At 41.1% G+C, this 71,549-nt stretch overlaps 1 protein-coding gene across 2 annotated transcripts; it reads left to right on the forward strand.

Moving 5' to 3' along the window:
* Positions 1–21,391: 21,391 nt before the first annotated feature.
* On the forward strand, positions 21,392–60,539 carry LOC128688931 (thioredoxin-related transmembrane protein 2 homolog). 2 transcript variants are annotated; one of them, XM_070085447.1, is made up of 6 exons: positions 21,392–21,632; positions 25,975–26,155; positions 43,111–43,294; positions 43,532–43,727; positions 57,569–57,689; positions 59,257–60,539. In XM_070085447.1, exons 1-5 carry the CDS (start codon positions 21,486–21,488, stop codon positions 57,668–57,670), a joined length of 810 nt encoding a protein of 269 aa, XP_069941548.1. In that variant the 5' UTR covers positions 21,392–21,485; the 3' UTR covers positions 57,671–57,689; positions 59,257–60,539. The 2 variants fall into 2 exon arrangements, with proteins under 2 accessions (XP_069941548.1, XP_069941546.1); XM_070085445.1 differs by having other exon boundaries at positions 57,569–60,539.
* Positions 60,540–71,549: the final 11,010 nt, after the last annotated feature.

Raw genomic sequence — 71,549 nt, forward strand, 5'->3', positions numbered from 1 at the left:
AAAACTGGAGGACCAAGCAGGGATAACAGGGAAAGCACTACAATGGATCAGGGAATACTTGTCAGGAAGACAACAGCGAGTCATGGTACGTGTCGAGGTGTCAGAGTGGGCATCTGTGACCAGCGGAGTCCCACAGGGGTCAGTCCTAGGACCAGTGCTGTTTCTGGTATTTGTGAATGACATGACGGAAGGAATAGACTCTGAGGTGTCCCTGTTTGCAGATGACGTGAAGTTGATGAGAAGAATTCACTCGATCGAAGACCAGGCAGAACTACAAAGGGATCTGGACAGGCTGCAGACCTGGTCCAGCAATTGGCTCCTGGAGTTCAATCCCACCAAGTGCAAAGTCATGAAGATTGGGGAAGGGCAAAGAAGACCGCAGACGGAGTACAGTCTAGGGGGCCAGAGACTACAAACCTCACTCAAGGAAAAAGATCTTGGGTTGAATATAACACCAGGCACATCTCCTGAAGCGCACATCAACCAAATAACTGCTGCAGCATATGGGTGCCTAGCAAACCTCAGAACAGCATTCCGACATCTTAATAAGGAATCGTTCAGGACCCTGTACACCGTGTACGTTAGGCCCATATTGGAGTATGCAGCACCAGTTTGGAACCCACACCTAGCCAAGCACGTAAAGAAACTAGAGAAAGTGCAAAGGTTTGCAACAAGACTAGTCCCAGAGCTAAGAGGTATGTCCTACGAGGAGAGGTTAAGGGAAATCAACCTGACGACACTGGAGGACAGGAGAGATAGGGGGGACATGATAACGACGTACAAAATACTGAGAGGAATTGACAAGGTGGACAAAGACAGGATGTTCCAGAGATTGGACACAGTAACAAGGGGACACAGTTGGAAGTTGAAGACACAGATGAATCACAGGGATGTTAGGAAGTATTTCTTCAGCCACAGAGTAGTCAGTAAGTGGAATAGTTTGGGAAGCGATGTAGTGGAGGCAGGATCCATACATAGCTTTAAGCAGAGGTATGATAAAGCTCATGGTTCAGGGAGAGTGACCTAGTAGCGATCAGTGAAGAGGCGGTGCCAGGAGCTCGGACTCGACCCCCGCAACCTCAACTAGGTGAGTACAACTAGGTGAGTACACACACACACACACACACACACACTCCAGCTAACCTTATTTTCTTCCTGTCTTACCAGGAAACATGACTGACAAAAAACTGATACGGAGAAACAGAAATCAGCTATACAGTTTAAGTACATTAAGCTTGGCGACGAAACATGTTTCGCTTTTCAATTCGGTTCTTATTATCTGTAAGGAAAACCAGTACAAAGCTGTTGATGCATTGTAACGCTTGTACTTAATTTGACAACAAAATTTTAGTGGCAGGGTCATAAGCTGCTTCTCCTCGAGCCCAGACAACTCTTAATACAACACTGAAGAGAGAAGAGAAGAGGAGAGAGGAAAGGAGACTAAATACTGCCTAAGAGGATCAAAATACTGAAGTACACAAAGGAGGAGGATTCAAGAACAATCATAATATCCAGTAGATAATCTGAAACCACCACCAACCTAGTAACAACATCAATGACATATGCAAGTATTATATTCGAACCCGAGTTTAGCTCTTGGTTTTGATTATAATATATTCCAACCAAGCAATAACTCTTACAGGTAATACCGGGGCGTAATACGCAAGACTGACGAGTCTAAGAATTGCCTGCAGAAGCCTCACAAAGACTCATTAAGTTTTCTATAATATATTGTATGCCAGGACCATTACAGAATAAGCAACACGAAACCCCCATCTCATCAAAAAAAAAATTAAAATAAAAAATGTCTATTGGTTTGCGACCAGAATGGTTACGGGAGAAGCGGCATAGCGATGGAAAAATAATGTTAAGTGGGGTTCCGCAAGGACCAGCACCAGCACCAATACTGTTTCGAGTATACAGTATTTAAGTGATGTGCCAGAAGTTATGATGTCCTGCGTTTCTCTGTTTGCAGATTACGAAAAAAAATATGAACTGGCTACTGGAATGCAACCAAAGCAAATGCAAGGTTATAAAATCTGGGGAAGAGAAGAGACCTGAAAAACAGTACTGAATAAAGGAACAGATACTGCTAACACTTTACTTGAGAAACAAGACCTAGAGGCGAGCACTATAATAAACACATCCCCTGCACCATTTAAAAATAAATAACGTTTGAGGAAAATTCTGAATTACCGAGTCTCTGATCAGTTTTCGGGAATACTTACTGGACCAGGAAAGACAGAACTAGGAAGAATGGATAGAAAAATTGTCCAGGAGGAGGGAGCATATCTTCAAGTCAAAGACACTAATGAGCCACTTGGATGTCAGAAGTAATCCTTCAGCTTCAGGTTGGTCAAGAAGTGCAATGATATGAATGAAAAAATAAGAATGAAAGAGCCCACGAAGCTAGGAAAAGGGCGAACCTGGCAACTGCTGGTAAGCAGCAAAGCGAACAGAGACCGACCCCCAGCAACTACAAATGAGTACAAATTGGTGGAATACACACACACACACACACACACACACACACACACACACACACACCAAGCTCTGCACTGCTTCATGGTAGCTTACCAGGTAATGAAAGACTTCGTAATGAAATTATACACTCAGTAACCAGGCTCGGGCGACCACATCCCCTGCTCCATGCAACCAGGCTCAGGCGACCACATTCCCTGCTCCATGCAACCAGGCTCGGGCAACCACATCTCCAGTTCCATGCAACCAGACTCGGGCGACCACATCCCCTGTTCCATGCAACCAGACTCGGGCGACCACATCTCTTGCTCCATGCAACCTGGCTCGGGCGACCACATCCCCTGCTCCATGCAACCAGGCTCGGGCGACCACATCACCCACACCATACAACCACGTTCGGGCGACCACTTTGCCTACACCTACAATTCTCATATGCTAAAAATTCAACTACATCGTTCTCCTTTTATTATTTATGATAAACAACGCTGCCTTGACTAAAAAGAAAAGAATCTAGCAGGAAAGCTCGCAGCCACAAGGGAGGGAATGCTTTTTGAGAAAGGGGACAAATTAGATAGTGCAGCAGTTGGTCTCAGGGGTGATGATTACATGTCTCTCTCAACAGATTTAAGAGTGAGTAGCGTACGTTTGCAAGGAAGATGAATTTAAGAAGGGATAGCGTGCTTTTCTGTGAAGATGAATTTAAGAAGAGCTAGTGTGCTTCAGAGAGGGTGAATTTAAGAAGAATTGGAGCAAAAGCCTGTCATTAGTCACGCGTGACAATGGGAGGAAAGGCAAACGTTGCAGAGGAAACGTTTAATGGGACAACGTTCGCTCTGAATAGAGCCTTATGAGGTTGACTTGACAAAGCTTTACTTTGAGCGAAACTATTTCGCAATAAAAAGACTGTCCTGCAACGTCTGTCGTTTCCTCACTTTTGTCTGCAGCAAGCTATCTGGAGAGAGTAAGTTCAGGGATAATATTAGGTGAAGAAAGGCGGGTCGTTGTTGCTCGAGGGGAATGACATCCCTTACTTGTCGCTAGACGCCACAATAGAGCTTCTGGACACAGCCGCCCAGCACGTCATGACATTCCAATATTCGGTGCATTGTTGCAGTCCCGCGGGTCGCGGCTCGTTCTGAATAACAAGAAAGACACATCCTGGTACCCGGAAGTCTTAGTGCAGGGGGATGAATGGTTGCTTGTGGGCAGCGAGAGGGAGACGTTCTTGCCTCCTTCATCCTCCCTCTTATTTTAGACAAAGTTTCATATACAGAGTGACCAAAAACTAACTAGGTTCCCCCTGACAATTTCCATCACACAGAATGGTTTTTATATGTAAATTAATAAAATTCAAACAGATAACCCGCACTTTTTTATTTATTTATTTATTTATTTATTTTCAATTTGTGCACACATACAGAGGTACAAAAAAATACAGGTAAGAGCAGTATGCCAAAGCCACTTATACTATGCATAGCATTACGGGCTGGCTTAAAATTAACTTAAGATTAACTAAGCAATGATGAAATCAGTGATAAAACATTAATGTAAACAGATTACTATAAAGCACAAGTGAGTATTACAAAGACAGGTCATATTGTTGCATTCAGTTAGGTAGTGATTCTGTTAGGTAGTGTATTTAAAAAATAATAAAGTTAGATTCGGTTTTAGGTTTAACATTTATATGATATAATTGTGAGAAACATTTAAGATATACAATTTATAAGGTTCAGTTATTCAGTATTTATTTGGTTTTGGGTGAGTAAGTGATCTTTGAGAAGAGACTTGAATTTATAATCAGGTAGTGTTTCTTTTATATTTACAGGTAATGAATTCCAGATTTTAGGGCCTTTTATGTGCATTGAGTTTTTGCATAGTGTGAGATGGACACGAGGAACATCAAAGAGTGATCTGTGCCTTGTGTTATGGTCATGTGTTCTGTTGAGGTTGGCAAGGAGATGTTTGAGGGGAGGGTTAATATCAGAGTTAAGTGTTCTATGTATGTAATAGGTGCAGTAATAAGTATGGATGTTTTGTATGGTGAGTAGGTTTAGTGTATTGAATATTGGTGGAGTGTGCTGCCTGTAGTGAGAATTTGTTATCATTCTAACTGCAGCCTTTTGTTGAGTAATTAGTGGTCTGAGATGGTTAATTGTTGTTGAGCCCCATGCACAAATTCCATAGGTGAGATAGGGGTAAATAAGAGAGTGATATAGGGCCAGGAGGGCTGACTGTGGAACATAGTACCGTATCTTCGATAGTATGCCTACAGTCTTGGAAATTTTCTTAGAGATGTGTTGTATATGTGTATGAAATTTGAGTCTATTATCAAGGTGGATTCCTAAGAATTTTCCCTCTGTTAGTTTTGTGATAGGTGATCCGTTTATCATTATGTTAAGAGGGACATCTGTAGCTCTGTTACCAAACTGAATGAAGTAGGTTTTGTCAATGTTTAGTGTAAGTTTGTTAGTCCTCATCCAGGTAGATATTTTCTGTAATTCGGTATTTACAGTATTGGCTAGCGTGACTGGGCTCGGGTGAGAGAATACGTATGTAGTGTCATCTGCAAATAGTGTGGGTTTGAGTAATTGCGAAGCATTTGGAAGGTCATTTATGTATAGGAGAAAGAGAAGAGGGCCAAGGACACTTCCCTGTGGGACACCAACTGTAATTGGTTGCGCAGAAGAGTTTGCCCCATTTGCGTACACATATTGGCTTCTGTTGCTGAGGTATGACTTGAGGTAGTTGAGGGAGTGCCCTCTTATACCATAGTGTGACAATTTTACGTGGAGCAAGTCATGGTCAACTGTATCAAAAGCTTTACGTAAGTCAATGAAGATCCCCAGTGGGACTTCTTTTTTCTCTATTGCAGTGTATATATGTTCTAGCATGTGTATAATAGCATCATTAGTATTTTTATTAGGCCTGAATCCAAATTGGCAGGGGTTGAGTATGTTTTGGGAGATAAGGTAGGAGTAGATTCGTTTATGAATTAATTTTTCAAAGATTTTTGAGAGAGGGTGTAAGTTGGATATTGGCCTATAGTTATTCAACTCTGTTTGGTCTCCTCCTTTGTGGATCGGGGTGACCCTTGCTATTTTGAGTACTGTAGGGAAGGTGGAGGATTCAATGGATTTGTTAAAGAGTGTTGCAATGATTGGTGATAGCACTTGTGACACTTTTTTGTATATAAAGGGTGGTAAGGTATTTAAATCTCCTGCCTTGTTTTTTAGTGCGTTGATAATAAGGGAGACTTCATATGGGTTAGTCGGAGCTAGGAACAGAGTGTTCGGGTAGTTGCCGGTGAGGTAGTCATTTGGTGGGGTATCTGAGCTTGGGATTTTATTGGCAAGGTTTTGTCCTATAGTGGAGAAGAAATCATTGAGTCTGTTTGCTGTTTCTGTTGGTGGGAGTTGGGGTTCATCTGATTTTGCTAATTTTATTTCGCTATTTCGTGATATCTTTTTTGTTCCCAGAATTTCTGATAGGGTTTTCCAGGTCTTTTTTATATCACCTCGTAAGTTGGATAATCTGTTCTCATAATACAATTTTTTTGCCCTTCTTATCAGGCTGGTTAGGATTGACGAGTAACGTTTTGTTTGGTCTCTGGTTATGTGACCCATTCTGTACTGTTTTTCATATTGGTGTTTTGTATTTATGGATTTGAGAATGCTGGGTGTTAGCCAGGGACTGTTCAGTCTCTTTGCTGTCATCTGTTTAGTTTTTTTAGGGCAGTGCTTGTTATAGAGGTATTGGGTCTTTTTTAGAAAATTATTAATACATTCGTCAATATCTGTATAGGTTTCTAGCTCAGTGTGCCAATCGATGTTTGCTATTGCTGTTGTGAAGTTATTAATGGCTGCCTCATTGTGAAGTCTGAAGGTGACTTTAGTAGTGTCTTGGGGTAGTTTACCAAGAGTTGTTATGAGGAAAGTAGGGTAGTGGTCTGTGGTATTATCTGTAATTATGCCTGATTTTAAAGGGGATATGGTGTTGGTCCAGATGTGGTCAAGTAGGGAAACACTAGTCTCTGTAACTCTTGTAGGTTTTGTTACTGTTGGTAGTAACATACAGTTATTCATTGTGTTTGTGAATTCAGTAACGTGTGGGTCCTGGTCTTGCAGGAGATTTATATTGAAGTCACCTGAGAGTAGTAAGTGATCTTTGTTCATGCGTGCATCAGTTATCATACTTCCTAGATTTTGACTAAATTGGCTAATGTTTGACTGTGGAACTCTGTAGATGTTTATCAATGTGAGAGGTTTTTGTAGGTACTTGGATTTGAATTTAGCTATTATATATTCCCCATGTTCATCCCTTGTGCAAGTATTAGTGATACATTGTAGTTGGTCTGAGTAGTATATGGCTGTGCCACCCCCTTGTTGGTCTGGCCTACAGTTGTGTATGGCTGTGTATCCAGGAATGGAATAGACATCTGTACTATCAGGCTTTAGCCAGGTTTCAGTTAGTGTAATGATGGACATATTGGCATGTAAGGAATTTAGTAATGCTATGAGGTCATCGTAATGCTTGCTTAAAGATCTGATATTGTAGTTAAAGATAGTTATGTTGTTGTTGGCACTGAGAAGTGCCTTTGATTGCTCTGCAGTGTAGTAATTACAGTAACTGTTTGATTCATTTAAGTCATTAGATAAGAGGTTGGTATCAGGATCAATGCTTGTAATCATAAGATTTGTAGTGAATCTATAGTTTGAATTAAGTATAAAACAAAGTAAATAGTCTTAAGCTAAAAAAATAGCACCTAGATTATTTAACAAATGTAAAATAGTGAGCTAAGGGACTAATACAAATAAAGTGATGATCAAATAGTGGAGCTTGGGAATATGGTAGTAGGTAGTACTATAAAGGTAATTTTTTAAAGTTAGAATTATAGTATAAAATTATATTATAAAAGGGACTAATATAGGTTGTGGTGAACAATAAAGTGGTAATCAAATAAATGAGCTTTGGAATATAATGGCAAAATTGTGAACTTATTCTACTTTAGCACCTAAGAATAGCACCTTGATTATTTTAACAATTGTGAATATATAAACTAGGATAGTTATATAAAGCTAAAATAAAGGAGAAAATATATAAGGGACTAAAATTAAGTAATGGTAAGCAAAGTTAAATCTACAGATGGTAGGAATTATAATATAAACTTATAATATAAAAATACAAATTGAAATGGTACTTGCAATTGCACTAGAGTCTGGTATAGGTTGTTGACAAGATCAAGATTATAACTAGATTTAAATTGACAAAATAAAATTCACAATTAAAGTACCAAAAGAATGATAGTAAAAAAATAACAGTGGTAATGTCTTGGTTATAATATGATAGTAAGAGGGCAGACAGGTACACAGGTACAAGGGATAATATAAAGGTTGGGGTTGAATATAAAAACTTGAAAATTTGGCTACAAAATGTTATGGGAAGTATAAAATAATGTTTAATCTACAAAAGTAAAATTGACTGGTAGTAAATATGGTGTTTAATAAAATTTTTAGTAAGTAATAATGATTACAAAAAAGTGAAAAAGTAATGTTTATTTCATTCAATATTGCACTGGTAGTTATACTTGAGGTTATATGGCAGTACAAGGTAATTAAGAGTAATCTAGGATAGTAAATGTGGTATTAAAACAGGTTAAGGTAATTAGACAAGTAATGGTTATTAAATGTCAAAAATGTTAAGAGTAAATTGAAATTATAGTAAAAATGATATTTATTAATTTTAGTAAGTAATATCAATTGATAGTATTTAAAAAATATTAGGTAGTAATATGGACAGAGAAAGTATCAATTCAGCTAATGTTTAAGCGAACAATACTAAATAAGAAAATCACATAAGGTGACTTATGCTTACTAGTAAAATCACAAAATGAGGTAGTTGATTATTTAATTACTAAGAGATTGTACAATGAAATTTGAACAATAATGGAGCAAAACGTACACTACACTACGTAGGCTTTTAGGTTGGACATTGTTTAGTTGTTCTCTGCAAGATTAGTATCCCTGAGAAATCGTGATAGATCATTCTCGTTCGTGATTGTGTACAGTTGACCTACATTTGTTTTCCTAACTAGAATTTTCCCATCCCGTGTGAAGCATTGGTGTATTGTGTCATTATTCTCTCGCTTAAGTTTTCTGACTCTATACAGGAGGTTCTGACGTTTTTTGGTAAGACACTCGTTTATGTATACCTCTTTCTTTACTTTAATAGATGCAATAATTAAGTCTTTTTTCCTGTCATGTGAGTGGAATCTAAGCATAACACTTTTTCTACCATGGGATCCTAGTAACCTGGCTTCTTTTATTTCTGACTCTGGTACAATAACACTTGTTTGGTCCTTTATGATCTGCAGAGTAATTTCTTTACTGTTTGTTTGGTTCATATCACTGGGAAAAAGTGGACTGTTAACTATTACTGCGTCAGATAGTTTATCTTGTTCCGTTTTATCTTCTTGGAGAGCAAAGTAGTCACTGAACTGGTTATCTAAGTTGTTCTTCCATTCTTTTACTGCTTCTTCAACCTTTGTATTAAGAGATATTATTTGTTGGGTATGGCTATCTATGACTGCTTGGATGGTCTTGTCACAGTTAGTCATTCCTGGTGTCGATAACTTTTGTTCAAGACTGAGGATTTTGTTTTCGAGTTGTGTCATCCTGGTGTCTTGTTTTGTTAGTGTCTCTCGAAGATTCATATTTTCAATAACTAAGTTGGAGATGCATGACTTTAGGGTATCTGGATCGTTGGTCATACCTGAGAGACTACTTGGTAGGTTGAATCCGGGGAAGAGAGGGGAGGATGGGCTGGTGGCAGCCATGTTTGTTGTTATTGTTGTGGTGTGGCCTTGAGTGGTGGTGAGTGGGGTGGTTGCTGGGCCGGCGTCCTCCTGGCTACACTTGTTGAATAGTTGATTTTTCGGTGTTTTCTTGCTGGCCTTGGTGCTGTTTCCTCTTAGATTGCGCCTCATAATACTACAGGAATTGTTGAAGTTAAGAAGAAGTTGTAGTATACAAAGCTTAGGGTTACGTTGTTCGGCTGGCAGCGGGGTGTTGTTTCGGTTTGTTTGCAGTCTTCCTTTGATCTCTATTTTTTCGATTTGTAGGTTTCACTGTTGGTAATCTTTGGTCATTCTGGGTGCTACGTTGGGTAGTGGAGTTTTGCTTGTAACTAGGTCATCATAGGAGCATTGGTAGCTCTGGTAGTTGGAGAAATGTACGGAGCTTGGAAGACGCTGCTGCCGCTGGCAGAATACAACAACCTTTAATACTAAAAGGTAATTAATTTTATCAGCATTACAGTTTTTCACCCATAGTTTTCTCCCCATCAGCTTCCTGCATCAAGTTTCTGGAACAACAAGCAAAAGAATTAGATGCCGATTATCAGGTGATAGAATGTGTCCCTGGGAATCCTATTATGGTGATAACTCTAGTGGGACAAGACCCTCATCTTAAGACTACGTTTTGGTCCGACTTGGATCATTAACTAGTGTCAGACAGTGAATAGTTAATGGTCCAACTCGGCCCGAAAACGTCGCCACAAGTTTCAGTCTCCTACGTGCGGGTTATTTGTGTATTGTTCCAGTCGTGGTATTATGCCGTTTTGTTCTTTAATTGATGAAATCTGTCAATTTGAGCTCGGAGACTTCAGTACAGCGCTGGAGCTCCAATCTCTCAAGGTGATCTCCTGTATGTGGATATGGAAATGGGAACATCGTCGCCCCTCACCGTTGATGAGCAGGGAGAGAGGAAAAATCCTTGCTCACCCTCAAGCCTGCTAGTGTTCCATGCCGATGATCGGTAGGGTGAGGGGCTTGCTTTATTACCCCATTCCTCTCCCTGCTTGTCGTTGATGGGTAGGGTAAAGGGGACAGACATCCTTGCCCTTCCCTTCACCACAGATGGTTAAGGATAGGAAAGACGATATCCCCTCGGTTCCTTTGTTTTAATAAAGCAAGAACGATACACGATGCAAACACGAAAAAAAAGAAAAAATCCTAACTAGAGCTATAAATTCCATTTCGACTTTAATATATTTACGAACTGTTAATTAGAAAAATAAATCATGCTTACTGGGTTCTCAGATTTGAGGATTTCGTATGCTAATGAGTACCTAACTATTTGTATCCACTTTTTTGTGGTTGCAGGGGTTGACTCTCAGATTCTGGTCCCGCCTCTTGCCACTCTCCGGATTCACTTCTCTCTGTTTCGTGAGCCCTTTCGTGCTTGCTCTTAAAACTATGTATGCTGCCTACCTCCACGATAATCTCACTTCCTGACCACTCTAAGACTGGAGAAATACTTCTTAACATCCCTGTGGTTCTTTTGTGACTTTAACTTCCAATACGTAATCACTTGTATGTACTCGTCTACATGTATTTACCCATATGTACTCTCATGTATGCTCTCACCTGTATATTCTCATCTTTATGTCCTCTTTATGTACTCATCTTTTTGTACTCACCTACATGTACTTATATGCCGTCACCTACACGTATTCACCATCTCTTGAGTCTCGTCTCTTATTCAACAATGAACTGATGTGCGGACTCTAACCTCGAGGATTTTATCATGCATACATTTGAACTCATGTGGAGAGTTCGACACCATTACTTCCTCACGCAGTGCTGTCCACGCATTGAACTATTCAATAGCTGATCCTTCTAAGGACGGGGGAGGGGTTGCCTTGATGCCGAGGAAGGACTCTCTTGATCTCGTGAATTGAATTTACCCTCTTCTTTCTCGGAGGAAGCTTCCTTTCCTCTCATTTCCCCAGGGTGCATAATAATCCCTACGGGTTTAGCTCTTCCCCCCATGAACAGAATGTCAATCAAGAGATGAAGGAATTTTATCTCTGGGCTCATTTGAGGGTTTAATTTCCTTAATGTTGATAGTCTTGAGTATCTTGTATGCTGTGACCATGTCCCTTCTCAGTCTCCTTTTATTTAGCGTTGTGAGATTATGATCTTTATAAGTCTGTGATGACAGCTCAGCTCAGCTACATATCCTGGATCAGCCTGGTAGTAACTAAATCTTCTCTTGTTTTCTTGTGTATATGAGAAGATTAGGGTTCCATAAAGGAGCTACTGGCTCTCATATTGGTCTTGTATATATAAAGCACAAAATATTGATTATTTTGTTTATTTGTGCCTCGGGCGATAGGTTTCTACTTACCTATTGACTACTTATTGAAGATTTTGAAGGACATTGCCCCCGCGACCCATTCCCGGCCTCCTGGTTGCTGACCTGATTAGTCTATCTAACTGGTTCGAGCATAAACACGTTCTGACTATGGTTCGTAACGTTTGTCACTAATTCTAAAAGAGTTGGCAGCATCACGAGGGGTTAGCACTACCAAGTGAGATTCCCAACATCCTCAGGAGATCCGTCATTCCAAGTGAAACTTCCAGCATTATCAGAGATCTGCTATTCCAAGCAAAACTCCCAGCATCATCAACGATCCGTCATTCCTAATGAGATTCCCAGCATCATTAGAAACTGGTAAATTTTAGCTGGATCCTCAGTATCGTCAGATACCAGTGATTCTCCAACATCAACACAGACCTCAAGTCACAACAAGAAGTGACCTGACTTCAAGAAGAAAAATTCAGTGCCAGAGAAAGCCAATCGGGATGGAATTACTGGCTGAGGCTCTTATAATGTCTGAGGCGCTCGCTCTAATCTCATCCCCCTGGAAGGTCGAGGCCAGAAAGAAAATTGCTCCCCGCTGCCTGCAGATTGAGGGAACAACACCATGGATCAAAGACGCCAGGGAAAGGCAGGTGGTGGCTCAAAGTTGGCAGGGGAGAGCACGTGGAGGATCAAAGACAGCAACGGAGGGCAGCTGGTAGCTGAACGTTGGCAGGGGGTAGATCAGAGATGCCAGGGAAAAATAATGGATCAAAGACTCCAGGAGGGCAGGAGGGGTAAATAAAAAATGGCAGAGAATAAATAGTGGCTCAAAGATGGCAGGAGGAGCATTGAAGAGGACAGTGAATGGACAGATGGTGGCTAAAAGTCGCCATGGGACGGGCTAAAGAAGGCAGAGTCTGGCAGATAATTGAACCATAGATGGCAGGCCAAGGGCAAGTAGTGGGACAAAGACGGCAGAGGGAGGGCAATTAGCGGTTCAATGACGGTAGGGGAAGGTGGCTCAAAAGCAGAAAGGAACACACAAAAGAATAAACTCCATAAATAATGTTGTCCTACACGAGACAGCTGGTCTTAATATTTCTCCCATGCTAACCTTCTATTTCCTGTCACCTTCAAGGAGAAGGGTACCTTGATACTGACAAATGGCTTTTGATCTAGGGAACTTGAGCTATCCTACCTCTCCTCGGATGGAACCTGATTACTTCCAATTCCATCAGGTAATTTTCCCTTGCGAATGAAACAAGGGCTGTAAATTCAAGGCGTCGTTTAGGCGACAAGTCAGTCGAGGTCAGAGAGCGTCCTTGAAGCGAGGGGTCAGCCGAGGTCACGGAGTCGACAGTCAATCTGGGGACACTTGGGTCTAATTTAATCGTTGACTAAATTCTCATTTCTTGCAAGGTTGGCAATCTCCAAGGCTGCCGCGCTCTGAACGACGGGAGGAGGAAAGTAAGACAATAAGGAATGACGGGAAGAAAGTAAGACAAAGACATGTATGAACGACGGGAAGGTAAAACAGGGTAATATGTAAGAACGACAGGAAGAGTGTATCTCAGAAACGTTGGGGAGAATGTAAAACAAAGATGTATCTATGAACGATAAAGAGAAAATTAGACAAAGCAACATAAAAAATAAAAGACTGAGGGAAGGCAAGACAAGGAGGTACCTAATGCAAATTCCAGGAAAAGTACAGGTAAATCAGGCACTGTGAGATGTAAGATCATCACAGAAAAAAAAGCATTGTAAGGAAGATAAAGATGAAGATCTGGAAGCAGTACAAAGAGGTTTCACTGCCTGAATCATTTCAGTCAAACACTTAAATAACCGGGAACGCCTGAAGTCCCTTCAAATGTACTCCTAGAATGCAGGAAAGATACATCATAACTTATACCTGGAAAATTGACTTCATGTCAATAGAACGATAATTCGAAGCTTAAGACCTATCTCCCGTTATGTAAACACACACACACACACACACACACACACACACACACACACACACACACACGTTGCAGATCAAACTGGCTAGAGCTTAATCATATCACTCCAGCTCTACACAGAGCGAAATAGTCGTAGTAAAAAGCCTGTTCTGAACGTGTCTCTTTTTCTTTCGCACTTATCGCCTGCGCTCCATTTAAATCTCTCAATGTTTGAAAATTCCATTACATTCGCAGTCTTTCACATCAATATGATACCCGTTTGCAAAACAAACCAAAAAAACTATTAGTTTAAGTTCTTTATTGCATTTTTTTTAATTTCTGGAAATTCTTGTAATGTGATATGTTATTGAGTTAAACCAAAAGCAAATTCTGGGCATTCATCTGTATCACCATGCATAAAAACTGACAGGAAATATTAAAAATTGATCACATTACTTGGGTAATTATCAGTAAGCTATCTTTAGAAGGAATGTAAGACAGGCAGACAGAGGAGCGTATATGTATATATATATATATATATATATATATATATATATATATATATATATATATATATATATATATATATATATATATATATATATATATATAGACATAGACAGACATAGGCAAGGAGACACAGACAGGCAGGCAGACAGAGAGAAGAAGATACGTATAAACATTTAAGACAGACATAATAAAAAACAAGCATACAGGCAGAAGAACGGAGGCATAAAAGACAGACATACAGACAAGCAGACGCATACAGGGGCGTGAAGATACGTGAGGCATTAAGACATGCAGACAGACAAATAAACACAGACAGAAGCAAAGAGTTATGTTAGAAAAACAACAAGCGTGCATAAAGACATAAGCTGACAGACAGACGTGTAAAGGCATATAAGACACGCATACAGACAGACAGACAATTAGGCAGGCAGGAAATCAGACGGATAGAGAGGGCGGGGTCAGGAGACCGCAGCAATATCAAGGAGACAGCCTAGCACACCATTGGTCACATAACTCGTGCCTCTGAAGCAGTGACGGTCTCAAACTGGTGGTGGTGGTGGTAATTGTGACAGTGATGATGGCTGGTAGTGATGGTGACGGTGGTGGATCGTGGTAGTGGGTGACAGTGGTAGCGGTGCTGGTGGTGGTGACTGCTGTAGTTAAGCTTCAATTCTATTTCCATGTCATTCTAGGCAAGACTTGACGTGTAATTAATCAGATGGGATGTATAATTTAATATGTATAACAATGCCTGTTATACATTGAAGAGTCCACCTGACTACAATTATTCCACTTACGGGAACACTAGAAAAATAATCGTGACTGGAAGAATTCACAAGCAATTCACAATTTCCTAAGGAAACTTCAGACGACGTTTCTATTCTTCTTGGGCAATTATGAACACAGAGGCACACGTTGCAGAGCAAGTTTTTACTGGGACAGCGTCAACGTTTTGCTCTGTAAAAAGCTTCATCATGTAATTTTACAAAGCGAAACGTCCTCCCAATAAAAGCTTGTTTCTACCCATCCATCAAGCCATGATTTAACAATAGTACGCTGTAGTCCATATTCATTTTAGTAATTATTTTCAGGTCAAAAAGGTGACTTTCAGATTAATGACCTGTCATGACAAAAGATTTCACCAACATTGGTGCATTGTTTAGCACTGAACGAGGGATGTGAGAAGTTTTAAATACAAGGGATTCAAGCTGTCTACTGCTTGAACCAGGAGTCAAATTGATGGTTATGGACCATGAAGGTTGTATATAGGGTCTTACAAACGTGCGGGAAGGGGCTTAGGATGTTGGAGAGATTAATCTGTGATATACCTGTGACCGGTTACAAGTGTTCTCTTACTCCTGCTGCCCGGCCTGTGGCCAGGCATCCCAGGTAATACCGGATCAGCTAGGCTTTTGTTACTTGCAGTCTGCAGGCTTACAGTCATCACAGAACAGTTGGTCTGGGCTGATCCCTTGGTTCATTTTGAGGACGGATTATTTAAAACAGTTGGAGAGTAACTGGTAAATTTTAAAGTTACCTTCCGATTTTAATAAGTGTCTCAGCTAGTTTTATCTAGTGAGTTGTGGACTCGTGTGTTCTTTACACCATTATCTGATAGGTAGTTCTGTTTGGCCCCTCACTAATTTAATGCTGTAAGAATCGGGTAGCAATGGTGGTAGTGGTAGTCCTGGTGGTAGTTGTGGTGGGTAGTATTTATAATGGTGGTGGTGGCGAGAGAGGTGGTTATGGTCGAGGGTAATGGGAGAGTGTCAGCCATCAGACAACGGCAGGCGGGAGGCACCTCACTCACAGTGCAAATAGAACGTGCAATTCCCATGCAAGTGTGTGTGATGATTGACGACCCACTCCACACTGTGTGTGTGTGGGATGATTGACGACGCACGCCACACCGTGTGTGGGATTGACGATCCACGCCACACACTGTGGGGAATGACTGACGACCCAAGCCACACCATGTGTGGGATTGACGACCCACGCCAAACCGTGTGTGTAGATAAATGACGACCCACGCCATACAGTGTGTGGGATGAATGACGACCCACGCCACACCGTGTGTGGATAAATGACGACCCACGCCACACCGTGTGTGTGGGATGAATGGCGACCCACGCCACACACTGTGGGGGATGACTGACGACCCACGCCACACACTGTGGGGGATGACTGACGACCCACGCCACACCATGTGTGGGATTGACGACCCACGCCACACCGTGTGTGGATAAACGACGACCCACGCCACACCATTATAATGGTGCCCAGGGAGCAGGGACCTTTATAAACCTAAAGCAATTAATTTCCACGAGGGGGCGGGAAATCATATCTTTATTTCTCCATTAAAAAGACTTAATTAAAATAAACATTTTTGTACATCACTTCAAAAATCATTTTATTATGGTAAATGTTTACTGTATCGCTCGTTATCTTTACTAATGGGGTTTTATTTTATATTAATGGGGAATAAGTAAGTGTATTCCATTGGGGGAAGAACTAAATCCGTATGAGTTAGAGTGCCTGGGTAATATGAGGTTCGATCCGAGAAAACGAAAGACGACTCCAGTACCTTGTCTCATGAGTCATTCATTCTAGCTCTGCCACCTTGACTAACTAGTCTAGAAATAACAAAAAAAAAAAACACAATACCGTGACTGGAACAATACACATAAGCGTCATAAGCTTTTCTCTCTATGTGCGGGTTATTTATTTAACTAATTTAACATCTATCCACTTCATGAGGTGATTGTAGGCATCTCAATACATTGCTCTTGCACTGTGTATAATGCATTCTGCATGCATCTTGGTTTGACGGTGTCCTGTGAAATTTTCCCTGCATAACGTTTGTCATAGCCATTGCATCGATCTGCAAACCCCCACAGGCGTGAAGCCTGCACGTTTAAACACCACAAAACCATTTGAGGTCTATTAATGCTGGTGATGTAGTGTTATTGTTCTGGTCTCATCCAACGGAGTTAGCAGATCGTCAAAAGAGAACAATTCTCACGGCGGAGCGCATTTGGTCGTTGGAACGGTTTATTGCTCTAAATTATATTTTTTATCCATTGAATTTGCAGGCTAAGAGGTATTATCCTACCCTAGCGCATTACAAAGCCCTGACCCGTCTAAGGTATAGTAATACCACCATAAGTCCAATCAGTCCAGCGGAAAACAACTGGCCTAGAAATAGTTACGAAGGAGAGAATTTGCGTATTCGTAGTTCTAGTTTCTAGTTATGACATATCAAAAAGGGAAAGAGCGGCCATGTTCGCGATTTTGTGTAATAACTCTTGAATGCCTGAAGACAGTAAAAAAAAAAAAATATTATTTTTGAAGATTATCATTTTTACCATAAGTTCAACGGGAACCGAGCTAGAGGAAATAAATGTTGCAGTTTTTACGAATTTAAATTTTCCATGAAAAAAAAAAAACTACAATTTTCGAGATCTAAAAAGGTAGAAATCAATTATTAACCTGTGACCTGTTCACCTGGGAGATTTCTTATGGCCGGTCAAATGGTTTAATTGCCCCCCCCCCAACCTCCCTCCCCGAGAAATGAGGCATACACCTCTGTGTCTATCCTCTTTTAACTAATGCATAGAAGCAATAAGCTGGAAAATAAAAAACATTATGTAAGCGTAAAACGAAAAGAAAATTATTACTAAAAACGTAAAAGTGATCAAATTTACAATGTAACATTGATATCACTTATCTGTTTCAAGTGTTAAAGCACGTGAGATTAAAGCGAAAAAAATAGAAAACCAGTTTTTAATTAACATAGTTCATTATCATCATCGTCATTAAGTTCTTCCACAGGTGACTGTACGTTCCACTCCAGGATAGTTGTGGTTTATTGGGGTCAGTGATACCAGCTGCCCAAAGTAAATCAGATGAGTTAACTTTTCTAACTTCGAAGTCCTCTTTCTGTGACAGAAATTTCTTTCAGTGTAATATTTTTAAACCCAGACATCGGCCTTTTTAGTTATTTATTATTGGTATCTGTTTTTTTTTCTCTCTTAATATCAACTTTGAGAGAAATATCAGGTGGGAAAGAAGATGATGTATCAACAGCTACATATGAAGGTGTTACACATTTTATATCTCCAAGAGAATGGAAAGTACAAGATGTCCACAAAAACACTCCCTGATTTCTAACGGGTATAACATGCAACTTTATTGTAATAATCTTTCACAGTTAGTAGCTTCAGATGCAGGATTTCATTGTTTCATGTGGTATAGGGTAGCATTAAAGGCACTCAATGTGCGCCCCTCTGGTTGCTCGGCAAACATCGATGTGATAGTTCAGTTCGGTTCAGACGCTCTGCAGCATGTCTGGTGTTATCATGCGAACTGCTTCAGTGATCTAAATTTTCAGCTCCTCCAGGGTTGCAGGTAGTGATGGTACGTAAACTGTGTTCTTCACGTACCCCCGAAGAAAGAAGTCACAAACAGTTAGGTCTGGTGACCTCTGTAAGTGGCCTACGAGGTCACCGGACCTGTTTGTGATGTGCTTGATCAGGTGTGGGTTCCAAACTGGAGCTGCATACTCCAGTATGGGCCTGATGTACACGGCGTACATTATTATTATTATTATTATTATTATTATTATTATTATTATTATTATTATTATTATTATTATAATCATGGGAGAGCGCTAAACCCGTAGGGTGATACAGCGCCTATGGAGAGGGGGATGGAAGGTATTCAGACTCAATTCAGGGAACTGAAGCACATCCAATTCTCTTGATCAAGAGCCCCTCACCACCATCAAGGAACCTTCCTTGAGGGGTACACGGCATAGTGTCCTGAACGACTCCTTACTGAAATGTTGGAATGCAATTCTTAGGTTTGCTAGTTGCCCATATGCCGCAGCAGTTATACGGTTGATGTGCTCCTCAGGAGAGGGGTTCGGTGTTATATTCACCACAAGATCCTTTTCCTTGAGTGAGATTTGTAGTCTTTGAACACCTAGACTATCCTGTCTGCGGTCTTTGCCCTTCCACGAGCTTCATGACTTTGCACTTGATAAATTAGACACATGTGCAACTCTTGGGTATCTTTATTGAGAAAACGTTTCGCCACACAGTGACTTCATCAGTCCTTACAAAGGAGAATAGTGAAAAACAGGAGGAGTATGAGTTGCACATGTGTCTAATTTATCAACATGTCGGTTCTCTGAACCATTCATCTATGACTTTAGACTTGGCGGGGTTGAACTCCAGGAGCCATTTGCCGGACCAGGCCTGTAGCCTGCCTGCGTGTGTGTGTGTGTGTGTGTGTGTGTGTGTGTGTGTGTGTGTGTTCGTGTTCTCACCTATTTGTACTCACCTATTTGTGGTTGCAGGGGTCGATTCATAGCTCCTGGCCCCGCCTCTTCACTGATTGCTACTGGATCCTCTCTCTCCCTGCTCCATGAGCGTTACCAAACCTCGTCTTGAAACTATGCATGGTTCCTGCCTCCACTATGTCACTTTCTAGGAGGCTGTTTCACTTCCCGACAACTCTGTGACTGAAGAAATGCTTCCTAACGTTCCTTTGATTCACAGAAACAAGGATTCACAACTTCCAATTGCAAATCCTTGTTTCTGTGTCCCATCAGTGTGGCCCGGTGGCCTGGTGGCTAAAGCTCCCGCTTCACACACGGAGGGCCCGGGTTCGATTCCCGGCGGGTGGAAACATTTCGACACGTTTCCTTACACCTGTTGTCCTGTTCACCTAGCAGCAAATAGGTACCTGGGTGTTAGTCGACTGGTGTGGGTCGCATCCTGGGGGACAAGATTAAGGACCCCAATGGAAATAAGTTAGACAGTCCTCGGTGACGCACTGATTTTCTTGGGTTATCCTGGGTGGCTAACCCTCCGGGGTTAAAAATCCGAACGAAATCTTATCTTATCTTAATCTTATCTCTGAAACATCCTGTCTTTGTCCACCTTGTCAATTCCTCGCAGTATTTTATATGTTGTTGTTATGTCTTCCCTGACCCTCCTGTCCTCCAGTGTCGTCAGGCCGATTTCTCTTGTGTGTTTGTGTGTGTTTGTGACCTAATTAATGTCTGTATAAGTAACTCATTACAATTGTGACCGCATATAAGCATGTAAATAGTTCATTTACAATCCAGTCCCTGGACCCATTATGTACCTCCGTAATCTTTTGACTACCGCCCACAGGATTGGTATTGGGTGCATAATAAAGATGCTAAGCTAAACTGAAGTGTTTAATGAAACAATTCGGTCACTGAAGTAGTTTATTCATCAGGATTTTGGTCACTGGAGCAGTTTGCTCGCTGAAAAAGTTTGCTCACTGAAAAGGTTTGCTTGCTGAAAAAGTTTGCTCGCTGGAAGAGTTTGCTCGCTGGAAGATTTTGCTTGCTGGGAGAGTTTGCTAGTTGGACAAGTTTGCTTACTGGAGGAATTTGCTCGTTGGAAGAGTTTGTTCGCTGTGAGAGTTTTGTCGCTGGACGAGTTTGGTCCCTAGATGAATTTACTTGCTGGAAGAATTTCCTCACTGGAAGTTTGTTCGCTGGACAAGCTTTCTCGCTGGTATCATTCGGTTACTATAATAAAATCATTTAATAAATGATTAAAAAAAAATTAGTAGTGTACAAGTTATCAAGAATAACAGAAATAAATGTATTGTAGCAATAAACAAGTTTTTAATGTCATATATTGTTACATATCCTAGGTTATTTACACATAAGTTGAACTACTTATTGTACTGTCTATATAGTAGTATGGCTTAGCGCTTCTTTTTGATTATAATAATAATATATAGTAGTATGTCATTGATGTCAGCTACACCTGTATACCATGTACATGTACTTGTAGTAAATAAAAAGATAAAAAAAAGATAATTATACTTGTGTGTACTGTACCTAAATAAACTTATTTATTTACTAGACATGATCACTGTATTTATGTGTACCTCTACCTAAACAATGTTACTTATACACTGTCTTACTAGGTATGATAATTAATTAAGTTACTTTAAGTAAGGACCCCAATGGAAATAAGTCACTGTGTCTGACTTTTTTGGGTTATCGTAGGTTCTCTACACATATGCTGCTATGTATGATAATTCTATGTAACTGTATTTGTGTATATCTGAATAAACTTACTTACTTACACAAAAGTACAATTATTAGAGTAAATTACCTAGGATAACCCACAAAAGTCAGTGACATATTTCCATTAGGGCACTTAAGAGTACTTATGTGCACCTCTGCCTTAATAAACTTACTCACCATATACGATAATTATACTTTTACGTAGGTATACCTAAATAAACTTATAGTAGTGAGAGTTGTGGCGTCGTCTGCTGCCACCATCACTGACGATCAGCTGTGTGAGGCTGCTGGAGGCGCCGCAGCTTCTCCATTACATTTACGTCTGATAATATCAAAATGCAGTTCCTGGCAGACATTAAGCAGTTGGCACATCCTTACCACGTCGTCAACCTGTTGATGAGCCTAAGTTTTCTGACTTCCAGATATGTGCCAGGCCTATGTGAGGTGATTTTCCCGGCTGAGCAGTGTGGGGAACTGACCATGGTGAGTTAATGTATGTATTTTCTCTATTGTCGCTCATTGTCTAGTCTCTTTAACTATTTTCATCTCTCGGGGGGTGGTGCTTGATGCTGGTGAGAGGTTCTTGATCCAAGGAACTGAATTTAACCTCCCCCTCTTGGATCAAACCAAAATTCCTCCCCATTATATGACCACGCCCCCTACAGGTTTGGCGCTTCCCAGTGAATAAAAATAAAATAAAATTCACCGTTTTGAGATAATATGCTTGTTGAAGCTAATATATCTATTAAAAGACTTGTAGATTATCCATAAAAAAAGATTATCACAAGTCTGTATAACCGGTGTATGGTAATTTAGATTAGGTAATACTGACTCTGGTTTTATTTATTTATTTATTCAGTCATTAAATAAGTAGATTTGTTTATTTAGTTACAATTACACAGTTCTTGGATGATTACCTTATACAGTAACACATGTGTAATTACTTTGGATAACCCAAAATAGCCAAAAGTAACATTTTCGTTGTGGACATACATCAGAGATTACAAGTTTATATGTGTAAATTTATATGAGGTTTTCTTAGAAAGAATTCACAAACATATGAAAAAATAATGTAAATATTCCTGGTTATTAAAGATATAGGTGTCAGAAATTGCACTTCCCCAATTCCTGTTGTTGATGATCAACAACTGAATGTTTATTAGGTTATCCTGGGTTAAATCTTAGCAATTTATCATAACTATGTTAATCATTGGATCTCGGTGGCAATAAGCCACACTGATTGGCTTTCTTGACTTATCCTGGGTTACTAACCAATAATAAATAAGTAGTAGGTTTATTTAGGTACAGGTACACACAAATTATCATAACTAAGAACATAAGATGGTGGCCCGGTGGCCTGGTGGCTAAAACTCCCGCTTCACACACGGAGGGCCCGGGTTCGATTCCCGGCGGGTGGAAACATTTCGACACGTTTCCTTACACCTGTTGTCCTGTTCACCTAGCAGCAAATAGGTACCTGGGTGTTAGTCGACTGGTGTGGATCGCATCCTGGGGGACAAGATTAAGGACCCCAATGGAAATAAGTTAGACAGTCCTCGATGATGCACTGACTTTCTTGGGTTATCCTGGGTGGCTAACCCTCCGGGGTTAAAAATCCGAACGAAATCTTATCTTATCTTATCTTAAGATAAGAAAGGAGGAACACTGCAGCAGGCCTGTTGACCCATACTTGGCAGGTCCTTCACAAATCATACATAGTAATGTGTAAATTAAGTAGGATAACTTAAAAAAGTAATTTTTTTATTTACATTGGGGTCCTTGAAGACGAGCATATTTAATCAAAACGGAAGTTTACTTAGCTACCTATCAGTACCTAGGGTAAGGTAAAATTGTGGCAAGAGCCGACAAATAAAGATAAAAAGACTTAATGAAATGGGAGAATCCATGTACAGTATAATGAAGTATGTGACATTTCATTTACATGTAATGAACTTTTTCAAAAGAACATCTATTATTAAAGATTCTTGTGTGGTCTGAAGTTTATCACTAGCCTAAGTAGCCATAATTCTTTTCATCAGTTAACAGTTAAGAATGCAAGGAGTGGTAGGGGTTCGATTAGTAAGTATGTTTATTGAGGCACAGGTTCACATAAGTACAGTTATCACTAACTGCTCCCTTCAAGGCAGATGAAATTGCTGACCTGGAGAGTGTACAAGACCTTTCACATCACACGTAAGTACTATAACACACCTAAATTACTGGAAACGGTTGAAGTCCCTTGATTTGTATTCCCTGGAATGCAGGCAAGACAGATACATGATAATATACACTTGGAAAATCCTAGAGGGATTAGTACCAAATTTGCACACAAAAATCGCTCCCTATGAAAGCAAAAGACTCGGCAGGAGATGCAACATTCCCCCAATGAAAAGCAGGGGCGCCACAAGTTCACTGAGAGATAACACAGTAAGTGTCCGGGATCCAAGACTGTTCAACTGCCTCCCAGCATATATAAAGGGGATTAACAATAGACTCCTGGCTGTCTTCAAGAAGGCACTGGACAGGCACCTAAAGTCAGTACTTGACCAGCCAGCCTGTGGTTCATACATCAGTTTGTGTGCAGCCAGCAGTAACAGCCTGGTTGATCAGACCCTGATCCACCACGAGACCTGTTCTCAGACCGAATTGTGGGGTCATTGACCCCCAAAACCCTCTCCAGGTATAATACATCGTGTAAATTACCTAAGATAATCAAAAAAAAGTCAGCGACTTATTTATTTCCAGTGGGGTCCATTCACTCGTCTTGAGGCAGATGCTACCTAATTCTGCATCCACTCCCATAGTCTAAGGATTACAGAGGCATGTAATGGGACCACAAACAGGGCTCCAGCCTCCATTTGGATAAGAAAGTTGCAGTAGTAATGAGTGGTTTATGAGTAATTAATCCAATCACAAAGTTAATGACTGGGAACATTAAACACAGCAAGGTGATAAGATTTTGTCCAGATTTTTAATCAAGAGGGTTAGCAGCCCAGGCTTATCTAGTAGTCTGTTTTATTCAGAAACTATACATATATATTTGTACACAAAAGTTTTAACGTCCATTCCCAAATTTATGATAGAAATAATAGCATTTTTGTTAGCTTCATGAAATACTTAAACATTATAGTAAAACAGAGGTATTTAATATGTTTAAGAGGCACACTAGTCTAAAAGACAGAAAAAAGTGTTCTGTTGGCTAAACAACTCGTAGAGGTTAAAAGTCACCATATTTATATGTATTATGCAAAGATTGTGAATTTGGCTATAATTTTTGAATGTACAGTAATTGGATACCCAGTTGCTTGAAATCTTTTTAAGGAATTATAAGAGTATTCTAGGTTAAGTCATTAATAAATGACACTTGTATACAGCCTCTCCTCACTTAGCGGCATACTCATTTACCAACGACTCGGACTTATGACGGGCTCTGACCAGTATTCATACCTAAATAATGTATATTAGAGCTGATTTCCTCTATTCTGTTTATTATTATATGCAGTACACTACTGTATAAACATTTATAAATATACCAGAAATGTTATAAATGGTGCAAAGGTGACTCTAAAATAACATCAAAGATGGTTGACACAAACCCAGTACCATTATAGTACGCTCCTTACTTAGCGACGAATTCATTTACCAATGTGGTCTTAGAAATGGAACTCCGTTGTCAAGTGAAGAGAGGCTGTATATATATATTTATCATAGTACAGATACAATATTGTTGTATGAATTCTCAATGCATTTTATTTAAACTATAGAGCATTAATAATCCGGTGATCAGTTGCTCAAAATAATAAGCTTTTTGGAGGAGATTTATGTATTAGATTACACTGACATGTAGTATTAGGTTAACAGAATGTAAATTGAATATCCAGAGGTGTTATCTGTTCAGTATTAAGATTCTATAAATTAGAAATATAAACAAGGTATGTACAAGTATTTCAGTGAAGAGGGTTTAAGCAAAAAGTTTTTAACATGAGAGCAAGCAGCTTATGAAATTAGCAAGATATCCAGGATGGGAGAATGAACGAGGAAGACTTGAAAAATCAGGGTTGAGAATTGGAAACACAGATTCACATGGTATGAAGAAAAATAGAAATAACAACACCAAAAATCACTGATAAAGTGGTCGCAGCAATAGAAAAATAAGACTGCTGAAAAATCACAGATACAAGGGCATGGAAGAAGAGAGAAACAGAAGCACTTCTGTGACAGAAAGTGTTGTTTTTACCTTGATATCTAGGGTTATTTTGGGGATAGCACAACAACTAGGTTGCACTAAATTACAATTGAATATTAGCTCCCTTAACTCAAGATAATAATTCAGTTTTATTTCTTGTCCTTAGAATTTCCTTATGACTTTGATGTCTCACCAGAAAAGTTTCGACTCTTGCCTTTTGGCTCCTTGCCAGGCGAATTAATAAATACATTTATTTTGTTACATAGTAATGATCTTGCAAATTCCTAAGTAAACAAAATATGAATGACATGCTTTTAACACTAAAGCCAAACCCCCCAAATTTGCAAGGGTTAGGTTCCTAGAGGTCCTTACAAATTGTCCATGTACATTTTTTAAATATTTATACTCATTTTGTTTCAGCAGTCTGTATCATAAAAAAATTAAAGAGTTTTAAATGACCAATTTTTAACAAGATCCTATGGTTAGTTTTTAATTTAGCTGTTGTATGCCGAGCTCCCCAGAATTACGAAGTTTATGAATTTGGGATATTGGCTGTAATGTACTGTATTTTGTTGACTATATCCACCACCTAATTTGTGAATTAATAACTGAGAAAAATGCATTTATTTCTATCAACAGTGGGAATCAGAGGTCCTGTTCTTCATGCTAGTTATCATAATGTTTAGATCTCGGAAGTCTGGAAGTCGAAATATGGTTGCCTACATTTCTGTGTTCAACATGTATGCCAAAGTATGCAATGGAGTTTTATGGTTCACAGCAGATGTGGTATACGGCATCATCTATGTTATATTAGTCATTAGTGAGTATTACTGTATATGCATCTTGTACTGTCGTTAAAGGGTATGCTAATTAATTTTTTGTACGAGTATCTAGGTAGATCATTAGCATCTGAATGTGGCATTAATGTTCTGTTTGAAATTAAATTTAATATAATAATGATAAAGATATGGGAGTTTTTACTTTATTTTTATGGAAAATTTATTAAAAATTTTATTCCACTAATATTTAGCGGTTAAATACTCTGGATCACTTGAAGATTTGCTTTCCAGATATGTTCACCTCAAGACAGATATTCTGGAAATTTATTGCCCTTCCAGGGAAAAGTGCCTTGTTGCTGGTAAAGAATTCTTGATCCAAGGAACTGGCACTTCTTGCCCCTTCCTTGGATCAAACCTGATTACCTCGCATTTTCCAAGGATTGTATGATCCCTACTGGTTAAGTGCTTCCCCCATCATAATAACACTGAATCCTTGATTTAATGGACTAATAGGGGGAGAGGGTGTTTGTTAACCATCATTGTCCAGACCACCAAATTAATATTGTTCCTAGTGTCCACTTTTTTTTTTTTCAAAGAAAATTAATAAATTATTTTTTCTTCTGAAATGGTAGAGAATCTTTTTCTGAGGGTAATGACACTAAAAGTATGGAAAACTTGAGGAAATATGCAGACACATAGCAGTCCAGGCACAGTTTACACTTGGGTGATATTGCCGACTTTTAGTTCTATTAACCCTTAAACGGTCCAAACGTATATATACGTTCACGTGCATAGTGCTCTATTAACCCTTAAACGGTCCAAACGTATATATACGTTCACGTGCATAGTGCCCTAAACGTATATATTTATGTTTTCTTTGTCATTCATTCAACACTGCCACGATAAGCCTGAGTCACCTAGAAATGAGAGAATGGGTGTGCACACTCACTGTGCACCATATTAAAATAATTGGGGACGCCTGGGTACCATATGCTCTTTTTTCCTATTAAAAACAAAAAAAAAAATTTTCTCAAAAAATTTGGGGTGCTAAGCGAGTGAACATATATATACGTTTGGACCGTTTAAGGGTTAAAGTCGATTCTATTACAGGTCGGCCATCACTAATCTGGTAGTCAGTAATCTGATAACATCAGCAATTCGGCACTAATTTCGGCTAGCATAATTTCAAATTTCCAAGGTCGCCACACCAACCTGCCACTACTGTTTGGTGGTGCTGCTTGGTACAAAAGTCATTCCAATTTCATTTTCTCCAGTTATTGCTATAACCTGCTCACTTTTAGCCCTAGCCATGGTTCCAGCAAATAAAAGAAATATTTTTCATTGTGTAAAGCATATACAGTGGACCCCCGGTTCACGTTATTAATCCGTTCCTAAGAGCTCATCGTGAAGCAAAATTATCGGAAAGCAAATCAATTTTCCCCATAAGAAATAATGGAAATCAAATTAATCCGTGCAAGACACCCAAAAGTATGAAAAAAAAAACTTTTACCACATGAAATATTAAGTTTAATGCAATAGAATAAATACAATAACAATAATAACAATAGAATAATCACAATAGAATAATTGACACTTACCTTTAATGAAGATCTGGTGATTGATGGGATGGGAGGAGGGGAGAGTGTAGAAGTTTTTAATATTTAGAAGGGGAATCCCCCTCCATTAGGACTTGAGGTAGCAAGTCCTTTTCCGGGGTTACTTCCCTTCTTTTAATGCCACTAGGACCAGCTTGAGAGTCACTGGACATCTGTCGCACAACATATCTGTACATAGAGGCCTGTACCTCTCGTTCCTTTATGACTTTCCTAAAGTGGTTCACAACATTGTCAGTGTACAGGTTGCCAACACGGCTTGCGGTAGCTGTGTCAGGGTGATTTTCATCAAAAAAGGTTTGCACTTCAAGCCACTTTGCACACATTTCCTTAATCTTTGAAGTAGGCAACTTCGTCAATTTCTCTATCCCCTTCTCCGAAGCAGTTTCCTCAGGTCTGACCTCTTGTTGTTGAAGATGATCTAGCAGCTCATCAGTGGTTAGTTCGTCATTGTCCACCTCCACCAACTCTTCCACATCCTCCCCACTAACCTCCAACCCCAAGGACTTTCCCAATGCCACAATGGATTCCTCAACTGGCATAGGATTCCCAGGGTTAGCCTCAAACCATTCAAAATCCCTTTTGTCTACACATTCTGGCCACAGTTTCTTCCAAGCAGAGTTCAAGGTCCTCTTAGTCACTCCCTCCCAAGCCTTACCTAAAAGGTTTACACAATTGAGGATATTAAAGTGATCCTTCCAAAACTCCTTTAGAGTCAGTAGAGTATCTGTGGTCACTTCAAAGCACCTTTCAAACATAGCTTTTGTGTACAGTTTCTTGAAGCTGGAAATGACCTACTGGTCCATGGGCTGCAGGAGAGGAGTGGTATTAGGAGGCAAAAACTTGACCTTAATGAAGCTCATGTCCCCAGAAAGTCGCTCTGCCAAGTCTGTAGGATGACCAGGGGCATTGTCTAACACCAGGAGGCACTTAAGGTCTAATTTCTTTTCAATTAGATTATTTTTCACATTGGGGGCAAATACATGGTGTAACCAGTCATAGAAAAAGTCCCTAGTGACCCATGCCTTAGTGTTTGCCCTCCACAGCACACACAAATTAGCCTTGAGGATATTCTTTTGCCTGAACGCTCTGGGAGTTTCTGAGTGATACACCAATAAAGGCTTCACTTTGCGATCACCACTAGCATTGGCACACATCAGAAGAGTAAGCCTGTCTTTCATAGGCTTATGTCCTGGGAGTGCCTTTTCCTCCTGAGTAAAGTAAGTCCTGCTTGGCAATTTCTTCCAAAACAGGCCTGTTTCATCACAATTAAACACTTGTTCAGGTTTCAATCCTTCAGCCTCTATGTACTCCTTGAATTCATGCACATATTTTTCAGCTGCTTTTTGGTCTGAACTGGCAGCCTCACCATGCCTAATCACACTATGTATGCCACTACGATTCTTAAATCTTTCAAACCAACCTTTGCTGGCCTTAAATTCACTCGCATCACCACTAGTTGCAGGCATTTTTGTAATTAAATCCTCATGCACCTGCCTGGCCTTTTCACAAATGATCGCTTGAGAGATGCTATCTCCTGCTATCTGTTTTTCATTTATCCACACCAATAACAGTCTCTCAACATTTTCTAACACTTGCGATCGCTGTTTTGTAATCACAGTTGCACCTTTTGCAAGAACAGCTTCCTTGATTGCCGTTTTCCTGCTCACTATAGTAGAGATGGTTGATTGGGATTTAATTTACAACTTGGCCAAATCCGACACCGCACTCCACTTTCATACTTTGCAATTATCTCTTTCTTCATTTCAATAGTCATTAGCACCCTAAGTCTCGATGGGTTGGCACTAGAAGCTTTCTTGGGGCCCATGGTGACTTATTTTGCAGAAACAAGCACCAAAAACAGTGATAATATGGATTATACCGAATGTATCCTTAGATGTGCGCACACTGGCTGGCTTGTAAACACTGGCACACACGCGGCAGTTCAGGCCACACGTGGACATGTCTCGTACGAATCATATCGCATACCGGGTTTTGTAACGGGAACCGAGGCAAATTTTTTGCGATATAATCTTTTGGATACCGGATTTATCGGATACCGATGACTTTGCGAACCAGGGGTCCACTGTACACAGTACATTGTCCATAAAGATAAGGTGGCTTTGAAGCCACTGTCGGTCACCATGAGTTCAGCTCTTTAAGTTAAGCTGTGACCAGTAAACTCAGGCCTACATATGAAAGAATAGATCTGTGTGGTAATTGTGCAGTATATAAAAAAAAAAATTCTGCACCACGCAGTGCATGAGCAAAAAAAATGTGACTGTGTTTTTGGTGTAAAACACCAGCTTTGCGGTGCATTTTCATATGGTTTTTATGGTTTTATATATATATATATATACAGTGGACCCCCGGTTAACGATTTTAATCCGTGCAAGAGGGCTCATCGTTATGCGAAATAATCGTTATGCGAATGAATTTTCCCCATAAGAAATAATGGAAATCAAATTAATCCGTGCAAGACGCCCAAAAGTATGAAAAAAAATTTTTTTTACCACATGAAATGTTAATTTTAATACACACAAACTGAAAAAGGCATGCACAATTAAATGACACTTACTTTTATTGAAGATCTGGTGATGATTGATGGGATGGGAGGAGGGGAGAGCATTATCTTCTTACTGTTTAGAAGGGGAATCCCCTTCCATTACGACTTGAGGTAGCAAGTCCTTTTCCGGGGTTACTTCCCTTCTTCTTTTAATGCCACTAGGACCAGCTTGAGAGTCACTGGACCTCTGTCGCACAACAAATCTGTCCATAGAGCTCTGTACCTCCCGTTCCTTTACGATTTGTCTAAAATGGGCCACAACATTGTCATTGAAATAGTCACCAGCACGGCTTGCAACAGCTGTGTCAGGGTGATTTTCATCTATAAAGGTTTGCAGTTCAACCCACTGTGCACACATTTCCTTAATCTTTGAAGTAGGCACAATGGATTCCACAACTGGCATAGGCTTCTCAGGGTTAGCCCCAAACCCTTCAAAATCTTTCTTAATTTCCATACTAATTCTCACCCTTTTTACCACAGGGTTGGCACTAGAAGCTTTCTTGGGGCCCATGGTCACTTATTTTCCAGAAACAGCACCGAAAATACTGTAATAATACGAAATATTCCGAGTGTATGCTTGGATGTTACCGTGGAGGCTGGCTGGTAAACAATGGGACGGAGCGGCACATGTGAGGCTGGCTGAGGGCACATTGGACGCGTCTCGGACGAAAATCGGTATGCGGGTTTTTAATCGGTATGCGGGGCAAAAATTTTGCGATAAAAGTAATCGTTATGCGGAAAAATCGCTATGCGATGCCATCGTTATGCGGGGGTCCACTGTATATATATATATATATATATATATATATATATATATATATATATATATATATATTTATATATTGTTGAGAAATGGCATTACCAGCTAAGTTTAAACAGTGAAAACTTAACTTAAAGACAACTCATCGCCTGCACAGCCGCCCCTGCAGACGAGGTCTAGAAGCTGTCGAAGCCATCTTTCAACGGGCTGTAAAGATTTATAATTTGTAAGATTATGAATTACCCCTAGGGGGTGTTATGTCAGCATATTTCATTCACTGATGGCTGACAACTTACTTGTTTGGACTCAAAAGTCCACACCTTACTGCCGACTATAGGCTGATTACAAACTCCTTGCGACTCAAGAACTGCGCAGTCCCCTGTACCACAAGAAATTCGTAACATACCTTGCTCTTGTAACGTGAGCTATGGTGTTCTTCACACCTTCGACAGGTATCGGTGACTTGATAGAAGCTGAAGTGTCCTTGGATGTCCACGTCTTCCATTGTCTAGGAAACGCACACTGGTACACTATGTTCCACAAGATTTGTCTTTATTGTTCACAATGTTATCACTGAAGAAGCTGATCACACTTCTCTTAAGTGTTTATTGTGTTTTATGAGACACTTTGTTCACACTAACGCACAGATCAGTGTTCTTTGCTGGTTATCCTGGCGTCAGTGTCACTCTCAGTAGAGTCAAAAGTAATCTGAAGACGCCACAATGCCCCATGCCGTCACTGCCCCCAGCACAAAAAAAAGCTGACATAGTACTTTTTGCTTCCTTGCCACTTCCTCGATGAAGCAAAGCAGAATGTTTGATTCTTGCTGTCTTAAGCATAGACAACAATGTCCACTCTCTTTACCATGGTAATAAAGTGGGAGCAGGATTTTCCTTAATTGTCCTGCTAAAGTAAGAGATGTACTGTCTCTTATTAAAATACACTTTGCAACACTGGACTGCAAGGAGCATCAGTCACTTGACCACGTCAGATACTCGTACGGCATCTGTGATCAATTACTCACTGTAGCAGTAAACAAGACGCTTGCCCCTTCTGAGAGGGCTGGGCCCCTCAGGGCTGAAAGGGGCTGAAGGGGGCTGATACCCCCCTCCTGGAGAAAATTTCTCCACACACACACACACACACACACACACACACACATATATATATATATATATATATATATATATATATATATATATATATATATATATATATATATATATATATATATATATATATATAAGCGACTATTGGCAGAAAGGTGGGCTAGTGCAAAGATGAGTAGTGGGGGGGTTGAAGAGGGTTGGAATAGTTTTAAAAATGCAGTATTAGAATGTGGGGCAGAAGTTTGTGGTTATAGGAGGGTGGGGGCAGGAGGAAAGAGGAGTGATTGGTGGAATGATGAAGTAAAGGGTGTGATAAAAGAGAAAAAGGTAGCTTACGAGAGGTTTTTACAAAGCAGAAGTGTTATAAGAAGAGCAGAGTATATGGAGAGTAAAAGAAAGGTGAAGAGAGTGGTGAGAGAGTGCAAAAGGAGAGCAGATGAAAGAGTGGGAGAGGCACTGTCAAGAAATTTTAATGAAAATAAGAAAAAATTTTGGAGTGAGTTAAACAAGTTAAGAAAGCCTAGGGAAAGTATGGATTTGTCAGTTAAAAACAGAGTAGGGGAGTTAGTAGATGGGGAGAGGGAGGTATTAGGTAGATGGCGAGAATATTTTGAGGAACTTTTAAATGTTAAGGAAGAAAGGGAGGCGGTAATTTCATGCACTGGCCAGGGAGGTATACCATCTTTTAGGAGTGAAGAAGAGCAGACTGTAAGTGTGGTGGAGGTACGTGAGGCATTACGTAGAATGAAAGGGGGTAAAGCAGCTGGAACTGATGGGATCATGACAGAAATGTTAAAAGCAGGGGGGGATATAGTGTTGGAGTGGTTGGTACTTTTGTTTAATAAATGTATGAAAGAGGGGAAGGTACCTAGGGATTGGCGGAGAGCATGTATAGTCCCTTTATATAAAGGGAAAGGGGACAAAAGAGATTGTAAAAATTATAGAGGAATAAGTTTACTGAGTATACCAGGAAAAGTATACGGTAGGGTTATAATTGAAAGAATTAGAGGTAAGACAGAATGTAGAATTGCGGACGAACAAGGAGGTTTCAGAGTGGGTAGGGGATGTGTAGATCAAGTGTTTACATTGAAGCATATATGTGAACAGTATTTAGATAAAGGTAGGGAAGTTTTTATTGCATTTATGGATTTAGAAAAGGCATATGATAGAGTGGATAGAGGAGCAATGTGGCAGATGTTGCAAGTTTATGGAATAGGTGGTAAGTTACTAAATGCTGTAAAGAGCTTTTATGAGGATAGTGAGGCTCAGGTTAGGGTGTGTAGAAGAGAGGGAGAATACTTCCCGGTAAAAGTAGGTCTTAGACAGGGATGTGTAATGTCACCATGGTTGTTTAATATATTTATAGATGGGGTTGTAAAAGAAGTAAATGCTAGGGTGTTCGGGAGAGGGGTGGGATTAAATTATGGGGAATCAAATTCAAAATGGGAATTGACACAGTTACTTTTTGCTGATGATACTGTGCTTATGGGAGATTCTAAAGAAAAATTGCAAAGGTTAGTGGATGAGTTTGAGAATGTGTGTAAAGGTAGAAAGTTGAAAGTGAACATAGAAAAGAGTAAGGTGATGAGGGTATCAAATGATTTAGATAAAGAAAAATTGGATATCAAATTGGGGAGGAGGAGTATGGAAGAAGTGAATGTTTTCAGATACTTGGGAGTTGACGTGTCAGCGGATGGATTTATGAAGGATGAGGTGAATCATAGAATTGATGAGGGAAAAGAGGTGAGTGGTGCGTTGAGGTATATGTGGAGTCAAAAAACGTTATCTATGGAGGCAAAGAAGGGAATGTATGAAAGTATAGTAGTACCAACACTCTTATATGGATGTGAAGCTTGGGTGGTAAATGCAGCAGCGAGGAGACGGTTGGAGGCAGTGGAGATGTCCTGTCTAAGGGCAATGTGTGGTGTAAATATTATGCAGAAAATTCGGAGTGTGGAAATTAGGAGAAGGTGTGGAGTTAATAAAAGCATTAGTCAGAGGGCAGAAGAGGGGTTGTTGAGGTGGTTTGGTCATTTAGAGAGAATGGATCAAAGTAGAATGACATGGAAAGCATATAAATCTATAGGGGAAGGAAAGAGGGGTAGGGGTCGTCCTCGAAAGGGTTGGAAAGAGGGGGTAAAGGAGGTTTTGTGGGTGAGGGGCTTGGACTTCCAGCAAGCGTGCATGAGCGTGTTAGATAGGAGTGAATGGAGACGAATGATACTTGGGACCTGACGATCTGTTGGAGTGTGAGCAGGGTAATATTTAGTGAAGGGATTCAGGGAAACCGGTTATTTTCATATAGTCGGACTTGAGTCCTGGAAATGGGAAGTACAATGCCTGCACTTTAAAGGAGGGGTTTGGGATATTGGCAGTTTGGAGGGATATGTTGTGTATCTCTATACGTATATGCTTCTAAACTGTTATATTCTGAGCACCTCTGCAAAAGCAGTGATAATGTGTGAGTGTGGTGAAAGTGTTGAATGATGATGAAAGTATTTTCTTTTTGGGGATTTTCTTTCTTTTTTGTGGGTCACCCTGCCTCGGTGGGAGACGACCGACTTGTTGAAAAAAAAAAAAAAAAAATATATATATATATATATATATATATATATATTTTTCAACAAACCGGCCGTATCCCACCGAGGCAGGGTGGCCCAAAAAGAAAAACAAAAGTTTCTCTTTTCAAATTTAGTAATTTATACAGGAGAAAGGGTTACTAGCCTCCCACTCCCGGCATTTTAGTCGCCTCTTACAATACGCATGGCTTACGGAGGAAGAATTCTGTTCCACTTCCCCATGGAGATAAGAGGAAATAAACAAGAATAAGAACTAGAAAGAAAATACTAGAAGAAAACCCAGAGGGGTGTGTATATATGTGCTTGTACATGTATGTGTAGTGTGACCTAAGTGTAAGTAGAAGTAGCAAGACATACCTGAAATCTTGCATGTTCATGAGACAGAAAAAAGGACACCAGCAATTCTACCATCATGTAAAACAATTACAGGCTTTCGTTTTACACTCACTTGGCAGGACGGTAGTACCTCCCTGGGTGGTTGCTGTCTACCAACCTACTATATATATATATATATATATATATATATATATATATATATATATATATATATATATATATATACATATATATATATATACATATACACACACACACACACACACACACACCTGGGGTATATGTGGAATCAAAAAACGTTATCTATGGAGGCAAAGAAGGGAATGTATGAAAGTATAGTAGTACCAACACTCTTATATGGGTGTGAAGCTTGGGTGGTGAATGCAGCAGCGAGGAGACGGTTGGAGGCAGTGGAGATGTCCTGTCTAAGGTGTAAATATTATGCAGAAAATTCGGAGTGTGGAAATTAGGAAAAGGTGTGGAGTTAATAAAAGTATTAGTCAGAGGGCAGAAGAGGGGTTATTGAGGTGGTTTGGTCATTTAGAGAGAATGGATCAAAATAGAATGACATGGAAAGCATATAAATCTATAGGGGAAGGAAAGAGGGGTAGGGGTCGTCCTCGAAAGGGTTGGAAAGAGGGGGTAAAGGAGGTTTTGTGGGCGAGGGGCTTGGACTTCCAGCAAGCGTGCATGAGCGTGTTAGATAGGAGTGAATGGAGACGAATGATACTCGGGACCTGACGATCTGTTGGAGTGTGAGCAGGGTAATATTTAGTGAAGGGATTCAGGGAAACCGGTTATTTTCACATAGTCGGACTTGAGTCCTGGAAATGGGAAGTACAATGCCTGCACTTTAAAGGAGGGGTTTGGGATATTGGCAGTTTGGAGGGATATGTTGTGTATCTTTATACGTATATGCTTCTAAACTGTTGTATTCTGAGCACCTCTGCAAAAACAGTGATTATGTGTGAGTGTGGTGAAAGTGTTGAATGATGATGAAAGCATTTTCTTTTTGGGGATTTTCTTTCTTTTTTGGGTCTCCCTGCCTCGGTGGGAGACGGCAACTTGTTGGGAAAAAAAAAAATTTATATATATATATATATATATATATATATATATATATATATATATATATATTTCCTCTTATTCCATGGGGAAGTGGAACTTCTTCTTTCAACATACCAGCCGTATCCCACTGAGGCGGGGTGGCCCAAAAGAAAAAACTGAAGTTTCTCCTTTTAAATTTAGTAATATATACAGGAGAAGGGGTTACTAGCCCCTTGCTCCCGGCATTTTAGTCGCCTCTTACGACACGCATGGCTTACAGAGGAAGAATTCTGTTCCACTTCCCCATGGAGATAAGAGGAAATAAACAAAAACAAGAATTAGAAAGAAAATAGAAGAAAACCCAGAGGGGTGTGTATATATATGCTTGTACATGTATGTGTAGTGTGACCAAAGTGTAAGTAGAAGTAGCAAGACTTACCTGTAATCTTGCATATTTATGAGACAGACAAAAGACACCAGCAATCCTACCATCATGTAAAACAATTACAGGCTTTCGTTTTACACTCACTTGGCAGGACGGTAGTACCTCCCTATATATATATATATATATATATATTACAGAAATAGGTATGATTTTGATTGGTTTCACGACAGAAAATACAGTGGACCCCCGCTGAACGATCACCTCCAAATGCGACCAATTATGTAAGTGTATTTATGTAAGTGCGTTTGTACGTGTATGTTTGGGGGTCTGAAATGGACTAATCTACTTCACAATATTCCTTATGGGAAAAAATTCGGTCAGTACTGGCACCTGAACATACTACTGGAATGAAAAAAGTTCGTTAACCGGGGGTCCACTGTACCTTGATATTGAGCTCAAAGTAGCAGAAATGTTCGATTTTTGCCAATGTTGTTCAACTGGCTGGTCTAATGTGCAGACATGAATGGGTTGACATTATTTATACAATTATTACAATAATGCAGTAGTCTGCATAACAGTAAACCACCTGTTTTTTTGTATAAATATAAATTTAAAGTGGAAAGCAAGCGAAATGTAAGAAGATCCAGGAGACGTGACTAATGAACAAAGAAAATGTTATTTTAGTGCCAGGAATGTCTGCAGTTTATTCTGGACCCTGTTTTGAAATTGGCATCTCTTGAAATTTGTGAGAGATTGGCCAAATTACCAATTACTGACCATTTTATTGGGTAGTTGAAATACGTAAATGAGAGGTTTCTTGTACTTATTCGACAGAATAGAAGGAATACTAGCAAAATAGCTATAAGTTTGTTCAACTGGAACAATGGAATGGGCCAAAAATAGGGCGTAAAATAGGTGAAATTGCCAATGCGTAAATATTGTTGTTGGGTTAACTGTATTCTAACCTAACCACTCTGTAATCTGGCAAAATCACTAATCCAGCACCCTACAGGTCCCGATGATGCCAGATTAGTGGTTCTCAGCCTGTACAGTACTCCATTTGTCCAATTATTATGTTAATCAAGGGGAAGCGCTAAACCCGGAGGATTATACAGCACCTGGGGGGGGGATGTGGAAGGCATTCAGGCTTAATTCGAGGAACTGGAGCACAGATCCAATTCCCTAAATCAAGAGCCCGTCACCAACATCAAGGAACCTTCCTTGAGGGGTCCATTTGTCCAAATTCTTAGCTATTTATCGCTATTTTAAACCAAACACGTGGTTTTGCTTTTCCCATCATGCATCGCATGAGGCCGTATTTTTCTTTTTATACTGTGCACACTCATTGTGCAGACCCATTCTCTCATACCTGAGTGAGCCAAGCCTTATGGCATAGAACTGTGTGAGGGGACCCTATCTTCATTGACATAGTTCTATGGTCACTGAAAGGGTTAAAGGCAATTATCCGTTAAATCTGAATGACAATTAAATGGACTTTGTGTAGTTGATTTCAGATATAACGGACAAAATATTTGGCTGGGCAATTGTTTAGCGCAATAGGCTTAAGTCCACTGTATTGAGATTTTGTTTATTAGCAATAATGTACATGGACACAGTAGTGCCAATGGACCACGGCCATTCCATCATGCATGTAGGTACTACAATGAGTTTTTATTTAAATGGACACTCCTTTCCCCATTAGTCCATTACACTGAGGTTTCACTAAATTTGCCCAGCGGACTTAATTTTTTATTTAACGGACAAAAGTTCAAATTTAAGTACGTTCCTTTTATTTTAACCTCATTTATGGAAGGAAATGTAAACAGCAGTGCTGGAAAAGTAAACCCACAATTTTGTGGATTTAGAAATACAAAAAATCCACTGGGTCACTTGATTCAGAAACAGTGGACTGTATGATTTTGTTACAGAGTTGCCCATTATTGTTATGATCATGGCAAAACAATTTAATCTCCATCAACCTCAATTGTCATTTTTGGCTTCCTGCTCCCCCCATTAATCATTTAAATCAAGGGCTTACTGTGTGCAATCATTTTGCAAATTTAAGTACCGTATTGTATTATAAAACTTTCTCACAAATTGTGAAGTATACTTTACAGTAAAAGAATTCCTTGTTTCATCCTCTAGATGCTTTTCAGGCCCATGGCAGCTGTATTAAGTTCAGTCAGGTCAAATAAACTTTAATTTTATATGAGAAAAATCTTTAATACGTTTTGCAGACAGTATTGATTGCATATGATGAATGTATATTGCATGTGAATTACCTTTAGAAGTTGGGCATAACATAATAGTAAATTCACATGTTTTCTGACCTTAGAGATATATGGCTTTCTTGCTGTTGTCTTTTCCCTCATCACATTGCTGCTTCAACTCTACTTTTCCCTTCACCTTTACCATGTAGTGTGAAGTGACCCTTGACTCACATAGGCTTTACCATGTAGTGTGAAGTGACCCTTGACTCACATAGGCTTAGTGCTTTCCATGAATATATAGTACTGTATTGCAGAAACAGATGACCTTGTTTGACTTGGATAGAAAAGGATGCATACAACAAAAGGAGACCTTTCATTATGATGCTTCATCTACAAAAGTGCTTTATAAAGCCTTATGTAGTGAAATGTCTTATCAATAAAAGGTCTCCTTTAATGATACATGTCTTTTTTCACCACTTGTCAGCTCACAGCTATGCTTCAACTAATTGTTTGACTTTATTGTATTATCCTATGTTAAATCTACTTGCTGTGATGTACTACATATGCACTCTCACATCTATGCCCACAGAAATTGTACAAATTCTTATTAGTACAGCCTCTCCTCACTTAGTGACGTACTCATTTACTGACGACTTGGCTTTAGCACGTGCTCTCTGACCAGTATGCATACCTAAATAATGTATATTAGAGCTGATTTCCTCTATTCTGTTTATTACAATATACAGTACACTAATGTATAAACATTAAAAATACATTGGACCCTTGGTTATCGGCTGTTCCAGATATCGGCCAATTCGGTTTTCGCCTGCTTTTTTGGCCAAAATTCTATCCCGGTTATGAGCCGTTATTTTGGAGATCGACTGTATTGGACGCATAATAAATCACTCCTGAGCACATTAAATGTCTTATTTTAGGTTGATATAGACATTTTCATTAATCCATCTATGATATTTTCTTCAAAATTATATAAGAAACACATTACGTAGTACAGTGGACTCTCGGTTGTCAGCCGTAATCTGTTTCAGAAGGTCGGCCTAAGACCGCAATGGCCGAAAACTGAAATATTGCCCATAAGAATTAATGGAAATACAATTAATCCATTCCAGACAAAAATATTCACAAAAAAAAAAAAAAAAAATTTAAACAATTATATAATTATTACATACCTTTATTGAAGACTAATGCTGGCTTCTGGAAGATAGGGAGGAGGAAAGTGTTTGGAAGGGGAATCCCCCTCCATAAAGACTTCAGGTAGCAAAGCCCTCTGGAGTTACTTACCTTCTTTGTCTTTTACTGGTACTAGGACCAGCTTGAGAGTCACTGGACCCCTGTCACACAAAATAACTTTCAAGAGTGCTCTGTTTCTGGTGTCCCTTTAAGATTTCCCTGAAGTGGGACAGGGTTTTGTCACTGAACATGTTGCAGATATGGCTTGTTTCAGCTTGGTCAGGGTGATGGTACTTGACAAAACTTTGCACATCATTCCACTTTGCACAAATGTCCTTAATCAATGAAGAAGGCACCTCCTTCACTCCCTCTTCCTCCTCCTCTGAAGCAAGTTCCTCAGCTGCAGTCTGTTGCTGTTTGAGTTGAAGCTCTTGCAGCTCTTCAGTGGTTAGCTCTTCCCTGTGGTCCTCCACCAACTCTTCCACATCCTCGCCACTCACTTCCAACCCCAGGGACTTCCCCAGTGCCACAAGAGTCCACAAGGTCATCAGGGTCAGCCTCAAACACTTCAAAATCCCTCTCTTGGACACAACCTGGCCACAATTTCCTCCAAGCAGAGTTCAAAGTCCTGGAAGTCACTCCCTCCCAAGCCTTACCTATAAGGCTTATGCAGTGGAAGATAGTGAAGTGATTCCTCCAGAACTCTCTTAGGGTCAACTAAGTGTCCGAGGTCACTTCAAAGCACTTGAAACACTGCTTTTGTGTAGAGTTTTTTGAAGTTAGAAATGACCTGCTGGTCCATGGGCTGGAGAAGAGGAGTGGTGTTAGGAGGCAAGAACTTCACTTTTATAAAACTGAAGTCCCTAAACACTTGGTCTTCCAAATCTGGAGGATGTGCAGGAGCATCGTCCAGTACCAAGAGGCACTTGAGTGGCAATTTCTTTTCCAGGAGGTATTCACACTTGGGCCAATCACATCATTAACCCATTCTCTGAAAATTTGCCTTGTGACCCATGCCTTATGATTAGCTTTCCACATCACACAATCTATTCTTGGCAACATTGCTTTTCTTGAACACACTTGAATTTTCTGACTGATACACCATTAAAGGCTTCACTTTGAAATCCCCACTAGCATTACCACACAACAAAAGAGTAAGCCTGTCTTTCATAGGCTTGTGTCCTGGCAGTGCCTTTTCCTCCTGCGTGATGTAGGTCCTGCTTGGCATTTTCTTCCAAAACAGGCCTGTTTCGTCACAATTGAACACTTCTTGGGGGTTTGAATCCTTCAGTCTTTATGTACCCCTGGAATTCCTGCACATACTTTTCAGCCACACATTTGTCAGAACTTGCAGCCTCGCCATGCCTTACAACACTGTGTATTCCACTACGCTTCTTAAATCTCTCAAACCAGCCTTTGCTGGCCCTAAATTCACTATCAGCAGCACTTGTTCCGGGAGTTTTCTTTAGAAGATCCTCGTGTAACTGTCTTGCATTCTCAGAAATAATAGATTCTATAACACAATTCTTTTTCCTTAATCCACAATAACAACTTTTCCATCTCTTCCATTATTGGTGACCTTTGTTTCATTAGAAAAGTTACTCCTTTTGCAACATTAGCATCCTTGATTTGTTCTTTCTTTGCCAGGATGGATGTAATTATTGATTTGTTTTTCCCGTATATATCCTGGCAAGTTCCAACACCCGCATACCACTCTCATATTTTTCAGTCACTTCACACTTAAATTCCATGGTGTTTCTCACTTTCTTTACCACAGGAACTTTACTAGGAACTTTCTTTGGAGCCATGGTTACTTTTTTGCAGTTGCACTGACAAAACAACATGAAAAACAAGCAGAATGTTTGGGTGAAGGAGCAGAAGCTTCCTCACACACCGAGAGAAACAGCCAAACTGACGCGCAAGCGACCCCAGCTGGCGGACGAACGCATTCCAAACGGCCAATCACCAAAATAACAGCCGATCACCAGAAGCCGAAAAACTGGCCAATCACAGAGTTGGCCGATAACAGGAACGGCCGATAACCGAGGGTCCACAGTATATAAAAACACGCAGTGTTTATATGTGATGTATGTTTAATAATAATCACTCTTGGGCACATTGTCATATTTTAGGTTAATATAGACATTTTCATTAATCCATCTATGATATTTTCTTCAAAATTATATAAGAAACACATTACATAACATATAAACATGCAATGTTTATATGCTATCAAGTGGAGAATCGGGTGGAGAGTGAACATTACGTTTTCTCTGATTCAGCATTAGAGAAAACTGTGAATCTGGCGTCTCGCCCAGTAACTGCCCTTCATATGCGTTAGTTTACAATTCTCGGCAAGAATTATTCATTACTTCTCCCTTTGTTTATGGTGGCATCTAAAGGTAGTTGTTAGAAATGATTAAACTCAGTGAACGTGGTAATAATGTGGCTGTGTAGTGTAGCCCAGGGAGGCTATACTACACAGAGGGGAGAGGGAGTTAGGGATTCCCATCTCCCTTTCTCCTCCTGCCTTCTTCAATACACCAACAAGAGTCTTCAATATTATTATTATAATCAAGGGGAAGCGCTAAACCCAGAGGATTATACAGCGCCTGGGGGAGGGGGGGGGATGTGGAAGGCATTCAGGCTTAATTCGGGGAACTGGAGCACAGATCCAATTTCCTAAATCAAGAGCCCCTCACCAACATCAAGGAACCTTCCTTGAGGGGAGAGTCTTCAATAAAGGTATGTAATGTTCATTTATCATTAAATTTGTGCTTTATATTTATTTCTCATTGTTTTCTGTGTGTAAAACTAAAGTCATTCTTTAAAAAATGTAATATTTTGTTAATATTTTTGGGTGTCTGAAACAGATTAATTGGATTTACATTATTTTTTATGGGAAATATTATTTCGGTTTTCGGCCTTTTTGGATTTAGGCCGACCTTCTGGAACAGATTATGGCCGATAACTGAGGGTCCACTGTACACTAAAATGTTATAAATGGTGCAAAGGGGACATTAAAACAATATCAAAGATGGTTGACACAAACCCACTACCATTATAGTATGCTCCTTGCTTAGCAACGAATTCATTTACCTACATGGTCTTGGGAACAGAACTCAGTCATTAAGTGAGAAGAGATAAAAATCATTTGTAGATTTTTCAAAATAAAACTTAGCTTATCTTCTGATTTATTTCAGTTCATTTCCTGGTGGTTGGAGAGCCGGTATACCAAGGTCCAGAAAAAGTGATATACTTCCAAGGCAAGGAACTAGATGAGGAGCTGGCACGAGACAAACATTGTCTCTGGTACATCACCTTTTTCACTGCATGGAGTCCTGCCTGTTCTAGTTTGGCTCCCATTTTTGCCAAACTTTCTGCTGAGTGAGACATTATTTTTGTTTAACATTATGCTATTTGGAATTTATCCCTCTACAACCAGTGGCTGTTTATTTTTTTTGCCTTAGGGGAATTGTAGATTTTATGTAAATTTTGAATAAGTAACAGGAGTACTGAGCAACCTTCAGCCAGTTTTTCATGTATATTTTTGACAAAGAATGATTCATAAGGAAGATAAAAGTGAATTTTTTAAAGAAAATAAAAAATATTCTGTTTCCACAGATACACCCTAGATAACCTCAAGTTTGGCAAAATTGATGTTGGACGTTACCCAGAAGCAGCAAAACACTATCATATAAATGATAGCACCTTCTCTCTCCAACTTCCTACAATATCTTTCTTCAAAGAAGGCAAGGAGGTTGAAAGGCGACCTAGTTTAAATGCACAGGCAAAGTTTCAGAAATTTTATTTCACAGAGGTTAGTGCAATTTAACATGAATTTTGTATTTTTTGGTTTCTAATGGCATGATTTCCCAAACAAGAAATATAAATATGAAGGCTTCAGTTAGAGAAGCTGAGAAGAGTAGTGCCTCTTACACTGAAAATAAGGTGAGGGTGTTGCAGTCCTGTGGGTTGCATTAGCTCTTTGATTTCTCTGCTTGGAAAAGCAAGTAGAGAGTCATTTATTTAATTGTAAATATTTTTTTTTATAAAACCATTACAAGCATAGGTATGGGACACAGTATCGGCTGAATTTCCGAGTAGCTAAGGTGAAGTAATCTGCATTTTATTTGGATTTACTACCCCAAACTGAAAATGTATCTGCAGGAGTCTAGCTGAGCCCGTATATACATTGTATGTACATGGTTTGTTAGAATACTTTTGAAAAAAATTTAAAGTTACTCCAGGAATTTTCAAGGTCAAGAAAAATTGCAAAGCTTAGCCCTTTTTGTAAGTTAAAAAGGAATTATTGCAGAATATTCAGAGCAAGCCAGAATTTTTCAGCAGTTACTTATCATTTTGCTCAAAAAAAGACAAGAATTCTATTGGATTATGTTTACATTGCCAAGTTAAATAATATTTCATCACTACTATAAATTTTATTTGTTTAATGAATCAATAAAAGCAAACATTTATTAATTTTTATATTTCAGCTTTATCAAAAATCTTAACAGCATTCTTTACTTAGCATTTTTCACATTTTGTCACTGCTCAACTGTTTACATAAATTATTATTATTATTATATTTATGGGGGAGCGCTAAACCTGTAGGATTATACAGTGCATGTGGGGGGGGAGAGATGGAAGGTCTTCAGGCTTAGTTCAGGGAACTGGAGCACAGATTCAATTCCCTAGACCTAGAACCCCCACCCCTTGAGGAGTGTTTATATAAAGTTTTTTATTTATAAACATTTGCTACCTAATTATAAGTTTTCTTTTCATGTCTGCTGTCTCTTACCAAAGCAGGATAACACAAAGAAGGAAACATATTATCATTCAGTCACTCTCTCCAAAAGTGTGCCAACATCACATTTCAGATTACCCTCTTAACTGCAACATTCCCACCCCTCCTTAAGAGTGCAGGCAGTCTTTTCTACCTTAAGTCCAGATGAACAGTTTCCCTGAATCCCTTCATAAAAGCCACCTTGCTTACATTCTAAACAACACCTCCATCAAAATCACCTGGCCCCATTCATGCCTAACTAACACACACAAGCTTACTGAATGAGTGCTCAAGCCTCTTTGACCTCTCCTTTCCCCCATCTTCTGCTTGTCTGTCACTCCAAATTTATACACCCTCTTCATCACCTACACCTCTCCATCCTCTCTACATCTACTGATACTTCAGCACATCACCCAACTTTTTTTTTTCCCCTCTTCTTTGGTTGACCTCGCCCATCATGGACACATCTGCTCGCATGCCCACCCTCTCCATGCTCCCTTCAATCTGATATTCAATTTAGTTTATCACGTCCCTCTGATTTTGACATTACATGTATGGTACTTGTAGCAACTTTGCCATATACAGGTCCTCCATCACAAATCCGGCATCATTGGGACCTGTAGTGTGCCGGATTACTGAGTTTGCCGAATTACAGAGTGGTTAGGTTAGAATACACTTAATAAAATTAACCAACTTGACTTGCACACTTCATTGAACATCGGCAAAAATTGAACATTTCCGCTACTTTGAGCTCAATTTCAAGGTACTTTTCATTATGAAAGCAATCAAAATCATGTCTATTTCTGTAATATATCTTCCATTCTATCAAATGAGTCCAAAAAATGAGAATACAACCATAAAAACCACACGAAAATATACTGCAAAGAGGCGGCTAATGGCTGAGAAGTGAACTCCCTTATTTATCGTCCGTCTTTTTTATTTTTGTTGTACGTTAAGAAGCATCTTTCCATCATACATTGCCCAAGTTTCAGTGAGATAGTCCAACAAACAACCGAGAAAAAAAAATATTTACCAAAAATCATATATGGCAAGCCCAAGCCAGGTACTGGAAACAAGTCACTTTGACTTTTCTGGGTTATCCTAGGTTCTCTATACATACACTACTATGTATGATAATCTATGTAACTGTATTTGTGTATACCTGAATAAACTTACTTACTTCTAGTCTGTCAACTGAATACAAGAAACCGCCCATTCACTTATTTCAACTACCCAATAAAGTGGTCAGAAATTGGCAATTTGGCCGATTTCACACAAATTTCAACAGATGCCAATTTCAAAATAGGGTCCAGAATAAACAATGCAGACATTCCTGGCACTAAAATAACATTTTCTCTGTTCATTAGTCACGGCTACAGGCCCCTCTTATATTACTCTTGCTTACCATTTGGAATTTTTATTCACAAAAAAAAAAATAGAAGATTTACTGTTATGCAGACTACTGCATTATTTTAATAATTGTATAAATAATATCAATCCATTCTTGACTCCGTACTGGAATTTGGACTGGCAGGCGGACAGGTATTGGACGGTGACGTCATTTGTTTACTCTTGAGCTTCGCTAAAGAATAGAACATTTTCGCTACTGTGAGCGCAATTTCAAGGTAATTTTCGTCATGAAAGCAATCAAAATCATATCTATTTCTGTAATATATCTTTCATTCTATCAAATGAGACCGAAAAAATGAGAATATAACCATAACAACCATACAAAAATATACCGCTAAACGGCCGCTAATGGCTGAGAAGTGAACTCCGCTATTTGTGGTCTGATTTCTTTCATTTTTGGTGTACGTGAAGAAGTATCTTTCCATCATACATTGCCCAAGTTTGAATAAGATAACCCAACAAACAACTGAGAAAATAATAATATAATAATAATAATATCTTTATTTACTACACGTACATGTACATGGCATACAGGCCTAGCTGACATCAGTGACATACACCTACCATCTGACTTACGACCTGCTTGACTTACGACCACTCGACTTACGACCACTCGACTTACGACCGTGTTTTTTATGCCAAATTTCTGGGAAATAAACAACTATTTGTGTTGTACACAGTGTTTATTCTAAACCTTATGGTATAAAATACAGTACTAACAGCATAAAAAGTAAAGTAAAACATGAAATACCAAAATAAAACAATAAAATATAGTCATTACAAAAATGTGATGTTGATATTCAGTAGTAAAGTTCGACGTTCGACTTACGACCATTTCAACTTACGACCGGTTTCTCGGAACCGAACTCGGTCGTAAGTCGGATGGTAGGTGTACTACTTTATAGAAAGCCACTTGTTATGCTGAGTATTTCAAGAAAATTAGGTCAGTGTCCCAGGATAACATCCACACTAGTCGGCTAACACCCAGGTACCCATTTACTGATGGGTAAACATAGACAACAGGTGTAAAGAAACACGCCTAATGTTTCTACCCTGGCTGGGAATCGAATATTTACCAAAAATCATATATGGCTAACCCAAGCCAGGTACTAAAAATAAGCCACGTTGACTTTTTTGGGGTTATCCTAGGTTCTCTACACATATGCTGCTCTGTGTGATAATCTATATAGAGAAAATAACTTTTTTTGTTTCATGTTTATGGTGGAGTACGAGTGTATATCACAGCCCTGTGCTATACTCCGTTTTCTCTAATATAAGCCACCAAGACAAGGATAGGAGAATGGTATTTGTTTACCATATCCTCTTCATAACTCTGTCGAACTGCTCGGTGTTATGCCAAATATTATTCATTCTGGAGTATTTAACATGTTTTATGTTATTTATACCTCTTCAAGGGGGGCTCCTTGGCGTGGTGAAGAGGCTCTTGGTCTGAGGAATTAGCCCTGTCGGTCTTCTTCCTCAGACCGAACCTAATTACCCCCCATTCTCCCCTCCCCTATCCCATCCTCCCCTTTTTCCATTCCTCCTCCTCACCCCTCCCTTTTGCCCTTCCTCTTTTTGGCCTTTGGGATTTCTCCCACAGGCGCGCTAGTTCCTAGGTAGGGGAAAGGACACCGGGGTCCATCCCATTCCGTTGAGGTTCTTGGCGGTGGCGTAGTTTGCCATGGAATCTGGATTGCCTGGGGATGTCCCGATCCCTCTCCGGTATCCCGGAGTAGCTTTGGGTGTCTTTCGGGCGACGGGTGTATCTCTGGAAGCTACCTTTCGGATTCCGGGGGTGGTGGCCGAAGGAGGTATGCTTTGTGGCGGATATCCGGCCGCCCTCTCTTTTGTCCACCAAGGTAGCTCGGCAGATGTGAGGTTGCTATCCCGGATTGCTGGTTTACTGGCATGAAGGGTAGGGTATGGCACGGGTTCCATGCTGCATCTGCGCTACTAGCGGTGTTGAGATCCTCTTGGGCGCGGAGGGAGATTTCCGGCCCTTTCATTCCTCCTGGGAACTATTCCTCCCCGCTCCCCCCTTTTTTTATTCTTTTTTTTATTTTTATTTTCTTTTCTTCTTTCTTTTTTTTTCTTAAAAACAAAAAGCGAAGGAGTAACCTAACCATGGCAGCCCTAGTCCATGAACCCACTACCCCCGGGCCCCTTCTTGATACAGCACCCCATTCTGACCCTGCCTTGTGTTTAGACCACTCTTCGGACACTCCTGATGCCCCTGTACCTCTTGCTGGTGCTGTTTCCTCACCCGCTTCAGGTACCGGGGCTTCAACTGACTCCTTCGATTTGTCTGAACTCCGCTCTCCTTTGACTATGCTTCCGGCTTCTCCCTCTATGGTACGGCAATTTTCGAATCGCCCGCCCATTTCACGCCGGACCAACTCCGGTCCTACTCCTAAACGCCAACGTCAATCTCCTGATGATGCTCCTTCGTTACCTTCCCATTCTACTCGGAAAAGACCGACACGTCAAGCACTCCCTCTCCACGCTCAGTTTCGGACCACACAATGGACTAAATTCTTTACTTTAAGACCGACTTCTTCTTCTGCCTACCTTTCTGACCATAGTATTGGCAAAGCGCTCCTTCGTCATGTTGATAGAGATATTTCATTTCATGCTCTCAAGAGCGGTATGCGCATCGTCACTGTCCAGAATGCTGCCCAAGCTCATGATCTTTCTCTCTTTCGAATATCGATACTACTCCTGTCACTATTGAAAAACATCTTTCTCTCAATTCTTGTAGTGGTACTGTCATTCTGCCCCATACCATAGTCCAACAGAATTTCCAGTCATGTGGCAATGACATTTTTGAACAGCTGGAACTCCAGGATCTCCCAATCCTCAAAGTAGACACTTATGTCCTTCCTGCCCGGGGGCGGAGACGTTACCCTTGCAATGTGGCTCGTTTAACTTTTGACAGCCGAGAACTCCCGTCCTCTGTATATGTCGCGGGACATCGGTTACAAGTTCGAAAGGTGATACCTACACCGCAACAATGTAGAAATTGCTGGCGTTTTGGTCACCCAGCGAAATATTGCAGATCTATGGCCGAATGCCCAGTCTGTGGTGCCGACGACCATTCTAATACATCTTGCAGTCAACCTCCATCTTGCCTTAATTGTAATGAAGCTCACCCTTCGTACTCCCGCCGTTGCCAGGTCTACTTAAATGAACGTGAAATCCGTTGCCTCAAAGAGGCAGAAGGTCTCCCTTATGCTATGGCAGTTACTCATCTCCGCCTCCAAGGGAGACTACCCCGTGTTTCTTATTCTCATGTTTCCAAACATCCCCCACTTCTGGGGTCCCATCTTCTGCAGCCTCCTCTGTTGTTACCCCTCCCATAGCCACTACGGCATCTAATCCTTTTGCTGTCCTTGGCTCTGACGTCCCGACTACAACTCAGTCTGTTCTCACATCTTCATGTCCTTCCTCACAAGCCCCAGTATCGACAAGACCTCGTACGACACCTAATACCAATCGCCCCTCTACTCAGAAGTCCAAAAAATCCACATTGCTCAAATCTTCTTTGCCCCTTCCTTCCCTTCTTCCACCTCCACACTTTACCTTTCCAGTCTCTGTACCTAGTTCTTCCCCTCTCTCTGGCTCTATTACAAGTGTGGAGACTCACCCTCCTCCTCGTACTATGCCTTCCACCCCCGTCCCCTCCCAAGTTTCTCCCTCTTCTGCCACCTCCCAGGTTTCTGCCTCTTCTGTCCCCCCCCCCCACACTTCATCTCCAGTCCCTTACACTCTTCCCTCCCCCTCTACTTTGGTACAGTCCATTACTGTCCCAATCTTTACTCACCCTCCTCCTTCTATCTCCAATATGGTCTCCCATACATCTTTGAATTCAGAAACACTTGAAGCCATTTCAGAATATATTGCAGAGACTAAACCTTCAATGGACACTGATTCACTTCCTGTTCCTTCTTTTCCCTCTCCTCCATCTTCACAACCCCATTCTTCGCAACGCTCCGTTCCTTCGCTCCTTGAACGTCTTCCAATGCCACCACACATTGACTTTTCTAGCCCCTCTAGTCCGTAGGTGCCTTTACCTACAGATTCCTGATATTTTCTTCATCGCCAATCATGGCCTATTTACAGTGGAATATCCGGTGCCTCAGGGGTAATCGGGGTGAGCTTCAGATGTTGCTTTCCAGGTTTTCCCCTGTTGGTGCTTGCTTACAAGAACCAAAATTACACTCGGCTGTTTTCCAACCTATCTCAGGCTATAATTTATTGTATTCTTCGGATCCTTTCTCCGATGGGACCTTTAATGAAAGTGCCCTTCTTCTACGCAGTGATATTCTGTACTGTCAACTATTTGTCCATACCTCGCTGCATTACACTGCAGCCCGTATCCACTTGCATAAGTGGTTTACAATATGTTCTTTATACATGTATCTCTCTCCTTCTCGAGCATTTTCTATCCCAGACTTTGCCTTTCTTGTTTCATCCTTACCACCACCACTTCTGTTACTTGGTGATTTTAATGCCCACCATTTCCTCTGGGGGGGTCTCATTGTGACTCACGTGGCATCAAGTTGGAGGCTTTTCTCGCCTCTCACCCCCTCCATGTTTTAAATACAGGTACTCCCACCCATTTTGATCCTCGTACTCATACTCTCTCTTGCATCGATCTATCAGTCTGCTCTTCCTCCACTGCACTAGACTTCACCTGGTCTGTTCTACCAGACTTACATGACAGCGATCATTTTCCGATCATTCTTACTTCTCCTTCCTATTCACCACCTTTCCGTAGCCCTCGCTGACAATTTGATCGGGCAAATTGGGATCTTTACTCACACCTCACTGCTTTTAGTGAGGTTCCTTCTTCATCCTCCATTGATGAGCTCCTACACATCTTCTCGATGTCAGTTTATACCGCAGCTTCTCATTCTATACCCCAAACCTCAGGCAGGCATTCTCAGAAGTGCGTGCCTTGGTGGTCTCCTGCTTGTGCTCATGCAGTACGTTTGAAACGTGCTGCATGGGGCAGGTACCGGTACAATAGAACTGCTGAGAGACTTCTTGATTTTAAGCAGAAGCGTGCGATCGCTCGCCGTGTCATCCGTGAAGCTAAACGCATTTGTTGGCGAGACTATGTTTCCACCATCACCTCTGCTTCGTCTATGAGTGCAGTCTGGAAAAAAGTGAGGAAATTGAGTGGTAAATACTCTCCTGACCTGGCTCCTGTTCTACGGGTCGCTGGTGTTGATGTAGCAAACCCTCTCGACGTTGCCATTGAACTTGGCACACATCTGGTCCGTATTTCCCGAGGGCTCCATCTATGCCCCTCGTTTCTTTCCTCAAAGTCTGCCAGAGAGTTAGTACCCTTGGACTTTTCTTCTCTCAGAGAAGAACAGTATAATGTGCCTTTTACACTTCAAGAACTGGAGGCAACGCTCTCAGCTTGCTGATCATCGGCAGCTGGGCCTGACGACATTCATATTCGTATGTTTCAACATTTACATCGGTCAGCCCTTGTAGTCCTCTTACACCTCTTCAATCTTATTTGGGCACAAGGAGTTCTTCCCCAGCTGTGGAAATCTGCCATTGTTCTCCCTTTCCGCAAACCGGGTACTACAGGACATGATGCCTCCCACTATCGCCCCATCGCTCTTACTAGTGCAGTTTGCAAAGTGATGGAACGTCTCGTAAATCGACGTTTAATGTGGTACGTATTTAGAGACACACAACAGTCTCTTCGCTAGTTAATATGGCTTTCGTAAGGGTCATTCTACCATAGACCCCTTACTACGCTTGGATACGTATGTTCGTAATGCCTTTGCGAATAATCACTCAGTTATTGCCATATTTTTTGACCTTGAGAAGGCATATGACACAACTTGGAGGTATAATATTTTGGACCAGGCCCATTCCTTAGGCCTCCGAGGCAATCTACCATCCTTCCTTAAGAACTTTTTAACTGACAGACAGTTCCGTGTTCGAGTCAATAATGTTCTTTCCCCGGACTTCGTCCAAGCTGAAGGTGTCCCTCAGGGATGTGTTCTAAGCACAACACTGTTTCTTCTTATATCACTCTCTTATTTACCCCTATCTCACCTATGGAATTTGTGCATGGGGCTCAACAACAATTAACCATCTCAGACCACTAATTACCCAACAAAAGGCTGCAGTTAGAATGATAACAAATTCTCACTACAGGCAGCACACTCCACCAATATTCAATACACTAAACCTACTCACCATACAAAACATCCATACTTATTACTGCACCTATTACATACATAGAACACTTAACTCTGATATTAACCCTCCCCTCAAACATCTCCTTGCCAACCTCAACAGAACACATGACCATAACACAAGGCACAGATCACTCTTTGATGTTCCTCGTGTCCATCTCACACTATGCAAAAACTCAATGCACATAAAAGGCCCTAAAATCTGGAATTCATTACCTGTAAATATAAAAGAAACACTACCTGTTTATAAATTCAAGTCTCTTCTCAAAGATCACTTACTCACCCAAAACCAAATAAATACTGAATAACTGAACCTTATAAATTGTATATCTTAAATGTTTCTCACAATTGTATCACATAAATGTTAAACCTAAAACCGAATCTAACTTTATTATTTTTTAAATACACTACCTAACAGAATCCTTCATATGACTGAATGCAACCATATGACCTGTCTTTGTAATACTCACTTGTGCTTTATAGTAATCTGTTTACATTAATGTTTTATCACTGATTTCATCATTGCTTAGTTAATCTTAAGTTAATTTTAAGCCAGCCCGTAATGCTATGCATAGTATAAGTGGCTTTGGCATGCTGCTCTTATCTGTATTTTTTTGTACCTCTGTATGTGTGCTCAAATTGGAAATAAATAAATAAATAAATAAATGATTTGGCCTCTGTTCTTCCACCCAATATTTGGTCATCACTCTATGTTGATGACTTCGCTATTGCTTGTGCAGGCGCTGACTGTCATCTTATTGCAGTTTCTCTCCAGCATGTGGTCGACCGTGTTTCCACTTGGGCCACCACACATGGGTTTAAATTTTCAAGTACCAAAACTCACCAAATTACTTTCACTAGACGCTCTGTTATCTCCGATCATCCTTTGTATCTCTATGGCTCCCGTATCCCCGAACGTGATACAGTCAGGTTTCTAGGCCTTCTCTTTGACTGTAGGTTATCCTGGAAACCTCACATTACCTCTCTGAAGGCAACTTGTCACAGCCGGCTAAACCTTCTTAAAACCCTTGCTCATCTTTCCTGGGGAGCTGATCGTCGAACTCTGCTTCGCCTACATTCAGCCCTCGTTTTATCGAAACTCGATTATGGTGACCAGATTTATTCCGCGGCCTCTCCTGCTACTCTCTCTAGCCTTAACTCTATCCATCACCAAGGATTACGTTTGTGCCTTGGCGCTTTTCGCTCTTCCCCTGTTGAGAGCCTCTATACAGAAGCGAATGTTCCATCCTTGTCTGATCGCCGTGATGCCCATTGCCTTCGCTACTATGTACGCTCTCATGATCTACACAATCCTTCCATTTATAGAATGGTCACCGATATTAGTAGACATTCTTTATTCGTTCGCCGCCCCTGTTTGCTCCGTCCCTTTTCTCTTCGCCTACATTCACTCTTGTCTTCCCTTCAGTTACCACCTTTATATGTTCATGTAGCATCTCACTTTTCCCTACCCCCCTGGGAAGTTCCAGCTGTTCGGGTCTGTTCTTTCTCACTCCCTTGCTCGAAAGCTCAACTGCCTACGGTGGCTTCCCGCTCTCTTTTTCTTGATCACTTCCTCTCCCATTCTCATGCCACCGCTGTGTACACAGATGGCTCTAAGTCTTCAGACGGCGTCGGATTCGCAGCAGTGTTTCCGGACAGCGTCGTGCGGGGGCATTTACTATCTTCAGCTAACATTTTTACTGCTGAACTGTATGCCATTCTTGCAGCACTTATTCATATCGCATCTATGCCTGTGTCATCATTTGTAGTAGTCTCAGACTCCCTTAGTGCTCTACAGGCTATACAAAAATTTGATACATCTCATTCCCTAGTTCTCCGTATCCAACTTTGGCTACGCCGTATCTCTACCAAACATAAAGATGTTGTTTCTTGTTGGGTCCCTGGTCATGTCGACGTACAGGGCAATGAACAGGCAGACACTGCTGCGCGGTCAGCAGTACATGACCTACCAATTTCCTATCGAGGTGTTCCATTTCTGGACTATTTTGCTGCAATAGCTACCCACCTTCGCACCCGTTGGCAGCAACGTTGGTCAACTCTGCTCGGTAACAAACTTCATTCTATTAAACCGAGCATAGGTTACTGGCCGTCTTCTTGTCATCAGTGCCGAGGTTGGGAGACCACTCTCTCCCGCCTTCGCATTGGCCACACTCGTCTTACTCATGGGTATCTCATGGAGAGGCACCCTGTTCCTCTCTGTGAGCAGTGTCAAGTTCCAGTATCAATTAGCCACATTCTGTTAGACTGCCCTCTCTATCAACGAGCACGCAGAATTTACCTCCAACGTCGTCTTCGTTCTACTACTCTCTCTTTACCTTCCCTTCTTGCTGATGGACCCTCCTTTAATCCTGACTCTCTCATTGACTTCTTGACAACGACTGATTTACTCCACAAACTCTGATGATACTTTTCGCACTCCCCTCAACCCTTTCTAGTTCAGTCTCTTGCTGCCCTTTACCCTTTCACCATCCACTACCCCGCTGTCATCCATAACCTATTACTCATCCATCTCCCTTTTGCCACCTGATGCCCTCGCTTCCTTCCTGCCCTGCAGCGCTGTATAGTCCTTGTGGCTTAGCGCTTCTTTTTGATTATAATAATAATAATAATATGTTATTTATATTGTTTCTTACGTCATATTAGATCAATTGTGATAGGCAAATAAGCTGTAGTGTTGATATTAGCGTAATAATAAAGCATATTCTCCTGCTTCATGAGACTGAGCTCATGGCAACCGACAGTGGCTTCAAAGCCACCTTATCTTTAATGGATAATGTACTCTGTAGGTGCTTTACATAATGAGAAGCATTTCTTTTATTCATTGGAACCATGGCCAGGGCTAAAAGTAAGCAGGTTAAAACAATAAATGGAGAAAAAGAAATTGGAATGACTTATGCAGCAAGTAGCGCCACCAAACAGTACCAGCAGGTTGGTGTGGCGACCCTGGAAATTTGAAATTATGCTAGCCAAAATTAGTGCCGAATAACTGAAGGAACCGAATAACTGATTGCCGGATTTGTGATGGCGGACCTGTACTCTGTTTTAGAGAAATTTATACGGTGTCCATGTTTATGTGGAGTGTAATGTAACAGTGAATTCTTTTAACGTTCTACATTTTCAAGTACAGTTTTGTACATTTACCACTACACAAGGGTTTAAACATTGTTCAAACATTAACAACCACTATCTAGTTAGCCACCATATAAAGTTGTTAAATAATACTGTATTAATGATGAACACCAAGGAGCAAAAATGTCGTCTAAATAGCGGAGCCAGAGTGAAGGGCGCACATCAATAGTAGGAAGAACAGCAGTTTCGAAGTATTCCATGTGAAGATTAGCAAGAAACAGGAGATAGAAGAGAGCCCATAGCAACACCGAAGGTTTGAGAATAATATTTGCCTTTGGTGTCGCTATGGGCTCTCCTCCATCTCCTCTTCTTGTTAATCTTTACATGGAATACTTCGAGACTGCTCTTCTTCCTACTGTTGATGTGCGCCCTTCACTCTGGCTCTGCTATGTAGATGACATCTTTGCTTTTTGGCCTCATGACTCTAGTCTCTTCCAACCATTTCTTGATGCCCTTAATAATCTTGCCCTTTCATTAAGTTTAAAGCTGAATGGGAATCTCATTCCTTGCTTTCTTTCCTTGATGTTCATGTCTATCGTTCAGATACAGGTTTTGCTTTTTGTGTACTGCAAGCCTATGCACAGTGGCATGTACATTCACTACTTTTCTTATGCATCCTCTGTCAAGAAAACTGTTCTAATGTCCCTGTTTCTCCGTGCTCTCCGCATTTGATCCTCAGTTACTTGAATCAGAAATTTCCACTCTTCATAATTCATTTTCCCGTCTTTGCTACCCTTCCCATTTCATAGACTCTGCCTTCTCATGTGCTCAATGGACTTTCTTCTCTCTCAAACACTTTACTGAGAACTCTCCTGTCCTCTGCCTTCCCTGCATTTCCAGTCTTTCTAATCTCAAATCTCTCCATTCCTTAGACATCAAACTTACTTTTCGCCAGACTAACACTCTTTGCACTAATCTAGTTCATACCTCTCCTCCCTCTATAGGTGCTCCTGGTGTCTACTCTATTTCTTGTTCCTCCTGTCCTCTTCAGTACTTTGGGGAAACTGGCCTTTCTCTTTCTGACAGACTCAGAGAGCACAAAAGTAGTATTAGTCTTGCCGACACCAACAGTGCTCTTTTCTGTCATGTCAGAGATCACAGTCATCCTATTGACTGGTCTTCAGCTAAAACTGTCTACCCTACTTCTAACTTTCACAGTTGCCATCTGGTTGAATCCTCCCTTATACACAACTTTCCTTGTATGAATCTTAGTCCTGGCTTTGTCTCTGTAGATGTCTTCCTTTCCCATTACATTGTAAAATGCTCCAAACTTCAGAACACCCGTGACTTAACCCGATTCTTTTTTACCCTTTTCCCTTTTGGGTTTTCTTTCTTCTGCCTTGGGTATTTGGTCCATTATTATTTTTACCCTCTGTGTTCTTTTTCTACCCTTTGTCAGCCCCTAGCTCCCTTGCAGTGCTCTTCTTTATTAGTATTTGACCAACTCCTTTACTACTACTGCTACCTTTACCACTACTTCTCTTCCTCCTTCCTCTCTTGTCCCATCCCTGTCTGCTGGCCTATATATACGTACTCCCTCCTCTCCTTTGTGTTAGTGTGACTTTGTAAATGGTCCAAGTCGAACCAAAACGTCATCATAAGCTCCTCTCTCTCCTGTGTGTGGGTTAGTGTGTGTATATGTAGGGATATACTGTCTTGCTTTTTGTTGGGGGTCAAGGACCACCACAACTTTACTGTAATATATATTGGGCCTGGGTAGCACAAGCTTCCATAGTTAATTGCTGCTTGTCCATTTTGTGTTGTAAGCGTCTTTGCAAGTTTACCATCAATGTTTTTCTCCCACATTCCTATCAGTATTGATTGTTCCTTCCTACCTGTTTATAATGTACACATTTTAACATCCTGTCTTCCACCTGAATTTTAAGTTTGTCCTACTCTTATAGGTCAGGGATGGCAGCAGTACTAACTTGCAGTCCTTTACCTCTGAAGCAATAAATCTCCTTTATAATCCTTCTTAGGTATTCATTCAGTTTCTTTTTGCACTACTATGTCTTAATTATCCTACCATTGTTGTATATTTGCACAGTGCTTATTCTCTGTTACTCAGACTTGCCTTCTTTTTTACAGGATAACATAAAGGCTGCTTTTGATTTAAATAACGTTTATGCAGAGTGCCAGAAGATTTTAGATGCAAAGAAACCAAAGGAAGATCATGCTAAGTCCGAGTAATGCCAAGAAGTTTCATGCAGTAAGCACCATTGAACTTTTATGAATAATAAAGCATTTATTACTTTCCTGTAAAGTATGGTAACTATGCTCATAACATCAACTTGTATAGTACTGTATTGTACTATTGTGAAACAGATAATGATCCTTAAGAAAATAATTGATGTTTCACCAACAAGCCTTGTTTTTCCATTGTACATGAAAATTTGATAGGATAGATTGAAAAAAATAACTTGTGGAAAACCAAGTGGTTTAGTATTTGATTATTTTGTTCATGATAAGCTTTCAAAAAGTACACGTGTAACACTTCATGTCTTTATTATATGTATATAGGAGCTCACTTGGACACATGAATTGAAACAGCACCAAAATGATCAGGAACTCCAGAAATACAGTTTTTTAGAATTCCATTATTGCAACCAACTCCATCATACAAAATAGTTTATATATATCTGCAGTTCTTGATGCCATTAAGCCCCCAACAGTGATTTCATAAATATTACTACAGTGGACCATCCCTTTTCATCTTTAATTCCTGCCAGTCTCTCCAGCGAAATGTGAAATCGACTAAAACTGAAACCATTTTCCCCACAAGAAATAATGTATATCCAGTTAATCAGTTTCAGACATCCAAAAGTTTGTTTTTTTCTCTCAACAAGTCAGCCGTCTCCCACCGAGGCAGGGTGACCCAAAAAAGAAAGAAAATACTTTCATCATCATTCAACACTTTCACCACACTTGCACATTATCACTGTTTTTGCAGAGGTGCTCAGAATACAACAGTTTAGAAGCATACACATATAAAGATACACAACATATCCCTCCAAACTGCCAATATCCAAAAGTATAAACAAAAAATACATTTTACAGAGAACTATATTCCACAGCTTATTTATCTATAACAATTCATTCAATATGACATAATAAACAATATTAATAACAAAGAAACATGATGTATACTCTAGAATGAATAAAATGTCATTACATATGTGAGGAGTAAGTAGTAGTGATGTTGGGTTTATAAGGGCCACTGAGGGAAGCTGTACATATTAGTGGTAGGCAGCAGCAGCAGAAGCTACCAACACTATTCACACAAACAATGTACATAATTTATAAATAAGAAATATCTACACTTACTGTACCTTGGAGATGCTGGCATTGGTTTAGGGTGGTGGAAGATAGGCAGGGCGGCATACGTTTGTCAGTGCCCTATAGACCTCAAACAATGGAGGAGTCAGTTTTGTGCCATCCTTTTTCTCACTTAACTTACTTGCTCCACTGTTAATGCTATACTTTATCACTGGCTGGCGCAATAGCCTTTATTGACTCCTGCTGGTTTAGTATCTTACATATCGAAGAATCACTGAATCACTAAAGGCACATTCTCCCCTCTCTCTCCTTCCTCCACTTGGGTACTTTGCTGTGTGTTTTTTCTTGAATTCTATCGTGTTTCTTACCTTCTTTATCAATGGGCTGGGACTAGCAGCTTTCTTTGGGCCCATAATGGCTTATTTAGCAGTCACACACAATAAACGAGTGCAAAAAAACAATGAATTACGTATTACAAAATGTTTCCTATGGCCTCGCAGGATGACGATCACTCACCGAGAAACAATGCGACACTGCCTCAGAATGCGTGTGGGAGGCTTTGTGTCTGCGCAGCACTTAGACATGTACCATACCACCGACGAGAATGGAGGAAAGCAACAGAAAGTGAGCCAATAATTTTACGGAAAAAATTTGTGATAACGGAAATGGGCGAAAACAGAGCCCAACGAAAAGGGAGGGTCCACTGTACCACATTGCTCATCAAGCCTGACCATTTTTACCAGACACCAATCAAATTTACACATCCACTAGCAAACCCCCCACCCAAGCTTTTATGACTACTACTGCCACTCCACCTCTCTTCTTATATTAGGCATCTTGTCTGTATTAGATTGAGCTTGTGGTACGCAGAATGTTGAATAGTACTCTGGTATTGCACATTTAGTATCTTAATCAGAAGAGTGTTTAAAAATAATTTTAACAAATATGCAGCGAGTCTTCATGAATAAAAGCTTATTTTTAGCACCCTTGTATTAGTTTTAAGCTATAAACTTGGAGTAGACATGTTCAGAATGAGAACAGTAGCAGTAGCTTGCTTGTGATTACAAGATTGAGAAAAGTGTATTATTATTATTATTACAATCAAGGGGGAAGCGCTAAACCCGGAGGATTATACAGTGCCTGGGGGGGGATGTGGAAGGCATTCAGGCTTAATTTGGAGAACTAGAGAAAAGTGTAGCATGTATCATGTGATGTCTTCTGGAAGGTGAATGGCAGCAGCATCACTAGAGTTACCTGGAGAGAGTTCCGGGGGTCAACGCCCCCGCGGCCCGGTCTGTGACCAGGCCTCCTTAGGTCAGTGTCCCAGGATGCGACCCACACCAGTCGACTAACACCCAGGTACCCATTTTACTGATGGGGAACATAGACAACAGGTGGAAAGAAACACGTCCAATGTTTCTACTCTGGCTGGGAATCGAACCCAGGCCCTCGCCGTGTGAAGCGAGAGCGTTAACCACCAGGCCACCAGAGCCCCTGAATACTTGGAATAATTTTTATGCATATGGAAAATGAATCATACAATGTCTGCAATAAGTGACCCATTAATGTTTAAGTACATAAATAGAGCATGCCATGGGCAAACATACAGCAAATACTGAAGACATAATAAATGTAAAGAAATCTCGGTGAATTATTATTATAATCAAAAAGAAGCGCTAAGCCACAAGGACTATACAGCAAATCTCGGTGAAAAAAAAAAACGCTTTAAAAGAATTCCACTTTACTCTTGAAATTTTTCAAATACAGAACAGCAATCTAAAAATTTGTTTCACTCATCCTTTGAGGTTGAGTATTATTACTATTTCCCTTAAGTTCCTAGCATTTTACACACTTCCTATAAGATTTGGTAAAGTCACTACACAGTTTTGAAAATGTAAGATTCCAAGAAGCTGTTTATATTAATATTACTGTATTGCACAAAAACACTTGTAGAGGGCATGAGTGTAACTAACTACTGGTTATTTTTAACAACCTTTTTTTGCTTTAATCTGAAAATAGTGTTAACACGGGTAAAATATTTCACTGCACAACGTCAGCTCATTCAAGTATCCTTTAGAAACAGGAAACAGACCATTTATATTATAATCAAGGGTCATACAGCACCTGGGATAATGGGCATCAGTCAGATTCGATCCAAGTAAAGGGATTGGATCAACGTACCTTCTTTTAGGCAAGGCTATTCATAAAAAAAATAAAATAAAAACAGTATTACCATTGCTCATACAGTTCCCACAACCACAAAAATAAATCTCAAGAAAGAGGCTAATAGGCTGCAGAGATCTCTGCACTCTTTAAGGACTCTGAAATTTGCTTATGAAAGTTTAGTACAGAATTTTCTTTTATATACTTTATGTACTTGTCTACTATATGAATTGACTGTTGAGACAAGCATTAAGAACTATGAAGCTCAGTCATTTGATTTGATTTCAACTGGGTAAAAGTGCTAAGCATTTAGGAGTCGTATGGTGCCTGGGAATGAGAGGCAATCAGTTTTGATCCAAGGGAAGATTATTATTATAATCAAAAAGAAGCGCTAAGCCACAAGGACTATACAGCGCTGCAGGGCAGGAAGGAAGTGAGGGCATCAGGTGGCAAAAGGGAGATGGATGAGCAACAGGTTACGGATAACAGCGGGGCAGTGGATGGTGAAAGGGTAAAGGGCAGCCAGAGACTGAACCAGAAAGGGCTGAGGGGAGTGCGAAAAGTATCATCAGAGTTTGTGGAGTAAATCGGTCGTTGTCAAGAAGTCAATGAGAGAGTCAGGATTAAAGGAGGGTCCATCAGCAAGAAGGGAAGGTAAAGAGAGAGTAGTAGAACGAAGACGACGTTGGAGGTAAATTCTGCGTGCTCGTTGATAGAGAGGGCAGTCTAACAGAATGTGGCTAATCGATACTGGAACTTGACACTGCTCACAGAGAGGAACAGGGTGCCTCTCCATGAGATACCCATGAGTAAGACGAGTGTGGCCAATGCGAAGGCGGGAGAGAGTGGTCTCCCAACTTCGGCACTGATGACAAGAAGACGGCCAGTAACCTATGCTCGGTTTAATAGAATGAAGTTTGTTACCGAGCAGAGTTGACCAACGTTGTTGCCAACGGGTGCGAAGGTGGGTAGCTATTGCAGCAAAATAGTCCAGAAATGGAACACCTCGATAGGAAATTGGTAGGTCATATACTGCTGACCGCGCAGCAGTGTCTGCCTGTTCATTGCCCTGTACGTCGACATGACCAGGGACCCAACAAAAAACAATATCTTTATGTTTGGTAGAGATACGGCGTAGCCAAAGTTGGATACGGAGAACTAGGGGATGAGATGTATCAAATTTTCGTATAGCCTGTAGAGCACTAAGGGAGTCTGAGACTACTACAAATGATGACACAGGCATAGATGCAATACGAATAAGTGCTGCAAGAATGGCATACAGTTCAGCAGTAAAAATGCTAGCTGAAGATAGTAAATGCCCTCGTACGACGCTGTCCGGAAACACTGCTGCGAATCCGACGCCGTCTGAAGACTTAGAGCCATCTGTGTACACAGCGGTGGCATGAGAATGGGAGTGGAAGTGATCAAGAAAAAGAGAGCGGGAAGCCACCGTAGGCAGTTGAGCTTTCGAGCAAGGGAGTGAGAAAGAACAGACCCGAACAGCTGGAACTTCCCAGGGGGGCAGGGAAAAGTGAGATGCTACATGAACATATAAAGGTGGTAACTGAAGGGAAGACAAGAGTGAATGTAGGCGAAGAGAAAAGGGACGGAGCAAACAGGGGCGGCGAACGAATAAAGAATGTCTACTAATATCGGTGACCATTCTATAAATGGAAGGATTGTGTAGATCGTGAGAGCGTACATAGTAACGAAGGCAATGGGCATCACGGCGATCAGACAAGGATGTAACATTTGCTTCTGTATAGAGGCTCTCAACAGGGGAAGAGCGAAAAGCACCAAGGCACAAACGTAAGCCTTGGTGATGGATAGAGTTAAGGCTAGAGAGAGTAGCAGGAGAGGCCGCGGAATAAATCTGGTCACCATAATCGAGTTTCGATAAAACGAGGGCTGAATGTAGGCGAAGCAGAGTTCGACGATCAGCTCCCCAGGAAAGATGAGCAAGGGTTTTAAGAAGGTTTAGCCGGCTGTGACAAGTTGCCTTCAGAGAGGTAATGTGAGGTTTCCAGGTTAACCGACGGTCAAAGAGAAGGCCTAGAAACCTGACTGTATCACGTTCGGGGATACGGGAGCCATAGAGATACAAAGGATGATCGGAGATAACAGAGCGTCTAGTGAAAGTAATTTGGTGAGTTTTGGTACTTGAAAATTTAAACCCATGTGTGGTGGCCCAAGTGGAAACACGGTCGACCGCATGCTGGAGAGAAACTGCAATAAGGTGACAGTCAGTGCCTGCACAAGCAATAGCGAAGTCATCAACATAGAGTGATGACCAAATATTGGGTGGAAGAACAGAGGCCAAATCATTTATAGCAAGGAGAAAAAGTGTTGTGCTTAGAACACATCCCTGAGGGACACCTTCAGCTTGGACGAAGTCCGGGGAAAGAACATTATTGACTCGAACACGGAAATGTCTGTCAGTTAAAAAGTTCTCAAGGAAGGATGGTAGATTGCCTCGGAGGCCTAAGGAATGGGCCTGGGCCAAAATATTATACCTCCAAGTTGTGTCATATGCCTTCTCAAGGTCAAAAAATATGGCAATAACTGAGTGATTATTCGCAAAGGCATTACGAACATACGTATCCAAGCGTAGTAAGGGGTCTATGGTAGAACGACCCTTACGAAAGCCATATTGACTAGCGGAGAGACTGTTGTGAGTCTCTAAATACCACATTAAACGTCGATTTACGAGGCGTTCCATCACTTTGCAAACTGCACTTGTAAGAGCGATGGGGCGATAGTGGGAGGCATCATGTCCTGTAGTACCCGGTTTGCGGAAAGGGAGAACAATGGCAGATTTCCACAGCTGGGGAAGAACTCCTTGTGCCCAAATAAGATTGAAGAGGTGTAAGAGGACTACAAGGGCTGACCGATGTAAATGTTGTAACATACGAATATGAATGTCATCAGGCCCAGCTGCCGATGATCGGCAGGCTGAGAGCGTTGCCTCCAGTTCTTGAAGTGTAAAAGGCACATTATACTGTTCTTCTCCGAGAGAAGAAAAGTCCAAGGGTACTAACTCTCTGGCAGACTTTGAGGAAAGAAACGAGGGGCATAGATGGAGCCCTCGGGAAATACGGACCAGATGTGTGCCAAGTTCAATGGCAACGTCGAGAGGGTTTGCTATATCAACACCAGTGACCCGTAGAACAGGAGCCGGGTCAGGAGAGTATTTACCACTCAATTTCCTCACTTTTTTCCAGACTGCACTCATAGAAGAAGCAGAGGTGATGGTGGAAACATAGTCTCGCCAACAAGTGCGTTTAGCTTCACGGATGACACGGCGAGCGATCGCACGCTTCTGCTTAAAATCAACAAGTCTCTCAGCGGTTCTATTGTACCGGTACCTGCCCCATGCAGCACGTTTCAAACGTACTGCACGAGCACAAGCAGGAGACCACCAAGGCACGCACTTCTGAGAATGCCTGCCTGAGGTTTGGGGTATAGAATGAGAAGCTGCGGTATAAACTGATGTCGAGAAGATGTGTAGGAGCTCATCAATGGAGGATGAAGAAGGAACCTCACTAAAAGCAGTGAGGTGTGAGTAAAGATCCCAATTTGCCCGATCAAATTGCCAGCGAGGGTTACGGGAAGGTGGTGAATAGGAAGGAGAAGTAAGAATGATCGGAAAATGATCGCTGTCATGTAAGTCTGGTAGAACAGACCAGGTGAAGTCTAGTGCAGTGGAGGAAGAGCAGACTGATAGATCGATGCAAGAGAGAGTATGAGTACGAGGATCAAAATGGGTGGGAGTACCCGTATTTAAAACATGGAGGGGGTGAGAGGCAAGAAAAGCCTCCAACTGAATGCCACGTGAGTCACAATGAGACCCCCCCCAGAGGAAATGGTGGGCATTAAAATCACCAAGTAACAGAAGTGGTGGTGGTAAGGATGAAACAAGAAAGGCAAAGTCTGGGATAGAAAATGCTCGAGAAGGAGAGAGATATAAAGAACATATTGTAAACCACTTATTCAAGTGGATACGGGCTGCAGTGTAATGCAGCGAGGTATGGACAAATAGTTGACAGTACGGAATATCATTGCGTAGAAGAAGGGCACTTTCATTAAAGGTCCCATCTGAGAAAGGATCCGAAGAATACAATAAATTATAGCCTGAGATAGGTTGGAAAACAGCCGAGTGTAATTTTGGTTCTTGTAAGCAAGCACCAACAGGGGAAAACCTGGAAAGCAACATCTGAAGCTCACCCCGATTACCCCTGAGGCCGCGGATATTCCACTGTAAATAGGCCATGATTGGCGATGAAGAAAATATCAGGAATCTGTAGGTAAAGGCACCTACGGACTAGAGGGGTTAGAAAAGTCAACGTGTGGTGGCATTGGAAGATGTTCAAGTAGCGAAGGAACGGAGCGTTGCGAAGAATGGGGTTGTGAAGATGGAGGAGAGGGAAGAGAAGGAACAGGAAGTGAATCAGTGTCCATTGAAGGTTTAGTCTCTGCAATATATTCTGAAATGGCTTCAAGTGTTTCTGAATTCAAAGATGTATGGGAAACCATATTGGAGATAGGAGGAGGAGGGTGAGTAAAGATTGGGACAGTAATGGACTGTACCAAAGTAGAGGGGGAGGGAAAAGTGTAAGGGACTGGAGATGAAGTGTGGGGGGGGACAGAAGAGGTAGAAACCTGGGAGGTGACAGAAGAGGGAGAAACTTGGGAGGGGACGGGGGTGGAAGGCATAGTACGAGGAGGAGGGTGAATCTCCACACTTGTAATAGAGCCAGAGAGAGGGGAAGAACTAGGTACAGAGACTGGAAAGGTAACGTGTGGAGGTGGAAGAAGGGAAGGAAGGGGCAAAGAAGATTTGAGCAATGTGGATTTTTTGGACTTCTGAGTAGAGGGGCGATTGGTATTAGGTGTCGTACGAGGTCTTGTCGATACTGGGGCTTGTGAGGAAGGACGCGAAGATGTGAGAACAGACTGAGTTGTAGTCGGGACGTCAGAGCCAAGGACAGCAAAAGGATTAGATGCCGTAGTGGCTATGGGAGGGGTAACAACAGAGGAGGCTGCAGAAGATGGGACCCCAGAAGTGGGGGGACGTTTGGAAACACGAGAATAAGAAACACGGGGTAGTCTCCCTTGGAGGCGGAGATGAGTAACTGCCATAGCATAAGGGAGACCTTCTGCCTCTTTGAGGCAACGGATTTCACGTTCATTTAAGTAGACCTGGCAACGGCGGGAGTACGAAGGGTGAGCTTCATTACAATTAAGGCAAGATGGAGGTTGACTGCAAGATGTATTAGAATGGTTGTCGGCACCACAGACTGGGCATTCGGCCATAGATCTGCAATATTTCGCTGGGTGACCAAAACGCCAGCAATTTCTACATTGTTGCGGTGTAGGTATCACCTTTCGAACTTGTAACCGATGTCCCGCGACATATACAGAGGACGGGAGTTCTCGGCTGTCAAAAGTTAAACGAGCCACATTGCAAGGGTAACGTCTCCGCCCCCGGGCAGGAAGGACATAAGTGTCTACTTTGAGGATTGGGAGATCCTGGAGTTCCAGCTGTTCAAAAATGTCATTGCCACATGACTGGAAATTCTGTTGGACTATGGTATGGGGCAGAATGACAGTACCACTACAAGAATTGAGAGAAAGATGTTTTTCAATAGTGATAGGAGTAGTATCGATATTCGAAAGGAGAGAAAGATCATGAGCTTGGGTAGCATTCTGGACAGTGACGATGCGTGTACCGCTCTTGAGAGCGTGAAATGAAATATCTCTGCCAACATGACGCAGGAGCGCTTTGGCAATACTATGGTCAGAAAGGTAGGCAGAAGAAGAAGTTGGTCTTAAAGTAAAGAATTTAGTCCATTGTGTGGTCCGAAACTGAGCGTGGAGAGGGAGTGCTTGACGTGTCGGTCGTTTCCGAGTAGAATGGGAAGGTAACGACGGAGCATCATCAGGAGATTGACGTTGGCGTTTAGGAGTAGGACCGGAGTTGGTCCGGCAGGAAATGGGTGGGCGATTCGAAAATTGCCGTACCGTAGAGGGAGAAGCCGGAAGCATAGTCAAAGGAGAGCGGAGTTCAGACAAATCGAAGGAGTCAGTCGAAGCCCCGGTACCTGAAGCGGGTGAGGAAACAGCACCAGCAAGAGGTACAGGGGCATCAGGAGTGTCCGAAGAGTGGTCTAAACACAAGGCAGGGTCAGAATGGGGTGCGGTATCAAGAAGGGGCCCGGGGGTAGTGGTTTCATGGACTAGGGCTGCCATGGTTAGGTTACTCCTTTGCTTTTTGTTTTTAAGAAAAAAAAAGAAAGAAGAAAAGAAAATAAAAATAAAAAAAAGAATAAAAAAAGGGGGGAGCGGGGAGGAATAGTTCCCAGGAGGAATGAAAGGGCCGGAAATCCCCCTCCGCGCCCAAGAGGACTCGACACCGCTAGTAGCGCAGATGCAGCATGGAACCCGTGCCATACCCTACCCTTCATGCCAGTAAACCAGCAATCTGGGATAGCAACCTCACATCTGCCGAGCTACCTCGGTGGACAAAAGAGAGGGCGGCCGGATATCCGCCACAAAGCATACCTCCTTCAGCCACCACCCCCGGAATCCGAAAGGTGGCTTCCAGAGATACACCCGTCGCCCAAAAGACACCCAAAGCTACTCCGGGATACCGGAGAGGGATCGGGACATCCCCAGGCAATCCAGATTCCACGGCAAACTACGCCACCGCCAAGAAACCTCAACGGAATGGGATGGACCCCGGTGTCCTTTCCCCTACCTAGGAACTAGTGCGCCTGTGGGAGAAATCACGAAGGCTAAAAAGAGGAAGGGCAAAAGGGAGGGGTGAGGAGGAGGAGGAGGAATGGAAAAAGGGGAGGATGGGGAGGATGGGATAGGGGAGGGGAGAATGGGGGGTAATTAGGTTCGGTCTGAGGAAGAAGACCGACAGGGCTAATTCCTCAGACCAAGAGCCTCTTCACCACGCCAAGGAGCCCCCCTTGAAGAGGAAAGTTTAGTACAGAATTTTCTTTTATATACTTTATGTACTTGTCTACTATATGAATTGACTGTTGAGACAAGCATTAAGAACTATGAAGCTCAGTCATTTGATTTGATTTCAACTGGGTAAAAGTGCTAAGCATTTAGGAGTCGTATGGTGCCTGGGAATGAGAGGCAATCAGTTTTGATCCAAGGGAAGAATTAAGCCAGTTTTTTGTATCAAGAGTTTCACTGAGGGTAGACCATCCTGTAATAATAATGAGATGAGAATTACAGCTAGCTCTCTTAGTGTTAGTTTCTGGATGTACTTTTCCAATTGCATTTACAAAGTGGAAAAGCCTTCATAGTATGTGCTGTTGAATTTTGAATATATTTTTTCAATCGCGTTATTACATTATACACAGGAGCTTCATAAGTGAGCCTACTCTATGTAACACAGTATTAAAACAATTTAAAAAGAGGCAAACGTTAACATTGTTTTTAGAGGCAGTACAGATGTTGACAATATACCTGTTATTTTTTAATGGTAGACAAGAAGCTACTATAACATTTAAATGTCTTCATGCTGTATCTGCCTTTAAACTCTCAAGGGAGGTAGGTGCCATGATGCTGATGAGGGACTTTTCAGGAACTGGACTTGTCCTCTTTCTTGGCAATGAACCTGATTGCCTCCCATTCCCAATGTACTGTATGATCAATATGGGTTCAGATTTCCCCTAATTAAAATAAATATTAATCGGGACTAATCAGTGAATTCATTTATTAACGTATGTACTCCTGGGGAGGCATTGTACCTGCGAGGGTCAAACAGCATCTACGGAATTGGAGGTAATCAGGTTTGAACTAAACAAGGGAAGTAACTCCAACTAAATGCCTAAAGTCCTTCAGCATAACAATATTACCATTGTAGAATGTCTTTAACTGTCATTCTTGTTAACTAGTGTATTTTACTGTAAATATATTTAAAGTTTTTATGTACTGTACAATAAAATTTGGGCCTCGGAATATTTATGTATCTACTAAAGTATTTTATCATCAGTATGCACTCTATAGTGTTGAATTTTCTTTGAATCTTGTATTAAAAATAAAGTACTGAACCCATTTGGGTTTTAGAATTTTAAAAATATGGCAGATTGTATTGCAGTGAAATTTCACATTACTGTTATGTTCCTAGAGGAGTGCTAAATCCATATAGGTTACAGCCCTTGGGAATACGAGGCATTCAGGGTTAATTCAAGGAATGGTTGGTCCATTTCCTTGGACTAAAAGTACCTTGCTGGTATCAAGAAACCTTCCTTGAAGCTGAAATCATGTTACCATTATTACTGTGTGTGTGTGTACTCACCTAGTTGTGGTTGCAGGGGTTTGGTCACAGCTCCTGACCCTGCCTCTTCACTGGCTGCTACTAGGACACTCTTCTTGCTCCATGAGCTTTATCATATCTCTTCTTAAAGCTATGTATGGATCCTGCCTCCACTAAATCACTTCCCAGACTATTCCACTTCCTAACAACTGACTGAAGAAATACTTCCTAACATCCCTGTGATTCATCCGAGTCTTCAGCTTCCAACTGTGACCCCTTGTTGCTGTGTCCCATCTCTGGAACATCTTGTCTGTCCACCTTGTCGATTCCTCTCGGTATTTTATATGTCATTATCATATCCCCCCTATCTCTCCTGTCCTCCAGTGTCGTCAAATTAATTTCCTTTAACCTGTCCTCATAGGACATACCCCTTAGCTCCGGGACTAGTCTTGTTGCAAACCTTTGCACTTTCTCTGATTTCCTTACGTGCTTGACTAGGAGTGGGTTCCTACTGGCGCTGCATACTCCAATATGGGCCTAATGTACAGTGTACAGGGTCCTGAACGATTCCTTATTAAGATGTTGGAATGCTGTTCTTAGGTTTGCTAGGCGCTCGTGTGCTGCAGCAGTTATTTGGTCGATGTGCCCTGAGATGTGAGGTTTGTAGTTTCTGGCCCCCTAGACTATACTCCATCTGTGGTCTTCTTTACTCGTCCCCCATCTTCATGACTTCTCACTTGGTGGGGTTGAACTCCAGGAGTCAGTTGTTGGACCAGGCCTGCAGCCTGTGCAGATCCTTTTGTAGTTCTGCCTGGTCCCCATCCAATTTGATTCTTCTCATCAACTTCACATCATCTGCAAACAAGGACACTTCGGAGTCTATTCCTTCCATCATGTCCTTCACAAATACCAGAAACAGCACCGGTCCTAGGACTGACCCTTGTGGTACCCCGCTCGTCACAGGCACCCACTCTGACACCTCGCCATGTACCATTACTCGCTATTGCCTTCCTGAGAGGTATTCCCTGATCCACTGCAGTGCCTTCCCTGTTATCCCTGCCTGATCCTCCAGCTTTTGCACTAATCTCATGTGGAACTGTGCCAAATGCCTTTTTACAGTCCAAGAAAATGCAATCTACCCACTCTCTCTCTCTCTCTCTCTCGTCATACTGCTGTCACCCTGTCAGTAGGTTTGTGACACGAGATTTCCCGTCCCTGAAACCGTGCTGGCTGTCATTGATAAACTCGTTCCTTTCTAGGTGCTCCACCACTCTTCTGATAATCTTCTCCATGACTTTGCATACTATACATGTCAGTGACACTGGCGTGTGTGTGCGCACATGTATATACATTAAGTGCCCACATCACTTGGGAGGAATGATTTTCGTCGTTAGTTACAAACTTCAGCCCTATCTGTAACTTTCAGGGTAGGAACCTCAGTGCCAGGAAAAGTATTTTTGATCCAAGTTATTGGACCTGCTCTTGGATCAAATATGATATGTCTCCCATTCCCCAGGTGCTTTATGACCCCTACAGGGTTAGCACTTCTCCCATGAATGTACCGTAATGATACTGTAATTTATAGAATAGAAAAGATTCTAAAAGAATATGCTGCATTAAAAATCTAGGAAAATTAATTATGGGTTTAGAGCTTCAGGATTATGAAGGTAATAATTGCCGAGAAATGGGAAGTAATCTAGCTTGACTCAAGGAATCGTACCATCAGTTCCTTGAATCAAGAGCCCTTCAGTCTACCAAAAGACACTCGTTTACATTACCTGTTGGATCACTGAAGCAAAATTGCTGCTTTAGGGGTAGAAGGTAAACAAGACAGGTAGATCCTCAGCTATGTGTGACTCACTGTCAATTAGAAAGGTTACATTCTTGGAAATGCATATATAAGCAAGTGTTAAATAATGTGAAGATCATATTGTAAAAAAAGTGTGATGTACCTTTGATATACCTCTGAAGAGTTTCGAGAGTTTCACTACTCTCGGAGCCCGGCCACGGGCCAGGCTCTTCTGGTGCTTGCCTGGTCAATCAGGCCGTTGCTGCTGCTGGAGGCCCGCTGCCCCCACATATCCATCACAGCGTGGTTGCTCTGGCACCCGGTGAAGATACTTGTCCAGTTTCCTCTTGAAGACTTATACACTTGTTCGAGCCGTGTTTCTGATGAACCCTCCCCCCAAAATTTCAAAATACTAAAGGAAATTTTTTTTTTGTACCTTTAACTATAATTGCTGTAGTTTGTAGACTTAAAAGTTTGTGGAGAGGGTTGATGTGGACCTATTAGCCTGAGGTGGATGACTGTGGTTCATGTGTTGATATGGATAGTGAATTTTCACTACA

Source organism: Cherax quadricarinatus, chromosome 16 (assembly GCF_038502225.1).
Source record: "Cherax quadricarinatus isolate ZL_2023a chromosome 16, ASM3850222v1, whole genome shotgun sequence".
Classification (NCBI taxonomy): Eukaryota; Metazoa; Arthropoda; class Malacostraca; order Decapoda; family Parastacidae; genus Cherax; species Cherax quadricarinatus.

Excerpts from the sequence above, each read along its gene's own strand:
- LOC128688931 (XM_070085445.1), top strand. The coding sequence starts at position 21,486 with ATGCAGTTCCTGGCAGACATTAAGCAGTTGGCACATCCTTACCACGTC. Across the intron at positions 21,633-25,974 it reads AGTGTGGGGAACTGACCATG|TGGGAATCAGAGGTCCTGTT; the intron begins GTGAGTTAATGT and ends TTCTATCAACAG. Across the intron at positions 26,156-43,110 it reads CTATGTTATATTAGTCATTA|TTCATTTCCTGGTGGTTGGA; the intron begins GTGAGTATTACT and ends GATTTATTTCAG.